Below are 70,116 nucleotides of genomic sequence, written 5' to 3'. Positions count from 1 at the left end.
AAATGTATGGGATAAGTTACTGACACTTTCTCACATTCTGTTGTTGGCAGCTAAGGTGCATGGTGGATAGAATATAATTAGACCTGGGGCCAGGAAAACCTGAGTTCAAATCCTGCCTCAGACACTAGTCGTGTGACCCTAGGTAAATCACTTATTTCTCTTTGCCTCAGTTTTCTCATCTGTAAAATGAGGGTAATGATAACATCTAACAAGTTTGTTCTTAGAATCAAATGACATGCAAACTGCTGTTCAACCTTTAAATACTATGTAAATACTAGCTTTTATTAATAATAGTAAATTAATAATAAAGCTATTGAGCTTTGGGGTTTTGGAGAACCCATATCCTCTCTTCCCTAGTGCCCTGACAACTTCCATTTTCTGAGTGGCCAATTTATCCCTTGAGTGGGACCTAGAATAGGGTTCTGCCCTAAAAGAGGGGGAGAGTCCGCTGATAATGTAGACGTGGTACCATAATACTATCTTGTGTTGGGTGAGGAACCTATGACTTTAATGAAGAACAAGTCAAGTACTGCTGACAACTCAGCTCTTTATAGCTTTTTATCTTATTTTTTATTTTCAGTTCCAAATTCTCTCCCTTCATCCCCTCCTCTTTCCATTGAGAAGGCAAGAAATGTGATACCCATTATGCATATGAAGTCATGCAAAAATATTTCCACATTAGCCATGTTCTAGCTCTGTGCCAGAACTTCTCTGCCCCTGGGTTTTTGGGTGGGGTAGCTGGCCCTGTTGGGCACACTCTTGATCTCCTGGGTTCTTGGGCTGATCTCCAACTCCTGTGATCAAGTTCTTCCCTATATCTTTGAGACTGAGCTCTGGAGCTTCAAGACTCTTTCTGGAGTCTTAGAAAGAGGGTTAAGGACTTGAGATCCCCTGAGTCTAGGACAGGGTTTTCTCTGGAAAGCCCACTCTTTGTTGTCTCTGGATACAGAGCCTTGCTGGCTACTAGTATCCTTGGGTCACTTCTGATCATGTTGGGGAATTACCCTGTGCTGATGCTGGCTTTGTTGTTTTGGGGGTTGAGATCTTTTCCTATTGTTCCTAGGCTTTTGCAGTTCTATAGTGAAAGAATTTGCTTACTGCAGTTTTGATGGAATCTAGCCACTGCCCCTACCCCAATATCCCAACTTCTTCATATGCCTCACTGCCTTATTAGAATAGCAGTTGTGCCCTTGTCCTTAGCCAGCCCATCCATTTAGCCTCAGACAGGACCACAATAGCCAACCAATTAGAAAGCAGCACCAACAGGACATTGACCAGGATGTTTGACCACTAAATCACAGCCTAAGTGGACATCTGCACAGTAATAGCAAAACACTGTCCTAATGTGAACTTATGATGTAGAGAGGCTTATTATAATATCATTATCATTCATTAATATACCCCAATGGGCTTTTCTGTATGAATTATGGGTAGCCATATGCACAGTACACCCTGGACTACCTGACACTCCAGAGCAGCTCTCCCCCTCCCATCTACCTGTTCCTTCTCCCATGTTGGTGTTTTCCATGACTGTCAAACTATATATAAACCAGACGCATAACCCAGTTAGATGCTCTGCTTCCCACAAGGAGCAGAGTCCACTGGGTGTGTCACCTCTAATAAATACCTTTACTTTACTTGGAGACAGTCCAGAGAAATTCTTTTAAGATGACCCCATGACGTACACATCTCGCATCTCATCAGTTTCTTATCAGATTTCTTGGTCATTATTCAGTCTTTAGTAAACTTTAGGGTTTTTTGGTATAGGTCTATGGGAGGTGAGAAATCTAAGTCCTGATCAAGTAGTCATCTTGACAAGAAGAGGATCAATGATCTTTTTTTCTATCACATCAAAAACTCCTTATGGGAGAGAGTATCCTAAGCTTAATCCCCCTTTGCTCACATAAGATGGATGCAGATATAATACCTCTTTCTATCATCCCCAGAACTCTCATTTGTATGGGCAGCCTTATTTGCCTAGATAGTCACCAGTATTATCCCAAACTCCTACTTGAATATCATGAGTTCTTCTGTCCAGGCCTGTATGGCAGAATGGTGGTGGAAGCCTATAACTAAAGCTGGATACTACACAGGTGGGGCTCCAGCCAGAAGTCAGGATCTAACTGCCTGACAGATGTTGGTCATAGGGATCAGGATGTGGTTGGTGGCTAGTTCACCAAACCATTATGGTTACTCATAGTAACTTCTCTTAGCACAAAAGGGGGGAAAAAGAATACTTAAGCAAAACTGCATGTTACAAGCTGTTGCTACTAACAAAATATCCATTATCTTATACTTTTTAACTGAGGGAAGTGTATTTTATCATCAGTCATTTTAAATCAACATTGGTCTTTGTATTTAACCTAAAGTTTTTTTTTCTTTTGTAGTGGTCTTTATTTACATTATTGTAGCTTTGTTGCATATTGTTATCCTAGTTGTACTTCCCTTTTCTTTCTGTATCAGTTCATCAAAGTCTTCCCACATTTTTCCTAATTACACATATTTGTCAGTTCTTACAGTGAAATAACCCATTAAATACACAAGCATACTTGGCATGTACTTTATTTACAGCTTTTTTACTACTAAAGAAGTGCTGCTATGGTATCTTTACCCTTGTATTGTAACTTATATTTCTGCCCTTGCAATTTTACCCACCACCCATATTCTGGGGAAAGATCAAGAATAATCTAACCCGTTGTAGACTACTCCTATCTATTGCATTTAAGTATCTGAGGCCTTCTCTCAAAGCTGATACAAGATAAGAATTGTGACACAAGTGACCTGAGGTTACCTGAATCACAAGAATAGACTTGTGACCCAGGTGACCTGAGATTACTTGAGTAAAATTTACAAGCAAAGGTAGTATCAAATCTAACTTGACTAAGCCTTAAAAATAGAAACAAAATCAATTTTCTATTTTACAGATGAGGAAACTGAGGGCCTAGGGAGCTGACCTCATTTGCCTAAGTTCACAGTTAAGTTGTAAGTCCCAGAACTTGATCAAGGTGCTTTAATGACAAATCCAGTGTTCTTTACACTGCACATTCTTCATCCTATGAAAAGAAAATGATATAGTCATGGTGAAGCTATGAATTAATCTCATCATTCCAATAAATAATTTGGAATTATATGAGAATAGTCACTAAACTAATGATGTCCTCAAGCCCACTCCTGGGCATTTATCCCAAGGAGGTCAATGGCAGTAAGGTAACCACAGCAGCACTTTTTATAGTAGTAAAAAAGCTGGATGTAAAGTTTATGCCTTTATCTGGTGATCTGAATCACAAGTCTTGCTTGTGGCTAAGGCGGTTTTTAGAAGAGGAGGTCCAAGTGATGGTAATAGCAGACAGAGATCAGAAGCTTTTTACTTTCTGGTCATTTTGCTACATCTATGTAGCTTGAAATTTTGCTTTGTCATCTTGTTAGTTACTATAAAATACCTTGGCATTCCTCACTCAGGGTCTCTGGCTTTATTTAAGTAGTCATTGACCCACTTTGTCAGTAGATTCAAGCTCTCCTAATAAACTTGTAGTGCTCACAACTATACCTCAGCCTACCTTTGTTTGCACCTGTGACACATTTATATAATGATGGGGTTTTGCTATTCATATATTTTAAAGGTCCTTTGTAGTTCTGTATCTGTGATCCTACAATTCTTCCTTTTTGACCGCTTTTTATCATTTTTGCCAATTTGGATCTATTTGAATTTGTTGAAAATGCATTGTTGTGCATTTCTTTTACTACCCTCTTCAGTTTTCTTCCTGTCTATTTTGTTTAAATGATAGAATTTAAATCATTCATCCTTTTTGACCTTATTGTGATATATGGTTGAAATTGCTGATGCAAACTTGTTTTCCATGAAACTGATTTCCTATTTTCTCAATATCCCTTCTCAAACAGTGAAACGTTCCCCCATTAGTTGTGTTTTGGGGCTTACTGAACACTGGGCTATTGCATCCATTGACTTTTAGTACTTATGGTAGTTATAGGATTCTACTAATCTACTTTTTTACTTTTTAGTCAGTAGCAAGTAGTTTGATTTCTGTTAGATTCACTTCTTTTCACTTTTATCCCATTATTTCCTTGCATCCCTCCAGATGAATTTTGTTATTTTGTTGAACCATTCTTGGGATTAAGCCAATGTGGTCATTATGAATAATTGCTTATATATATTGATATAGTTTTCTTACTGAAAATGTATTTTAGCATTAACATTTTCCCTCACTATTCAATAGTAATATTTGGTTTGTAGTTATTTTTAAACTGCTTTACCCCTATCACATTTGGGTATCATGACTATTATTGTCTCATAAAATGGGTTCATAACATTGAAAGTATATTTGAAAAATTTAGGCTTGATTAGTATAACGGGATGGTAAAAGTAGGGGAAAATATTTGGATAGAGACTGGGCTGAGATTACCGTAAGCAAAATACACTATAGGGACCTCATCTGGTATTTTTGTTGAGTTGTTTCAGTTTTGCCTGACTCTTGTGACCCCGTTTGGGGTTTTCATGGCAAAAATACTGGAGTGATTTGCCATTTCCTTCTCCACCTTATTTTACACACAAGGAACTGAGGCAAATGAGGGTAAGTGATTTACCACGGACCACAGAGCTAGTAAGTATCTGAGGCTAGCTTTGAACTCATGAGGATGTCTTCCTGATTCCAAGTCCAGTGCTCTATCCACTGTGCCACCTAGCTGCAGTGCTGGTATAAAGAAGGGGGAGAAATAATAAGAATTTAATGGAGGAAAACACAAGCTTAATAGCTGCCAATTTGAAAGTGAATTGATAAAAAAAAAAGCCACAACTTTTTGTGAATTGAGAAAAATAATTTGAAGATCAACAATGATTGTAGAAGACCAGTTGTGATGAATTCTAATAATTATTCAAAATGAGGCATATTTTTGGACATGGCCAATGTGAAAATTTATTTTGCTTGACTTTGCATATTTATTACAACAAATATCTGGTTCTTTTCCATGGGGAAGGGGAGAAATGAGATAGAAAAAAATGATAATTGAAAACTACAATTTAACTTTAAAATTTTATTTTAAAAAATTTGAAATGAAAGATGGTAAGATTGAAGGCTGGACCAGACTTCATAATGTCAGGCTTTTCCAAAAATTTGAATTAACTATCATGATGCAAAGGGATTTTTCTGGAAGAAAACTATTAATTATAGTAATTTAAATATTCTTCCATTTATGTCAATTTCCAAATGGAACTATTAAAGAATATCTATATTTCTCAGAAAAACAATGCTTTTACAAAATGCAATAATTTGGGAGGGCATAAATAAATACATTCATATCAAAAGGCAGAAATAATAACTACATCCTTTGCAAATCACAACATAAAGGAAATGGACATGAACAAAAGATACAAACCTGAAGACTAACTACCTCCTTTATTATCAGTGGGCCAAAGAACAAATCATAGAAAAAAACATATTCTTCAGAGGAAAATTTATCTCAGAAAACATGCACACACACATGCACACACACACACACACACACACACACACACATCCCACAAAGTCACAAAAAAGAACTGAAAATCAAGAAATGGATAAAGGGACAATGAATTGAAAAGAAAATCTTGCTTTCTGAAGACTCACAAAAGTAATAGAACACCAGCTAGTCTGATATTAAAAAAAAAGAGACAACTCAAATTATCAACATTAGAAATAAGCAATGTGAATTTACAATTAATAGAGAAACTTAACAAATACTCCTGTATGCAAGTATGTGCCTGAAAAACAGAACTTAAAGGAAATGGATACATACATACAAAAACCGGCATACTGTAGTTAACAAAGTAAAGAAAATAAATATTTTACTTGAACCTCAGAAAGAGAAATAGGTCAATCCAAAAATGTTTTGTGAAAGGAAAACAGCTTCAGTTCATATGTATTTTCAAGTGAATTCTGTCAAACATTTACAAAGCATCTGTGCTACATGAATTGTTCTTAAAAATAGGGAAAGAATCATCAATTGGGGAATGGCTGAACAAGTTGTGGTATGTGAATGATGAACAGGCTGACTTCAGAAAAACCTGGAAAGATTTGTATGGTCTGATGCTGAGTGAAGTGAGCAGAACCAGGAGAACACTGTACACAGTAACAGCCACATTGTGTTATGACTAATATTGATAGACTTAACCCTTCTCAGAAATACAAGGATCTAAGACATCTCCAAAGACCTCATGATGAAAAATGCTATCCACATTCAAAGAAAACTATGGAAAACTAAGGAGTTTGAATGTAGATCAAAGCATACTATTTGCTCTTTTTTTTCTTCTTCTGTTGCATATTTTTCCTCTTTCTTGTGGTTCCTCCTATTGCTACTAATTCTTCCTTACAACATGACTAATGTGAAAATATGTTTAAAATGTATATATATAGCCTATATCAGATTGTGCAGTGTCTTGGGGAGGGAGGTAGGGAGAGAAGAAGAGAAAAATTTAAAACTCAAAAGCTTATGGAAGTGATTGTTGATAAATCAAAATAAATTAATTTAAAAAAAAACAGAGAAAGAAGGCATTCTACCAGATAGATAACTCTTACAGAAATATAATCTGAAAATTCTGATACCCAATCAAGGGAGGGATAAAGCAGAGAAAGAGTACTATATATAAATATCACTTGGGCTGTGATTGCAAAACTTTAAAATCTAATTTTAGTAGTCAGTTGATAAGCATTTCAGAGTCTAATTTTAGCAACAAAAGTACAGCAGTATAGCCAAAGTTATTCCTTTTGACAATCCATTTTCTTGATGGTATAGGTAGAAGATAGGAATTGGGGTGTGTGTGTGTGTGTGTGTGTGTGTGTGTATAACTATTCCTTTTCATCTTTTTTCATTCCTTTTTGATTCAAGTGTGAACAGAGAATATTACATTATTTGAGGTTGGGAGACTGGATATAAAGTCAAGCAGTTAACTCCCCCCCCTCCCCAATTTGGTACTGCAATGGAAGAATTGTCCCAGGAGAGACTCATAATTTGAATTTTTTTCAAATTGGGAAAAGTCTGGGAATGTTGGGGCAAGTTGTAGAGACAGCAGAGCCATTAGGAGAAAAAAATTTTGTTAAATCAAAATCTCCCAGAAGAAAACTCCCAATGTGGTAGAAGTTACCATCTAAGTTAATTCTTTTCTTCAGCTGAGATCTGTATATGAAAATATGTCCATAAATGCTATATACAGAATTAACGTTAGATAGTATTTAGGCATAATTACATATAATATGATCAAATAATAAGTTGTAAAATATAAAGCATTTGAGAAATCATCCATTTATGGTTCAGAAATTATTAATTGTACTTAAAAGCCAACTGGGGGGAAAAACCCATTATAACTGTATTGTATATTGAGAGTACACTAACTGTACTTCTTACATTTTTTCATTGCAGAATTTCTACTTATGAAAACCCCAATAAATATCAATATGTGAAAACTGTCTCCTGGAGTGTTCCATTTGCTAAACAGCAAGCCCCTCTTCGTGGAGAAAAGCCTTGTGTACATACTAAATACGGAGAGGACTTTCACTAGAGTACAGATCTTACTTACCACCCCAGAATTCATGGTAGAGTGAGAGATACCATGAATGCAAAGAACGTGTGAAGTTTCTTTCACACCATATACTTTATACTGGAGAGAGACCTTATGAATGTAATGAATATGGAAAAATTTTCTACCTAAAATCACACCTTAGTAGGGATTTGTGAATTACACTGGAGAGAAACCTTTCAAATGTAAGGAATGTGGGAAAACTTTCTAGCCACCAAATAAATGTTACTCGACATCAGATAATCCATACTGGAGAGAAGCCTTACAAATGTGACAGTTGTGGGAAGGCTTTCTTCCTGATCGTGAAGCTGACTCAACATCAGAAGATTCATACTGGAGAGAAATCTTATAAATGTAATGAATGTGGGAAGGTCTTTTGCCAGGGTACAGAGCTTAGCTGACTTCAAAGAATTCATACTGAGAAGTCTTATTAATGTAATGGGTATAGCAAAGTCATCCTTAATAGCAGAGAGCTTACTCAAAATCAGAGATTTCACACTGAAGAAAGCCTCTATGAATGTAATGAATGTGGTAAAACCTTCAGTGGTATATCATCTCTTACTTGGCATCATAGAATTCAGATGGGATAGAAACCTTTTAAATGCAGTGAATGTAATGAGACTTTTCTACATTGGACACAACTTAGTAGACATGAGAGAATTCATGCTGGAGAGAAGGCCTTATGATTTATGAATTTCAAAAGTATTTAAGCCACTATATTCACCTTATTAAAGGAGATTTAAAGTAAGGCTCTGTAAATTACAGACAGGTTTAAAAATTTTTTTTTTCATGTGTCATTTACCCCATTGGGAAGCTGGTGAAACTTTCTCAGAATAATATTTTTTAATACATAAAATACATTGAATTATAAAGGAAACCAATTATATAATTCATTATCAAAAATTTTTAATAGCAGTTCATGGACCTTAGATTACGATATGCTATAGATGAAGCAAATCCTTTCCAATTTCCCACAGTAAATATTTCATACATATGTATATGCATTAAAAGATAGAGATTATTTATAATCTTTTATAGATTATAGACTATAAATTATAGATTATAGATTATAAAGGCTATAAACCAGGATACAACATTAGGTAATCTGATTTCTAATTGGAAGAAATATTAGGGGCTTTCTGAGTTAGAAAGGGGATGAATGAGTGTTAAGAGGTGGGAGACAGGAGGGTAAGCAGGTACGATTCCCTGAAATCAGAAAAAGAGGTGTCCTACTCCTCCCAAGTGTCTATAGTCAATCAAAGGAATGTGGAAAAAAGTAACTGACTGACAAGTATGGGGACAGTTTTCAGATAACATATATGGGCTGCTTGTGATGTATAATTATGTGAAAACTCCTTGCATCAGCTTTTGGATCTGACTGGGTTTCTGGTCAGTGTAACCTAGATCTTGTCTTTAAGCAACAGGTAGAGGTGGCCCAGTTTCCCAGCCATGCAGGCCTAGGTTCTAACAACACAATACAATTTTCTTACAATTCCCATAACTGAATTAAGCTTTCTCATGAGACAGAAATTGGACTAGATCCATAATGGAATAGAAAGGGAACTGAGCTATCTCTAGAATTGAGTCACAAGATGGAGTCAGTGTGGTTCACTCAATTCCTACAATTCCCTCACTGGGCATCTCCTTCCTTTTTATTCCCAATCAATCAGTCAATAAGCATTTATTCAGGAACTCTTACATACAAGGCACAAAAACATTGTCCTCCCCTACAAGAACCTAGCATTATATTAGAACCAGCATATTAACATAAATGTGAGGTAACTTTTTGGGGCTTTTTGGGGACAGTTATCACTTTGTACAGCTGTCTGTACAAAGTCACAGAGTTGGGAAACAGAATACTAAGTGTGAAGAACAAAAATAAGAAGCGTGTTTGGCTTAAGTGAAGAGTGCATGAAGAAGAGAAATGGGATTATGATAAACTTAAGTAAGTTGGATCTAAATAAATAAATAACATGATGTTGTAATGTTATTGGTCCTCTTTGAGAATGAAGAACGAACAACAAATGATTCTGCATGAGGTGTCTATACATAGAAGAACTTCCAGAGCAGGTGTTGTGAATTAAACCTTTGTTGAATTTCTTATAAGTGTGCCTCACTATTATTATGTTCTAAGTTTAAGCATACTCTTCCCATGGATGTTGTGTATATTGTAGGAAGGAGTGAATGTCCCATATTAACTGTCTTTACCCTGTTATCTAAACATAACAAAAGCTGCTCTCTGAGGACCCAACCTGCCAATTTGATCACAAGTTGGGGAATGCTGCTATTTCTTCCCCTCCTCCTGGTTCTTCTCCCTCTTCCCTTCTCAAATCTGGTTTCCCTTCTTACATATGAGTGTTCTGTCCATAGGAATATAATTTTTGGTCACATGTTTTAAAACATTTTAGAGTTTGGGTCCTAGATTTTTATTTTAATTAACAATTTTTTTATTCCCATTTATTTATTTGTGTTTTTGGTTCTCTTGTTCAAAAAACTGGGGACAATTTTCTTTTTGTCCTGTGCAGTTTTCATTTGTGATGTCTTGAAATATAGCACTGAAAAAACAGGCTTTAGAAAAGCCCATTGTGTTTCAAATGGAGCTACTTGACTATGCCTTTGAACCCAAATCACCCTGGCTTTCATTGAATGGCCAATAAAAGCCTCCAACCCAAGCCTTTGTGACTTATTGTTTGGTTTAGGAGGGCTTAGAATGAGTGTAAATACCAATTGTTTTCTGTCTAGAAACTCTAAGCCTCTTCCCCTTCCAGACTGATAGTTTTGTGATAGTAATTTGAGCCGTCTATTGGCTTAATTCTTACCTGGCCCTTAGTCATTGAATGGGCATTGAATTGCCTCAGACAAAATGAGACCCGGGAAGGTCCTAATTTAGAAAGGTCAAGGTCACCCACTGCATTCTGGGGCATTGCCAGTCATTTTGACTTTTGTCTTGCCATTGGACTTTGATGACTCTGGAGGAGAGTGAGGCTGAGGACTTTGTGCAACTCTGCCTCACTTAAATCCAATTCACATGAAAGTCAAGGCATCGCTTTGTGATGTCATTGTTTGAGAATGAAGGATGAACAACAACAAAGATCAAAGATAAAATCTTCTGTTTGGCATCCGAAGTGCTCCATGACATGGCCCTTTCCTACCTTTCAACAGAGGCGACACTGTTAAAGGAGAAATGGAGAGGGCTAAAGATAGTACTTTGGGGGACACCAATATTAAGGAGTTGAGAAGAGGAAAAGGGGCCCAGACCTACATATCCAGTCCTGGTCTCTCTCCTCAATTCCAATCCCATACCACTAATTGCTTTTGGTACATTTTGAATTAGATGTTCCAATGTACCACAGTTATCTCAAACTTGGAATCTCCAAAACAGTACTCATTTTTGTACTGTAAACTGAAGCACAAACAGGACCTGGTCCCTCTTTTCCAAAGGGAAGAACACCAGGGGGGAGACAGTGCCTGTAAAAGTCAAGAGTGATCTTTATTAAGCAGATACAGACATGATCATGTGGAGGAGATAGCCTAATGCTGAACAGCTCAATTTAGGGAAAGCAGGAAGTAGTTTATATACTTTCCTAACAAAGGGCTGATCTGGGGAGGGAAAGGAGCGTGTGATGGAGAGAGAGTTTCCAGGCACAAACTGGGGAGAGTTTAAGGAACAGGGGCACTGATTCCTTGGTATAAGATAAGCACAATGATGCAGAGTCCAAGGCTCAAGTACAGATAAGATAAGCAGGATGTTTAGAAGGTCCTGAGCAAGGCCTTAAGTCTGCAGCTTCTGCTCAAGGTTGCCCTTGAGCCGATCAAGGCTGGTTCTGTGGTTTCTGGTAGCTAGAGGCATCTCCAAATTCAGGAGTTCACTCGAAAAGGATCACTGGTATATCAAGCCATCTTGTATCTTGATTCGTCAGTCCACTTGGCTACCTGGACCATTGGGGAGCTCAAGCAAATTAAGGTTGTTAGCATGTTCATTTTTATACTCCCAACTTTCCAACAGAGAACCAAACACATATCCTTCTGGTCACCCAGGCTTGCAATCTCAGTGTCATCATCAACATTTTACTTGTATTAATCCATCTAACCTGTTGTCAAAATTTGCCATTTCTGACTCCATAACATCTCTCCCATACATTCCTTTCTCTCCATTCATATAACCCCAACCCTAGTTTGAGCTCTTTTCACTTCTCATTTTGCCCAATCATCTGCCATTCAGCTGACAAAGCACAGGTCAAAATCTGTCACTCTCCTACTCAATAAATTTCAGGAGCTCTCTTGGAGAACCTTGGAGAATTACATCAAGGAGCAAACAAAATCCTTCTCAGCATTTAAATTCTTTCACAACCTGACCTTTCCCTACTTTTCAAATTTTATACTTATTATTACTTCATGTACTCTGTGATCCAGCTACACTAGCCTACTTTCTATACTTCATATATGACACTCCATCTCCTGACTATGTCCCTTTTCATTGGTTGACTCCCATGTTTGGGATGCCTCCTAGCTTCCCTGATTTCCTTTCAGACTCAGTTCAAATCCCACCTCCTGCAGGAGGTTTCTTCTGTTTCCTCTCCACCTCCTCCCCAACACAGGCCCTTCCCTTTGAGATTACCTCCTATTTATGCTGTATATATCTCACACACACACACACTCTCTCTCTCTCTCTCTCTCTCTCTCTCACACACACACACACACACACACACACAACACACACACACAGAGTTATCGGGCATGATTAGAATCATTAGATTCTCCATTAGAATGTGAGTTTCTTGAGATAAGGGCAATATTTTTGATTTTCATAACCTCAGCACTTAACACAATGCCAGGGCACATAGTAAGCTTATATAAATGGTTAGCTGTACAACTGACGGAAATAAAGAAGAAGCAATTAAGGTGGTAGAAAAATGTGTAATATTAGGCTTTTTGAGAGAGCAGTTTCTCTCTTTTTCTTTTTTTTAAAATTAATTTGTTTGATTTATCAACAATCACTTCTACAAGCTTTTGAGTTTCAAATTTTTCTCCCCCTCCCTCCAGAGAGCAGTTTTAGTAGAGCAATGAAAATAAGTCATAATGCAAGGACTTGAGGAATGACTCCTTTTCAGGAGTAACTCTTTTGAGGCACTGGATTTATACTGCTGGGCATAGTGGAAAGAATACTGAACTGCAGACCTTAGTTTAAATTGTTCCTCTGATACTTGGAGCTATGTGATCATGGACACATCTCAATCTCTCAACCTGTTTCAACATCTGGAGATAATACTTGTACTACACAATTTATAGGGTTGTTGTGAGGCTGACATATATTACGCACTTCATAAACTTTTAAGTCTTATATGTCAGCTATTTTCTTTTTGTTCTTTTCTTTTTTTTAGTGAAGCAATTAGGGTTAAGGGTTAAGTGACTTGCCCAGGGTCACACAGCTAGTAAGTATTAAGTGTCAGAGATGGGATTTGAACTCAGGTCCTCTTGACTCCATGGCTGGTGCTCTATCCACTTCACCACCTAGCTGTCCCACAATGTCACCCTTTTCTTGATATTCTTTTGTCCCTAGGTTTTTGGTTCTCCTATCTATGCAACTGTTCCTCAGTCTCTTTTGTTGGATCTTCATCCAGGCCATGCCCACTAACTGTAGGTGTCCCACAGGGCTCTGTTCTGGGCCATCTTCTCTTCTCCTCTATATTACTTCACATAGTGATCATATCAGCTCCCACGGATTTAATTGATCATCAGCATCTCTATGCCAATGATTCTCAAATCTACTGATTAGCCCTATCCTCTCTGTTGACCCGTCTCATATTTCCTACTGCTTTTCATACATCTTTAATTGGATATCCAACAGACATCTTAAACTCAACATGTCCAAAACTCTACTCCTTTTCTTTCCCCCAGACTTTCCCCTTGCCCACTTCCCTGTCACTGTTGAGGGCACCATCATCCCCCTGACTCACCCAGACTCACAGCCTAGGTGTCATCCTCAACTTCTTATTATCTCTCATTCCTATCCAATCTGTTACTAAGGCCTGTCAACTCCACTTTTGTAACATCTCTAAAATACTCTCCCTTCTCTCCTCTGATATTGCCACTACCTTGGTGCAGGCCCTAATCACCTCATACTTGGACTATTGCAATAGCCTGCTGGTTGGTCTCTGTGTCACAAATCTTTCCCCACTCTAGTCTATCCACCATTCAGCTGACAAATGATTTTCCTAAATCACAGGTCCAACATGTTGCCCCCATATCTCTGGCTACTAGCTTCCCTGGCTAACTGTAAGCCTCAGCTAAAATTCTATCTCCTATAGGAAGCCATTTCCAACCTCTCTGAATTTTAATGCCTTCTCTGCTGCCAATTATTTCCTGTTTTTCCTGTATATAGCTTGTTTGTGTGTATTTGTTGTCTTTCTCATTAGATTGTGAGCTTCTTTTTATATCTCTAGCACTTAGCACAATTCCTGGCACTTATTAGGTGCTTAATAAATATGTACTTACTGAATGATAGAGAAGGGGACCATGTGGGTGGGGGGGGAGGTGAATTTAGTATTGTCTGCAATCTATGTTCTAGAACAAACTTCATTTTCAGTTTTATGATTTGAGGGGAGTTTAGGTTGAAAGGGTAGAGGAATGAGAGACAGGATTGTGGTATAGGAACTCTTAATTGAGAAATAGGTTCATTGGGGAGGTGAAAGTGAGATATGGAGTAATTTAAAGAGACATCGAGGCCTAAAGGTAAGGAACCTGACAGAACTTAAAGGGTAATATAGTTTGTAGGACAATGTGGCTCCCAAGGGAGGGAATAGTGTAGTGGGAAAATTGGGAAGAAATTAGGGTAAAATGAACACATAATATGAGACATAATTTCAAGCATCACATAAATGCCAGCTCACACTCTTTTTATTATTCTTATTAAATTTTTTTTGGGGGAAATTGTGGGTCACAGAGATGAAAAGCCCATCATAAAAACTGGCATCCATGGTACTAAAAAGAATGAATTTAAGATGTGATGGTTTATTTAGGTAAATAAAGGCTCATAGAGGGTAGCTATTTCCAGGATTATATAGCACTCAGGACCCAAGAAGGATACTTGGTTCTATCTGTAAGTACCTTCTGATTTCAGAAGGGAGATCTGCATTTTGGTTGATCTATTTTTGAAAGGCAGATTGGTACAGTAGAGTCTTTGAGTCAAGAACTGTTTGGATTGTATCTCAGATACTGACCAGCTATGTGACTCTGGGAAAATCACAGTCTCCTTCAGTCTCAGTTTCCTCATCTGTCACAAGTTGTTTTGAGGATCATATGAGATAATACTTGTAAAGCCCTTTGTAAACCTTAGAAGTACTATAGCTAGCTCTTATGATTATTCCACATGAAGACCCCAGAACCTATAAGGAAGTATTTTTTGGTTAGTTTACTAAAAATCTACAATGCTGGGCCTAACCTCCTTGAAACTTGATCCATGAAAAATTTCACAATACCTTCTCTCTTCTCCTCAAAAATTGGAAAATATATGAAAATTTATAACAGCAGCTAGCTTTTATGTAGCACTTTAAGGTTTGCAAAATACTTTAAAAATATTTATGTTCAGAGAAGTAGAAAGTCCTCCTTATAGAACATAAAGAACCCTGAAAGCCCAGCCTCATCCAGAAGTAGCTAATTACTTTGCTAAAACTTAACTAGTCAATAGACACACTGAACAGCTGGGAGTGCCATTTTACTTCTCATGTTAGAGTTGTAAGAGGCCCATGCTTTTCATGGGGTGCCTGGGTGCCTTTGCTTGGACCCCAATTTCTCCCTGGCCTCAGAAACACTATCCCTGACAGTTTCCTTCCAATTCAAGGACCCTATCTCTGGCAATAACTCATGAGTGGCCCAGTGAGGCAAACTATCTCTCCTTGTTACAAGAACAAGCTGACATCTGTAGAATCACCCTTGTATGAACAGGATTATCTTGTACCAGCAGAACTATCAAGTACTGATGCCTACAGTTACTGTATACAATCCAGAGGTCAAGCTATAGACATCAACTCCTGAAACTATCTTGTTATAGACATAACAGACCAAAAACACACCCCTTTAGAAACCCCTCCCTTCCCCACTGTTTTCAGTAGCGAATGACACCTGTGAGCAAGATTATGTTATCACCTAATTAGCATACTTGACACACAATCCACACTTTTCCTATATAAGTTTTAGCATCATTCCTGTTAGGCGGCAAGTTTCCTATGAAGCTCTGCCCACCCTGGCAGGTTCCTTGAAAATCATTGCCTACTGTGTAGCATAACAATAAATCTTTGCCACCTTGACTTAAACAATGCTCTAGTCTCTGAATTAATTCCAGATGACCTTGTCCTGTACTCACGTCCTTGAGGGGTCTGAACCTCTCAGACTGCAACATTTTGACCTTAGGAGTAAGAAATAGGCTAAGGTAGATAGATTGAGGAATCTTGTCAATGCATTCAAGGAGGAAAAGAGGGAAGTTTCCTAGTCAGATTATACACATTATACCTTATTTGCTCTCCTAGACTTCTTCATTGTCTCCAAAAATTCATTTTCCTATGTGATGGAATCAACTTTGAAACTCACTCTTTTTCAGTGCCTTTGGAGCCCCTTCCTCCAAATGGAGAGTGTGGATATCAAGAGCTCCTCCCAGATCCTCCATTTAAGGAGGGGGCAGCCACTTCATCAGTTCCAACCTGGTTACTCTCTTAGACTTCATCTTTGTCTCCAGAAACTCACCTTCCTACAAGAGAGAATCAACTTTGAAACTCACACCTCCTTTGTACTGCCTGCCCTTGGGGCCCCTCTCTGCCTCTGACTGGAGAGGGTGGATATTGGAGACCTTCTCCTAGATCCTTCATTTAAGAAGGGGCCTCTGGGCATTGAGAGCTACAGGATTTCAACATGCCCCTGTGCCAGGTAGTCTTCCCCTCTCCCTGTTTTTTGATTTTCTTTTTAGGTGCTGTCTTCCCCCCATTCTTTGGGTACCATGCTTAGTACAGTACCTGGTACATAGTGGGAGCTTAATAAATGTTTATGGACTGACTGACTTATTTGAAGTTTATTTTTAATGTTTTATTGATGCATTTAAAAAATATTACTATCAATTTCCAATCACATGCTCTCCACCATCACAGGACCCTCCCTTCCAAAGAAGTATATTCAAACAAAACAAATCAATACATTGGCCAGGTCTAACAATACAGGCTTCAATCTGCCCCAGCACACCTCCACCTAGAGAAAGGAGGCATGTTTTACTGTCAAATCTTAAATCAGTCATTTCATTGAACAGAATTCTGGTGTCTTTCAAAGTTGTTTACTTTACATTACTGGGATAATTGTATTAACAGTTCCATTGATTTTCTTTATTTCACACTGTAGCAGTTCATACAACTCTTAGCAAGTTTCTCCAAACTTCTTCAGTCTTTTTTTTTTTAACTGTGCAATAATATTTCTCTACATGCCTATAACACAATTTGTTCAACTGCTTCCCAACTGGATATCTACTTTTCCCACCAAGTTTTTTGCTACCACAAAAAGTGCAGTTATAAATACTGTATGTGAGACTTTCCCCTTTGTCATTGACCTCCATAGGGTTTATGCCTAGTGGTAGTATTGCTGGGTGAGACAGTATGTACAGTTCAGTGATTTTTCTTATTTCATCACTCACTTCTTGCTTCCTTCCCCTCTGATTGTGGTTTCCTTGGGGGCTGGTTTTGAAAGCATCTCATCATCCTCCCACACTGGGAAATTCATGGTTCAAGCATAGGTCTCCGCCTCAAGTGACTTTTGGGTTGTAGAACTGGTGGGTACTGTGTTCTTTCCCTCAGGTGTGGCGGAGTGCTACATAGCTGCCTGAATGCATGGTATTCTGTCTTGGTGACCTGACCCCTGGGCTGGTACCAGCAATTCAGTGTTTTCTCTGGCACTGGCAGGCTGGTGCTTTTGAGTTGCAGCCCCTGGCAGGCTTTTTCTCCTGAAGGGCTATGGCCAAACTGGATGTCAAGGGGAGCAAACCTCTGGAGCTCAGGTCTCTATAGCTCAGGAAATAGGAAAGAGGAACTAGAGTGTAGGTTTGGATGTAAGCCTGTCTCACGTTCTTGGTTCAGCTAGTGCAGCTTCACTGCCAGTATCATGAAAGGTTGAAGAGGGGTGCTGAGCCTCAGGGTCAGTGGGCATTAGTTTCTGGTGGGTTTTTTTTTAATCTTCTTTTGGATCTTGGTTGTCCTTGACCATGGAAACAGCTGAGGTTCCTTTACCTTAGGTGCATAATTTCTGCTTTGGAAAGGTTTGAGATGTCATGGGGATTGCAGAAAATGTCTAGTTTGCCATCTTGTTGCTCACATCCCAGATTTGTAATTTTCAAATATGGTTCCAAATTGCTTTTCCAAAATGGTGAGACAAATTCACACATCTGCTAATAGTGCATTAGTGTTCCTGTATTCAAACATCGTAACATTTATAATATTTTTTCTTGCCAATCTAATGGGTGTTTTATTTGAAAATTAAAGTAAACAGAGATGAGGTTCCAAGCATGATCAATTTATTAGACTAACAGCAACCAACAAATTGGACAATGGTCTCTCAATGTCCAAAGCCCCTGAGTGAGGGCTGACAGGGTCTTCTAGGCCAGTACACCTTTTGGAACTCCCCTTGCAAAAGTAAGACAATCCCAATTGGTAAACACTTTAATGAGGTGGGTTGTTACCTCAGCTCCTCAATTCTCATTGGGTTGTTGTTCAGTCTTCTGATTCTTTAATTCTTCTTGACTCCTGTGGACCACAGCATACCAGTACTGTCCATGGAGTTCTCTTGGCAAAGATAATACAGTGATTTGCCATTTCCTTCTCCAGTGGATTAAGGCAGAGGTTAAATGACTTGCTCAGGGTCACACAGCATTTACTATGTCTGAGGCCTTCCTAACTCCAGGCACAGCACTCTATCCACTGAAATCACCTGGCTGCCTCCTGGTTTGGGAGATGAGAGTAATCCTCAGGTGATAAGATTAGTCTTCAGGCACAGGTGTAGTTGGCCAAGGTTTTGACTGAATCAACTTGAATATGGATTGAATGGGTGGTGGACAGGGTTACACACGTGGTGAATCCCAGGTTGAAGATACAAATTAAAATAATTAAGACCTAAATGAAGGCTACCAGATTAAAGGATAAGGAGACAAAAGTTTGACCGTAGGCAAGTTTCTCCAGAATGTAGGTGAAGGGTGAAGTTACACAGGTGAGGAATATTAAACCTATGCCAGCTTGAGTGTCTTTAAAAAAGAATTAAAATCAATTTTAAATTTTATAAAATGTGAGGTGAAATCTGACTTGTTATAATTAGTGTTTTTCCTATTAGGGATTTGGAGCATTCTTTCACTTGTCTATTGACAATTTCCATTTTTTTAAAAACTCATTTGACCATTATTAGGAAATGACTTCTGTTCCTAAGTATATCAACTTACCATACATCTTCACCATACATCAGATCTTTATCAAAGATTTGCTCTTAAGAATTTTTTTCATTAATCAGTGGCTTCTCTTAAGATAGTTTGTTCTTGCAAAAGCTTTAAAAAAAATCTATGAAATCAAAACTTATTTTTAGAAATGATTATCTTTAATTCTAGATATACTATAGTTGGGAAAGGTACTTTCAGATTTCTCCCCATCCTTCTGTTATCCTTTATTTTTATATTACCTTTTGTATTAAAATTGTATACTTACGGAACTTCCTGAGGCACAACATATAAAAAATTTAATCAAATACCTAATTTCTGCTAACTTGCTGTCCAACATTTCCAGTCTTTCTTGTCAAATAACCTCAAGAGTTTGTGTGAACTACTGAACTCACCATGTATTTATTATTTATTCAACACTAGGCTACTAGACTCAATTGCTTACTACCTAGGCTGCCCATTTATGTACTTTTATACTTTTTTAATGCCAAATGGCTTCTACTACCGCTTTATTTATTTTGAGGACTGTTAATGGTGGCCTTCCTTCCCCCACCTCATTTTTTTAAAAAATTCATTTTAGAGTCTTGGCCTTTTATTACTTTGTATAGTTTGGCAAACCCCTCGATAATTGCATTGATAAATTTGGGTATTACTGCCATTTGTATTAGTACAGCCCTATCATTAACAGTCAAACTTTTCACAATTATTTGTCTTCCTTTATTTCTGTTGTAGCTGTATTCATATAGGTTCTAATTGCACATTGATAGATTAGTTCAATATTTTATGCATTTCGTAGTTATGTCAATGTAATATTTTTCTATATTCTCCTAGTTTCCCCCCCATAAAATACAGAAAAAAAGACTATTTTATGAGTTTAACTTTATCTTGCTACCTTATTGAAGTTACTGATTGAATTTTTTCATTCAATCTACTGGATCTAAGTAGAACAGCATGGCTGCTGAAACAATTTTGCTTCTTCTTTTCCTATGCTCATTTCTTATTTTCTTCTGGACAAGTTACTTAACCTCATAGAGCTCCAAGACTGACTACAGGTGCAGAGAAGGTGCTGACCTGTAGTAGTAAAGGAAATTTTCTTATCCAGCAAGTTCTGCAGAACTATGAAATCACAAGTCTCAATCCTTTTTTTTTTTACATAAATGACTGGTGTATTTTGTCAAAAGGCATTTTCCAAACTTACTGTCATAACCATATTTTGAAAACACTTTACTTTCTTAATATTTAACTATTCCTGGATTTGTGGTATAAATCCAATGTTGTCAAAGATTTTTAATACATTACTTTATCAACTTCGCTGATATTTTACTTACTGTGATAGTGGCCTATGTTTTCTCCCTGGTTTGCGTATCAGGAAATTTTTCTTATATTTCACCTTTAACAAAGTACCTTCCCATCTTTACAAAAATTTATTTAATATAGGGATTAATTTTTCTTTGAATCTTTGATAAAATTCACTTGTCATTCCAAGGTCTTTTACTTTAGTTCATTTATGGATTGTTTAATTTCTAAGATTGGGTTTTTAGACTGTTTCTTTTCCTGTTAATCTATCAAGCTGTTTATATTTCTGTAACCATTAATCCATTTCATGTTTTAATTTTAGTACCACATAATTGAGAATATTTTGATAATTTCCTTTAATTCCTCATTTGTTGCCAATTTTACTTTTTTTTTTTAAACTTGGTAATCTGGTTTTCTAAAATCACATTTAGATTCTCATAAGGACCTCCACTGACCTCTGGAAATAGCTTCTCCCATTACATTAGGTTGGGTTTCTGGGATAGTAAACAACGGTAAGTCAGTACTTGGTCTTTGCAATTAGCAACAGTTGCAAATAATTATTTTGACCAGTCTCCTCCCACCAGATCTTCACTTCCTCCTGTTTCCCTAACCTATTTCAAGCTTCTTTATTTTTCTTGGTTCTCCCTTTCACCTTTTACTCTGCTCTCTCCCAGCATATGGTTACAATATTTTTTTTTCTGTTCTTCCCAAATCCACCCTTTCCTTTTGAGTAATGTTCACTTCTGATGTGCTTTTCTAAGAAGTACTAATTTACTTCTTCCTTATTTCTTTCTCTGTTTGTTCTGAAATTTATTTTGTTCACTGTTTCTCACATAGTTTCTTCATTCTTTGTAGCTCACACAAGATGGAACTCCCAGGGGACAAAAGCATTGCTCTTTTGTTTCCTTTTCCAAGTTGTATTTCAGTTGTGTTCAACTCTACATGACCCCATTTGGGGTTTTCTTGGCAGACATACTGGAATGGTTTGCCACTTCCTTCTCCAGCTCATTTGACAGATGGGGAAACTGAAGCAAACAGGGTGAAGTGATTTTCCTAGGGTCACACAGCTACAAAGTGTCCAAGGCCACATCAGGAAGGAGTCTTCCTGACTCCAGGCCTGACACTCCATCCACTGTGCCACACAGCTGCCTCTGTAAGCACAATCACAAATTCTGCCTATACCTTCCTTCCCTATACTTTCTGTTTTGGTGGACTTTTTTTTTTCTTCTGAGATTCACTTCCTGACATTTCAATTCATAAAAGAGGTAGTTTGTTGTGGTGTGACATTTTTTTTAAAAACCAGTTACGGAGCCTGGTCCTACTCCACATCTTTACATTCATTTGCCTACCCTAACAACAGTATGTATCACTCTCCTCCCTGGATGCAGGATGTCCACAAGAAATCATATATTGCCCTGCCTTACCAACCCCCAAACCACCACCGTGGGCAGCTACATGCAGTGGTTAGCGTATTGGGACTGCAGTCAGGAAGACATCTTCCTGAGCTGAAATCTGGCCTCAGACACTTTCAAGTTGTGTGACCCTGGGAGAGTTACTTAACTGTTTGCCCCAGTTCCTCACCTATAAAATGAGCTAGAGAAGGAAACTGCAAAGCACTTCAGTATCTTTGCCAAGAAAACCCCAAATGGGGCAATAAAGGGTCAGACAACTGAAATGACCAAATACCACCACCACCATCTTGGGAAGCTTGACCCTTGCTAAAAGGGGTAGGGACAAACATTTTCAAAGCTTTATCAACATTATTCTCTTCTATTATTGTCCCTTTTTTCCTTCGGCCCTTGTCACACCACAGCTAGAGGTAGTTCCACTTTAGGAAATAAGTTGACAAGCTGAAGGACATCTACAGCACCATCATGAAGTATCTGCTAAATGGGGGAAATAAATGTCTTCAAGTATTTTAAAGGCTGTCATGTGGAATGATACAAATTTGGCAAACAAGTATCTACTATGTACATGCAGTCATGGTACTAACTGTAGCGTTACAAGAACAAAAAGAATCGTTAAGTCCCTACTTCCAAACACTTTACATTCTCTTGGGGGAAAGGGTAGATGCATGTAAACAATATGTATGCATGATTTCAGGAGGAAGGAAAGCGCACTAACAACTAAGCAGATCAGGAAAAGTTTCCTATAGGAAATGGCATTTGTGTTGAATCTTCAAGAAAGCTAGGGATACTAAGAGGCAGAAAAACAAGAAGGTACAATTCCAGGCATGGGTGACAACTCGTGCAAAAGTACAGATGCAAGGGGGCAAGTGCTGAATTGAAAGAACAGCAAGTAGTCTAATTTGACTGGACTCTAAAGCGCGGAAAAGGGGAGTGATGTTGTCATTAGCCTAGATGGGTGGGATAGCCAGAATGTGAAGGGCTTTTAATGCCAAACTGAGTTTTAGTTTATCTTAGAATAGGTAACTACTGAAGGTCCTTGAAAAGAATCGGTAAGCAGCTTATGTGCTGTGGCAACTGTGTGGTAGATGGATTGAAAAAGAGTGAAACTAGGAACCCAGAGACCAATTAGAAGACTCTAGCAATGGTCATGTGACTGGAGATAAGGAAACAGGTGTACCTGGATAACTAAAATAATTGTGATGCTTTCAAAAGGAAGCAGTAAAGCTGGAGGGAAAGTTAAGGGAAAGAGAGGGCGGGACATGGCTAATGACCCCATAGAGAACAATGGAAAGCAGATTAGACTTGTTTTTCTTGGCCTCAGAACTAGGAGCAACAGAATCTGGGGAGAGGCAAATTTAAGAAAACTGTTAATAAATGGAAGTCCATAAAATTTAAAAATCATATAAAAAGATGAAGTGAAAGGAAGTATTTTTGCCTCCTCCACAATGAACTCAAAAACCTCTCTGTAAAATTCTGACTTTAAAGGCCAAGAAAAAAATCACAGTGAATGATATTTCCAGCCCAGTGCAGCTAATGGAGCCAGAGAAGTCTGCAGATGCAAGGGCTGGCCAGAAGCATGTGTGGCAGCAACAGTGAGGCGTGTTCCAGTGCCTAGGGAGAGAAAGAGGGTTGAGACAGGGCACCAGAACAGAAAGAAATCCCAGAGGATTCCTGAATTAGCACTTAGCGCAGAAGCATACTGCCACTTGGCCGCAGTGTTGCTCATTACCCCAACTCTGGGTCACCCAGAGCAGAAAGGAACACTTGCAAGTGTGCATGGCTCTTAAATGTGCACCGATCAAGGAACAAGTTCTCCAACCACATCTGTGTGACTCTCTAATACCAGGAGAAGAGCAGCAAGGACCAAGTTCTGACCTTTAGCCCACTAAGTAAGCCCTCAGAGCATGAGTCCTAGATAGAAAGCTAGCCAGCAGTTCAGCCACTCTGAACCTGTAGAATCTTCCAGCAGGTTAACTGTGACTGGACTCAGCAGCAGTCTACTGACTCTCAACCACACACAAGACAGCAGACTCAAAACTGGTTCAGGAATTTGTCACACACAGACCAGGAGTGTGGTAAACATATGTCTCCCTGGTCATACCACTTTGGCAGCACTGAAAATGTGCAGGCCCCCAAAATGAGCTGTGAAAGCAAGCAGAAGAATGTAAAAGGCCAGAAGCTCAGGCCAGACATCTCCTTCCCCTCCCCCGAAGTGTACAGTGCCCAACATTAACAGAGTTCAAAGTCAAGAAGTAGACCACAAAGTTACTATGGTAACAGGGAGGGTCAAGACTAAGAAGAGACTTGAAAACATCAACAAGCAAAGCCTCAAAGAAAAATGCAGCTTGGACACACGTCCAATAAGGATTTCAAGAAGAGTTAAAAAGTTGAGAGAGAAAAAGAAAATCAAACAAGAGTTATGGAAGAAAGATATGAAAACAGGATTAAGAGCTTGAAAAAAGAGGAAAAACCTTACTGAAGAAAACTCCTTGAAAATTAAAATCGGTCAAATGGAAGCTAACGACTCTACAAGACATCAAGAAATAATAAAACAAAGTCTGAGAAAATAAAAAAATGGGAAATCTCTCACAGGAAAAACAACTGACCTGGAAAAGACTGAGGACAGATAATTTAAGAAACATTGGGTTATGTGAAAGCCACGAAACAAACAAAAAGGCCTAGATGTCATATTAGCAGAACTTTCAAAAGAAAACTGCCCAGAGAGCTTAGAACCACAGGGCAAAGTATGAACTGAAAGAATCCACTGGTCATCTCCTGAAAGAAGTCCCAAAATGAAAACTCCGAGGAATGTTAGAGGTGAAACCCAGATGTCTCAGATAAAATTTGCATATTCTCATTTAGAATAGGACCTCCTAATGTAACAGATAATCTTTTCCCTTGACATCATTTAGTCAGTATTTGAATTTGTCTCAGATTAGTGCTACTACCTTCTTTTGAAGGTAGCATGGAAAAATTTGGACTACCAGCTTTAATCTATTTAACACTTCCTAAATTAAATGTTTCTATAAACAGTGTGCTAATGGATCTTAAGTTTTTCTGAATTCAGTTAATTTACATTTTGTTACAACTATAAATGTTTTACCAGCTGTTATCTTAAAAAATGTTATTCAATTTATCAGTATGGAATACAAACGCTTTTAAAATAAATTTTGCTACTAATCCATACTTAATTACTCTAGAGGTCCTTACCTTCTTTTGTGTTATGAACTCTTTGGCAGTCTGGTGAAACCCATGGACTCTTTCCCACAATGTTTTTAAATGTATAAAATACATAGGATTACAAAGAAAAGCAATCATATCAAAATAGTTATAAAAATGTTTTTAAAAATTCAGATTTTTCCTTTTAAAAAAATGAAAACTTCAATTTGAGGTTCTCTTATTGAATCCTTCCCCCTTTGTTTTCCTGAAACAGTGATTTTAGTAGACACGATACTCCTAGATCTTGATCTAAGAAGTATGAATTATTTAAAAATATCTTTTTGGCTTGGGGGCTCAGCTAACATGGGCAGCAATGTATCCTAAGCATACCCTGAAAGCCGTCCAGAACCCCGTGAAGGTGCATCCTGTAGGTGCACCATGAACTGTCAAGTGCTGTGTGCTGGTATATTATTCCCTGTGCTACTCCAGGGAGTAACCTACAGGTACTCCAGGGAAGCTGCTAATAAATTACCTAAATACAAATTATTTAATTCCAGAGTAGGTATAGGTTGGCAGGTGTAAGAAACAAGATGAGCTCCTGGAAAGGGTTATCCAGAGAAGACAAAAGTGAATGATGGATTTCACCTCTTCCAGAATTTTGAGTCTGGGGCTACTTAACAGCTTATTGTGTTAAAAAAATATTGCTGTTGGGGCAGCAAGGTGGCTAAGTGGATAAAGCATTGGCCCTGAGGTCAGGAAGACCTGAGTTCAAATCTGGCCTCAGAACAAACACGTGACACTTATTAGCTGTGTGACCCTGGGCAAATCACTTAACCCCAACTGTCTAAAAATTAGAAAAAAATATTGCTGTTACCAAAGGGGAAATTCCTTGGTCTGGTGGAGCTAACTAGCCCAGAGTGGGGCTACAATAAAAATGATTTTTCCAGGGTTGGATTTAGCCTTCACTTTGGTGAGTACAGGAGGAAAACAAAGAACTCTTACTAAGATTATTCCATGAAGCATAACTCAAGCCTAAGAATTATCTGAAACCTTTGTACATTTTTAAGTTTTACATATGACTTCACATGCATTATTTCATTAACATGCACTGCCACTTACTACCTTAGGCAAATTACTTATCCCTCTCTGGGCCTCAGTTTCTTAATCTATAAAGTAAGGGGGCTGGCTTACATGAACCCCAAGAACCCATCTTACCTGAACTTCCACTAATTATAAATTTATCTGGACCAATAAATAAGCATTCTTGGGAAAGTTACAGATTTGGGGTTTCATTTAGCTACCTCAACAAGAAAATATCCCCATTAAGATGCAATGAAGGACAATTAGCCTAGAGGGCAGAAGGTGGGGTGCAAGGCAGAAGGGACTTATGGAGTATTAAAAACAAAAAGTCAAGAATCAGTTTTAGTATAAGAGCAGGGGCCTTAAGCAGCTAATGAATCATTTATAAAGTCTCTCTATAATAGGATTTTCTTGCTATTACATCAGATTAAACACTTCAAATAAAAGTTTTCACGGCATCAATTCATTTAAGTTCACTTCAATAATGATCTTCTGTGTGAAGGACACTGTGACAGGTCCTGGGGGAAAAACACTTTTACATACAACAGCCTCTGCCATCATGAACTTATAGTATAGAAACGACATGTCCAGAGAAATATAATTTAAAATAATGCACATTCTATTAGGCACAAAGTGCTATGTGAAATCTGGGGACACAGCAGGGCATGGAGAACACGGGGTTATGGAAGACTTCAAAAAGGAGCATTTGAGTTGGATTTGAAGGATGAATAGAATTCAAGTGGTCAAAAATAACCTAAGCATAGGAAACAGCATGAACAGAAAACACGTATTCAGGGAACACATGTGGTTTGACTGAAGCAAAGAGTACATGAATTGGAATAGCAATTGTGTCTAATTCTCTAATGTCTAACTGTGGAGTACTGGTATGTTATATAGCAGGTGCAGGAGTTTCAATTGTTCTCTGTAGGTTACTGAGAACCATTAAAGATTTTAGAGCATAAGTATGACATGATCAAATAAATCTAGCGTGAAAATGGCAACTCTGTAAAGGATGAATTGGAGGGTCAAAAGAACAGAGAAGGAAAGACTTTTTAGTAGATTGTTGTGTTGTTCCAGGCAGGTGGTAGGGAAGGTTTGTATTAGGATGATAAGGGTGGGAACACCTTAAGAGGAGAATGCACAAATTATAATACACATATTGTGTTCTACTGCCTACTAGACTGTGATCTCCAAGACTGCAGGTAAAACATATCATTATAGCTCTGTATTTAAGCATGGACTTGCAAAGTTCTCTGCTTACAGAATGAGCTAAATGAAAATTTGTTAAACGGACAAATCAATAAGTGAAATAAACTAAAATAGGACTTGGTTAAGTAACTGGGTATGTGAGGTGAGGGAGAGGGAAAACCAAACATAAAACCAAGGTTTCAAACACAGCAAAGAGAGGAGAATGGTGGTATCAATGACAACTAAGCCAAAAGAAAAAGCAGGTTTAGGGGCAGAGGCAACAACAACAAAAAGTTCAGCTTTGGACATGTAGGGTTTGAAATGATGGGTGGCACTTTAATGGAATCATCTTGTAGGTAGTAGAACATGTGGGTCTAGAGCTTGGGAGAGAGCTAAGAGCTAGAGATAATGATCCAGGAGTCAACTTCAGTTCATGTAGTTGTAGGCACAGAAATAAATGATATCGCTAAGGCAAAAAAAAAAGGAGAAATAGAAGAGGAACAAGAACAGAACTTTGGAAAATAATTTCCTTAAGCTGTCTAGAAGTGGATGAGGAACTAATTAAGGAGGCAGAGGAGAAACTGAAGAGATTACATGAGAATTGGAAGTGTGCCCCTTTTGAAATTTAGGAAGGAGAAATTATCTAGAGAGGTGTACAATAACGTCAGATATCACAGCAAGATCAAGGTGAAAATTGAAAATGCTACTATATATGCGAACAGGCCAATTTTGACACAACAATTTTGTTAGACTATCAGGATGAACATGGACTAAGATGTGCATAGAGTGAGGTGTGTTTAGGCTGCAACCTGCAATTGAGTACCCACGTTGATGAGCTCATGGATTCACTGAAGTACTGTCAGGATGAGGGGTTTGAGGTTCACAAGACTTCTCTCCAATGTGACTTTTCTGATGATTAAGGGACGGGCTGTGGTTGAAGGCTTTACCACTTTTGTTATTTTTAAGGGGTTTCTTACTTGTATGATTTCTCTGATGGTGACTATGTTGTCGGCTCCATTTATGTGGTTCCTTTCGAGTATGAGTTTTGAGATGGGAAGTAAGGGATGAGTTGTGTTTGAAGGCTTTCCCACATTCATTACATTCATAAGGTTTTTCTCCTGTATGAATTCTCTGATGTACAGTAAGATGGATGATCTGAATGAAGGCCTTTCCACATTCATTGCATTTGTGAGGTTTCTCTCCAGTATGGATTTTTTGATGGCAAGCAAGTGATGAGCAGTTACTGAAGCATTTACCACATTCATTGCATTTATAAGGTTTCTCCCCAGTATGAATTCTCCGATGGTTTTTAAGGGATGATCTATGATTAAAGGCTTTCCCACATTCATTACAAGTATAAGGTTTCTCTCCAGTATGAATTCTCTGATGGTAGGTAAGGTAAGAACTATCCATAAAGGCTTTACCACATTCTTTACATTTATAGGGCTTCACTCCAGTATGGATTCTCAGATGGGAACTAAGGGATGATCGGTGGTTGAAGGTTTTTCCACATTCATTACACACGTGAGGTTTCTCTCCAGTATGAATTCTCTGATGTACAGTGAGTTGTATGCTCTGGATGAAGACTTTTCCACACTCATTACATATGTGGGGTTTCTCATCAGTGTGAATTCTTTGATGTACAGTGAGCTGTGTCCTACGTATGAAGGCCTTCCCACATTCATTACATTTGTGGGGATGTTCTCCAGTATGAATTCTTTGATGTGCAGTAAGTTCTGTGTTCCGGATAAAGGCCTTTCCACATTCATTACATTTGTGTGGTTTCTCTCCAGTATGAATTCTTTGATGTACAGTAAGCTGTGTACTTCGTCTAAAGGCCTTCCCACACTCATCACACATATGAGGTTTCTCTCCAGTATGACTTCTCTGATGTACAGTAAGTTGTATTCTCTGGATAAAGGCTTTCCCACATTCGTCACATTTGTGGGGTTTCTCTCCAGTATGAATTCTCTGATGTACAGTAAGTTGTGTGTTCCGGATAAAGGCCTTTCCACATTCATTACATTTGTGGGGCTTTTCTCCAGTATGAATTCTTTGATGGTAAGTAAGTTGTGTGCTCTGTCTGAAAGCCTTTCCACATTCATTACATAAGTGGGGTTTCTCTCCAGTATGAATTCTCTGATGTACAGTAAGTTGTGTGCTTCGTCTGAAGGCCTTTCCACATTCATTGCACTTATGGGGTTTCTCTCCAGTATGAATTCGTTGATGTACATTAAGTTGTGTGCTACGTCTAAAGGCTTTCCCACATTCATTGCATTTATGAGGTTTCTCACCAGTATGAATTCTCTGGTGTTCAGTAAGGCCAGTTTTCTGACTGAAGGTCTTCCCACATTTGTTGCACTCAAAAGTTTTCTCTCCAGAATGGAGTCTATGGTTTTGAATAATGCCTGTATTATAGCTGAAGGATGTCTCACATTCACTATACTTAGAAAGCTTCTTTGCTGAGAAGATTCTATTGCATTTAGCTATGTGTGACTGTTCACTGGAATTCTTTCCATAGTCATCACATTTTGGGGGACTATTTCCTATAGGAACTCTCTGTTGAGGAAAAAGGGCTGACTCCTGATCAAAGTTTTTCCCAAATTTATATTCATGGCTTCTTGTTTTACTTGTCCTTCGAGTTAATTTTCCTTGCCTAGAAAGTCCTTCTGACCTGATATCATATTCCCTGGCTTCTCCCAACATGGGGCCCCAGGGATTATCCCATATGAACCTTTCCTTGGATGATTCTTCTATAAAAACACCCAGCTTCCATGATGATACCTTGATTTCAGGTTGTTCAAGTTTCTCCCCATCTGAAAGAAATAAAAGACAATTATCCCACCTTCCTTGCTGGGAGAATGAAAGCAACTATAGTTGATCCTATATTAACCAACAAGTGTAAGAATCATGATAACAAACAGGCCTTGAAATCAGGAACACCTGGCTTCAAGTTCTATCTCTAAATCCTCATCCTGGGGGTGTGATCCTGGGCTAGTCACTTAACCTCTAAGGGCCCCAGGCACCTCTCTAAAACTAGAAGTTGCCCAGCAGGTACAGTTCTACATTGATAAAGGGAGTTTCCTCACTGGAACTTCAAAAATAATAATAAAAACATCACTTATATTTATATAGTTTTGAGGTTTGAAAAGTATTGTTATCTCATTAAATCCTAACAACAACTCCAAGGGGTAGGTGCAATTATTATTCCCATTTTATAGATAAAGAAATGGAGGCTGAGAGAAGTCAAGTCATGGTCATATTCATTCATTTTCAGTCATGTCCCCAAACCCTATTTGGGTTTTTTTTGGCAGAGATATTGGAATGGTTTGCCATTTCCTTCTCCCAGTCATGGTCCAAAGACCATTATATATACTTTCTTATTTGTTCCTTACAACAGTCCTGTGAGTTAGGCAGGGCAGGTATTATTTTTCTTTACAGATGAGGAAATAAACTAGTTAAGTGATTTGCCCCAGTATAGGAGGTACTAGAATCTAGTTTCTGATTCCAACTCCAGGGTTCACGCTACTACAGATTGAAGCCCTGAATGGTCAAGTGATGCGCTTGCTACACATAGTCAGTAGCAGAGCCACTGCTGACTCCAAATCCATTAATCTCTCCACTGTTACCATACTGTCATCCTATCTTTGATTTCCAAGTTTAAAAATGCTAAAAGAATGATTTCTAAGTTAAATGAAAATTAAGCTACAATTTCATGATGCTTAATGAAAAGGGACAGAGACAGGATCTGGGATTTCAGTGGTACAGGGAATTCCCAGATGAGGAACTTCCCTTTACCGCTGTATTGAATTTGATTGCCTAGTAAAACCAATCTTAAAAGACAAAAGAACACTTTTTTGAGGGATACTGAATAAGATGAAATAGAAATTTTAATAAAATGGAAAATGTCTATCAATTCTTAGGCTGAATAAACACCCCTGGGGTTAGCTTTTATAAATAGTTCTTATTAAACTCTAAAACATGGAGATTCTAACAAATCAGATAGCAATAATGGAAGCTGAGACCATACCTATTATTTAACCCAGTCATGACAATGTTTTAGGCAGCTAGGTTGCACGGTGGATAGAATGTCAGGAAGACTCATCTTCCTGAGTTCAAATCTGGTCTCAGATAGCAGTTGTATGACCCTGGGCAAGTCACTTAACTCTCACTTTCCTCATCTGTAAAATGAGCTGGAGAAGGAAATGACAAACCATTCTAACATCTTTGCTAAGAAAACCCCAAACAGGATCACAAAGAGTCAGACATGACTGAAAAACGATCAAACAGCAAAACAATATTTTATCTTCATGTGGATAATTTAAAATATAAAACATATATCTGCCAAGGCCAAAGTCAAATAATATGACAAGAATTTGTCTACAATTATTATTTTTTTTTAAAAGCCCATGATGTTGCACAGGGGAATGGACAGAAAACTCAAGAAATTTATCTTTCTTAGAATTTATAGTTCACTGTAATGAATTTCATAAAGGAAGCCCAGAAAAGATATTAAGCAATACTATGTTCTTAAAAGGCAAAAAGGAAAAAAAAAGTCAAATTCCAAATTGTTATTGTAGTATGCTATGTAATGTTCATAGAGTTTATAACTGATAACATACATGGGCAGTCATGATTTCTGAGGTTATTTTTTTTTCAGGTTCCCTTAGAGTAAGTATTCTTCCTGCTGAACTTAATTTGCAGCAAAGATGAAGTAGAATTCATATTTTGAAAAATAGAAGGAAATAATGTCTCAGTTTAAAAAGTATTATTTTATAAAGTCTTGGCCATTCTACTTTTATTTTTAGAAACATGCTTGACGTTGCTATGCTCTCTAAAGTAAAAAATTTAAATCTCATTTTTAGAGGCTGATTAATAATTGTGTATTTCTCTTTAATGAAAAAAGTTGTGTATTTCACATTCTTTCTATTTTCTGGTGCCAAGAACCAGCCACTTTCAGTAGTACTGAGTGGTACTTCTCTGCACACTCTGGGCCAGGAGGAGGGGGCTATTCTCCTTGCTGTTTATTGCCACTTGCATCCCTTTTATTAACATTATCACTCAGTAACTTCTTTGCAGTTCATTTCTTTTGTTTCTACTTAGTCCAGATCCTTACAGTCATTTCCCAGTCTCCATAGTCTCCCTCACTTCATTGACAATGAGTTTAGTGTGCGAATTCACTTGCTTATTCGCTATTCTCTCCTTTCTCCACTGCCCCCCCCTCCAAATTCATCAACCTCTTCCAGTTCCATGAGTTACATCTTTATTCCAACTCAGCAATCCACAGGGAAGGTCAGGTCTTAGATTTTACCATTACCCACAACTATACTACTGCCATGACTTTAAACTTGGAAATTCCTCTCTGATCATAACCTCTTTTCCTTTTCCTCTATGTCTATACTCCATACCTCGTAAACATTTCTTTATTCTTCCTATCACCCTTAGTCCCTCCACCCTTCCAGTTCTTCCTGTCTACCACTTTCATCTCAGTTAACCAGTTCAAATGAACACCCTCCCCTATGTCAATCTCTTGTCCTTGGGTTTCATTGTTGCTAACATTTTGCCAAAAAATGAACTGTCAGTGGAGATGTGGCAGAAGAGAGATTGCTAATGAAAAGGTAACCCATAGACCTGTGAATCTTTGAGGAAAGTTCCTTCATCAACAACATTTCAAAGTTCTATTCCCCTGACCAACCAGCTAAATAACAGCTTGCAAATCTACCTGGTTTAACTTTACTCACCAGGAGAGGAACCCCTTGGGACTCTTCTTTCCAACATCCATGGTGCTTCTCCTTGTTCCAACTGGTAGATAACATCTGGTTTGGAAATTGGAACTCCTGAAATAAAGGAGAGAAAATAGGAAATTTCTGAAGAAAACTAAGAACCCTAGTCCCTTCCTCTTCAGGAAAAAGAAAACTTTCCTAAAGAGTTGTACAAGGTCCCAAACTTAAGGTGTTGCACTGAGGATCAGTCTCCAGAATAAGACAGATGAGCATTCTATTGTATTGTGCACTGGCTGCACCATATACAGAGTAATTTGTTCAGTTACAGAAACCATATTTTAGGAAGGACACAGATGAAATAGGATACATTCAAAAGGTGGCAAGAAGGATAGTGTGGATACTAGGGAGCATGCCATGAGGATTGTTTAAAAGTGAAGTTAGCATCCAAGCAAAAGATGAATTAAGACTTATCGGCCTTAGTCCCAAAGGGCAGAATTAGGAAAGAAGAACAGGGTAAAAACCGTTTTAACAATTAGATTTACCCAAAAGTAAAACAGACTGTTTCAATAGGTAGTGGGTTTTCCTTCCCTATAACTTTTCAAATGGAGGATGTATGACCACCTGTGAGGGATGTTGTAGAGGGGACTGCTGTTCAGGTACAGACTGAACCAGTCTTAAGTACCTTCCAATTCTGAAACTACATATGTGCACACGTGTGCGTTTGTGTTCTACAGAGTGGAGGTAAAGTGAAGGGGGGAAAGACAGGAGTGAAAGCTAAGATGGGCTTTAAAAATGCAGAATAAAAAAGAAAATGAGTACATTAGTACTCTCGAGTTTAGAAGGATGGAAACATTTCATGTCTTCTGGTATTTACACTGGGACTTTTGGGAAGGATCTCTGATCTAAGGCACCAGAGAATGAGAAAAGTATAGTCTAAGGATACCATAATGAAGCTGCACATTTTGAATTCTCGAAATAATAAATTAAGAACAGAAAGCAGAAAACACTCCTTTATTAACTATAAAGAGATTATAAATTTCTGACCCCTGCAAGCAAACCAAAACCCAATTAATCACATTAGGTACTGTTACACCTTTTCCAATCAAGGACAAAAAGAGACTCTGAAAGGCACATTCTGAGCTACAGAGAAAAGCCATTCTTACCCAGGGAAATGAGGTTCTTATAGTTCTCCAACATTACTTCCCTGTACAGGTCTTTCTGAGAAGGTTCTAGTTCTTGCCATTCTTCCTTAGTGAAGTCTACAGCTACATCCTTGAATGTTACCGATACCTGGAAACAGCAAGCACATTCCTACTTAACCACGGCTTATTATGATGGAGTCAGGAGTAGAACAGTTTACCCCTTACACATTGTTTACCCAAGTGAAGCCCAGACATGTAAAACTCTCTGCACAAAATTCTAAACCATACAATTAACATAGGGCTTATATTTCAATGCCCAAAATTAACACCAATAACCACATTCCAAATATTAATTTCTACTTGCATTCAGCATGTTAGTATTTGAGTAAAACAATCTGATTAGCCATCTCTTACAAGGCAACTTTAAGGAAAGAAAAGCAAGCATCACAACTACTTCTACCATCAGACCCTGATGAAGATGTCCAAGAACGTTGAGCCTAAGAGTCTTAGGCACAACAATGCCCCCCAAATCACCAGAACTGGTTCCAGCTCAGCCCCTACAGCCATCAATAAGGAAAGAAATCATTGTGGAGAGGGCCCCCCCCCCATCCCCATCACCTTCACCACCACCACCACCACCATTGACCACCACCATTGACCACCCCTGGGAGAGGCAGTAGCCTGTAAATCACTGATCCTACATCCAACTCAGCCGTCTCTTGTGGAGAAGAGCTCAGTCCTTCCCACCAACCGTCACCGGCAGGGTAGACAAGCCAGCCAAGTTGAAGCATGTACAACAGTCACTTCTCAAGGAAAGAAACACAAGCTGTCAACAACCACATATACATCCAATAAGAATAATAAGAGAAATGCAAGCGAAAATAAATGTGAGGCTGTACATCAACTCTGTCACATTGGCAAGGATAACAAAAAGGAAAATAAATGCTGGAAGGTTTTGGGAAAACAAGAACAATAATACACAACTGGGAGAAAAGTGAATTGACCCAACTATTCTAAAAAGCTCTTTGGAACTACATCTAAAGTGTCACTAAATTTTGCACTCTTTTTGACCCAATGATATCACTAAAAGGGCCATCTCTTCAGATGAGACATGAAGAAAGGAGGAAATATTAGGGGAAAAGAGAAGCTCTTGACAAAATGCCCTCAATTTTTTGTGTGTGTGAAGTATGAGGCAAAGGTCTTTAGCTGAGAGGGTAGATAGAAGGGATATTGTGGGAAGCTGGTGGAGGGATAAAAAGTTTTGAAATAGCTGTTGTGGTGAGTTACAGAGGTGTAAAAGGATTGCTTTGCTACACTGAAGATCCAGTTGAGATCATCTAACAAAAATCTGTAATGGACCCAACCAGCAGTCTTGTGATTTTCTCCAGCTCTGTTCTGCAGAACACAAATAGGACTGAAGGGGGTGGAAGGAATCCAAAGTGAGTTTCAGCAAGGAATTTTCAGTAATAAGACAAAAGGCAAGAGAATGAAGTATAGAGAGGATAGGATAGAGCTGAACTGATTCATGCAGGCACTGAGATGGGGAGGGGAGGAGAGTGTAGTCCTATAAAAACTGTGGCAGGAATGTTATAGCTCAAAATGAGCTGAGGGTGGCAAGCGAAGCTAATGATAAAAGGAAGGTTTTTTTGTTGTTGTTGTTGGGTTTGCAAATTCAACAAAGCATTATTTTAAGAAAAGAGAGGGCCAAAAAGGGACAGGACTTTTTGCTTAGAATGGATGGGATGATATATGACAACTGACAATGGAAGGTAGAGCTATTCAACTTGTATTTTGTTTTCTCTACAAAAGAAAATAAGCTAGGTTTTCTTGCAAAAATCATCTTTGGTCCTGACTGGTATGGCAGAGATGAGACATTATATAGATATGATATACTTTTCACATGATAGTCTTTTTTGTGAACCTGAAGGAATTCTTCTTTAATTTTGAAGCTTAATAAAGATAAATACAGATATCTATATAGAGGTATACATATATAAAACATACATGGGAGAAAATGGAATTTTAAATTTCTTGTTAAAGTTCTATAGGATCTTTTCATTTAGGAGATATATGAAAATAGAGGGAAAAAATTATGTTATCCCAATTGTGGAAGGAAGAAAATTTCTTCAATGGCTTCAGTTTTGACTTAAGAACTCAAGAATTACTAACTTTCTATTGTTTCAAGGATATAAATAATAATAGCTAGCATTGGAGACAGCTTTAAGATTTGTACGGTGCTGTATATGTGATCCTTATGACAATCTTACGAGGCAGTTACTATTATCTCCATTTTGCCGATAAAGAAACTGAAATGAAGCGACTTGCTCAGGGTCACACAGCTTGTAAATATGAGGCTGCATTTGGTCTTCCTCACTCCAAGTTCAGCACTCTCCCCCACTTTGCTCCTAGCTGTCTACAAATTCTGCAACTTGGCACCGAACACTCTTCACAATACAAATCCAAGTTACCAATTCCAGACATTTCACATTTCTCCCCTTCACACATTATACAGAGATGCCAGTGATAACTGAGAGCAGCTTAGAAATCATATCTGCCAACTCTTTTAAGGACTCAAGGATTTAGCTTATCTAAGTCAGGTGACTTGAAATAATCAGAGGCATCAAGGTGCTCTATTACCATTCTTTATTTACCCTGGGTATCAACTCCCTTTTGGTGATTTATCATCTGTAAATTTAGTTTTATTCTTTCAAATCTATACAGCCAGCCCAAAACCTCTCTCAAACTCCAGTCTTTTGTAATCAATTGACTGAACAGCTCTGCTGGATGTCACACTGATTTACCAAACTGAATAATTCTAAAAATAATTCATTATCTTTCCTCCTAAATCACCCTCATCCAAATATCCCTATTCCTGTCAAAGGCATTCCCCCAATCGCCAAGGTTCAAAATCTTGTAGGCAGGCAGCTAGGTGGTACAGTGGATAGGGCACCGGTCCTGGAGTCAGGAGGACCCAAGTTCAAATCCGGCCTCAGATACATAACACTCACTAGCTGTGTGACTCTGGGCAAGTCACTTAACCCCAATTGCCTCACAAAAAAAAAAGTTAACGCAAAATCCTGTAGCCACTCCCCCGCCACATTCAGTCAATACTGTACCAACCCAGTATTTTTCCTAACTATCCCCTTCTTCAGACTGCATTTGGCTTCAGTGACCAGCTTGTGCTGCAGTTTGGCTAGGATGTAGAGCTACTGATAGATTTGCAGATAGCTATAAAGGAACATCCTTTGTATTAATTATAATTACTCCTTTCCTTAAAAGAAGCAATGAAAAGTATGTTATTCCTATACAATGTTTCTTCCAATTAATTCAACTGTTGAATCAGTTGGGCAAATGAAGCATTTCCAAACCTTTTCTCAGTAAATTCTGTTGTTTTCCTCTCCCTTTTAAAGACAATCACTTGAGGGAAAGGCTACTCAAGGGCTCTCCCTACATAACTAAAGAATTACTAAATGACTTGTAAGTCCAAAGGTTGTTTCCCCTCATTAGGGAACATAGATACTTTCTAGGAAGTATAAATATATACCTGAATTAATAGAATACTAAATAAATCAATAGTGGGGCCATAAGTAAATTAGTAGTGGTAGATGTCTGTCTGTCTTTGTTTAGAAGCAATTTTCTTTCTTTTCCCCCTCCTGTTGGGCACTGAAGGGAAAACATTCTACTCTAGGGAGACCCACCCCCCACCAATACCACTTCCAGAAGGAACCTTCTTGTGTATAAGAATCCCTGGGCCTGCTCTGTACTTTGTTAAGATCTCTTCTTTGCTTTTCTATTAAATAATCTAAGCTCAAAGTGGAAGAGAAGCAGGTCTGCAGGCTTCTCTTACTTGAAATATATTTTATTACCAATCATCAAACTAGATATTACCTAAGTATTGTACCAATTATGAACTTCTCTATGCTTTTCCCATTTGTATATGTGTTTTATTATTTGAACGGCTTCAATTAGGAAATAATTTGTTTTAAAATAAGAAAAGAAACATATGCACACCTGTATGAATACATACATATACCCTTTGTAGAAGCTTGGTTTTGTTAAAATACCACAGTGATCACTTGTCATTAACTTTGCGTTGCTAAGGCTGAACCCCAGCCTTGGTACCTGCCTCCAAAAAAGCTATGAGCTAAAGAGAGAAAGCACTATATAGAAACTCCTCCATGCCCTCCTGAGCCAGAGGGCAGATCTCAATATCTCTTTAAACATTTAGGCCCTGTCTCTGAAAAACAAAAACTTGGAATTGATAAAGTTAAAATTTAACTTTGGTCTCTGACTTCCTGAACTCTAAACTATAGATATTAAAAATGGGTAAAATTTATTAAGAACAACACAACTCATGTGAGGAAGTGAGACCTCTTTCTTCACATAAGTAAAAGCCCTAAAACGCCCAGACCTTTGCTTTCTTCATGGACCTACTTCCCGGCTGCTGGTGCTTAAACCACTAGATTCTGCAGTGGGCCCAAAGCCAGAGATCCTTGAGGCCTGCAGGAGCACACCCCTTATTAGAACTTCCCAGGCCTTCACTGCCACGTTCTCATTTGAGATTAAGTACCAGCCAGCTGTATCTCTATCAATCAAATAAATCTAGCTTCCAACAGGGAGTGAGGGAGAATGAGTATTTATTAAGTGCCTACACTGTGCTAGGTACTGTGCTAATTCCTTTCTAAACATCATTTCATTTGATCCTCACAACAACCCTGGGAGGTACTTATTGTTATCTCATTTTACAGTTGAGGAATCTGAGGCCGACAGAAGTGATGTGACTTGCCTAGGGTCACACAGCTTTTAAGTATTTAAAACTTTTTTTTGGAACTCAGGTCTTCCTGACTCCAGGCTTAGCATTTTACACACTGTGCCCAGACTTTTATTTCTCTGATGTGGTCACTGACTTAGCACAAAAGTCACCCATTTAGAAAGTATTTCCTGATGAAGATGAGGGTAGACGAGAGAGCTTGATCACCTCTTTTAAACTCCAATTCAAAGGCTGGAAGGCTAATTAGGAGACTACTGAAATAGTCAAGGTGATAAGGGCCTGAGTTAGGATACAAGGCAGTAGCACTGTGAGCGGAGACAAGGTGAGGATACAAAAGATTTTATGGATGTAGAATCAATATAAGTTAGCTTTGCTCAAGGATAATTTTTTGTGTGTATGTTTTCTCTCACCAATAAGGCTCTTTGAAGGCAAAGGGGTCTTCAGATTCTTGTATTTGTTTCTCTTAAAACATTTAGCTCAAAATAAGCAAATGGTAGGTATGGCTGAAAGATGGTGGTAGGATTTGGTGTTCGGTCAGCACTTTAAATTTTACAAAATATTATAGATTAACTCATTTGATCACCAAGTAAGTCAGAAAGTGGGGAGATATCAGGGTTCAGCAATTCTCAAAGACTACCTACTAAGTCATAAAGAGGACCAGTTTTCCACGGAAGAAAGGAAACCAGCACTTATTAAGTACTTATTCTGTATCAGAAAGTACCCATATAGATAAAATTACAGAGTTTTGATAAACAGCTAGGCCTCATTGGTATAAATAATGAATACCCTGAACTTGTCCCACGTACGAAGATCTGTACTATTCAAAGTTGTAATTATGTAGGACGTGGTAATTGGTTCCAGCACAATGGAAATATGCAATATGAATACGAATGATGTGACCACTTCAGGGGGCTTTATTATTTGAACTAATGGGGTGAACCAGTACTGTAAACATTAGGAATAGTATTATCCCCATTTTACAAACGGGCAAACATAATCCAAAAAGTCAAATGAAGCCTATGGCAAGTCTAGATCTTCGCCCACTCCAAATCCAGCCCTCTTTCTGCTCTGCTATAATGCTTCAATGAATAACCAACTCACGTAGAGAGGAGAGGGATACTGAGGAAGAACATTAAAGGAGACAATGACGGGCATTTTCTACAGAGTCCTGTGGTTTAGTGGAAAAAGTACAGAACTGGAGGTTGAGAAACCTAGTCCAAATCCAACCTCTGGAAATACTGAGCCCATCACTTCATGTCAAGGGCCCAAATAAGGAGGTCGTACGAGATAATCTCTAATGTTCCCTTTAACTCTTACAAATAACTACTTCATTTGCCGAAATATGCTGCCTTCTTAGAGAAAGCAATTAGGGTTCAGGTCTCTGTACAGAATTTGGATGGGCAGGAAAGACCAAGGAGAACAGAACAAAAAGCAGCCGTACTCTGAGAACTGAGAATATTTCAGGAGAGGAAAAACCCCTAACTTACCCGAGACCTGGCTGTTAGAAGCCCAGGGATCATTCCCTCCTCTTCTTCCACTATGCTCTGTCTTGGAAGAAGGACAGAGCCTTGAGAAGGCACAGCTGAGAGAGAAGAAAGCAGTTAAGATAGAAAATATTCTTGATTTTCAGTATCCAAATTCACTAAGCTATACCTCCCCACGTTAGGTGAGTATTACCCCAAACTCCTTACATGAGAGGTTGTCAATAACTCTGGAGCAGCCTCAGATACTTCTGGGATCAGAGAGAAGAAACTCAGACTTTATACGGAAGCCCTGACTCTACAGTCATGACAGGCTCCAAGCGACATGGCTGGGAATTAGAACACATGGGTTAAATTCATAGCCACATCCCTTCTGTGATGTGGAATATGGACTCTGTACCTCGGTCATCTCATTTAGTCACTATCTCAACATGCTCCAAACAAAATTCATTATCTTTCCTCCCAAACTTCTTCCAAATGGCCTTATTTCTATTGAGGGCACCAATACATTTGCATCTTCTGGGTTCACAAGTCTGGGTCATCCTTGACTTTTCACACTCCCTCATCCCACACATCCTATCAGTTGTCACACTGTGTTGTTTTTACATCCACCCCCTTCTCTACACTCACTTTTAGCTCAGGATTTTATCACCTCTCACCTGAACTATGGAAACTTGCTCCTAACTGGTCTCCCAGGCTCATGTCGCTTCCCATGTTGACGCCTGATTTTGCCCAATTCTAACCATATCACTTCCCTATTTAATAAACTCCATTTTATTATGGAGTCCTTACTTCCCCTAAGATAAAAAATAAACTACTGTTTGGTTTTAAAAGTCCTTCACAACTTAGCCTCAAACTACCTCTCCAGCTTTATTGTTCTCTTTCCTGTACTCCATGGTCTAGCAAAACTAGTCTTCCTCAACCTACCTACCCTCAAATACATCTCCCAGCACTAGCATCTCTGTTCCGAGAAGTCCTTCGTGCCTATAATGCACTACTCCTTCCTTGCCTCCATCTCACAGACTCGCTCCCTTTCGTCAAACTCAGATCACTTTTCTTCATAAATTCTTTCCTGATCCCCTCAGCTGCTAGTGCCCCACCTATTACCTTATATTTATTCTGCATCTACTCATATATGTACATCGTTGTTTTCCCCAAACAGAATGTAAGCTCCTCAAGAGAAGGAGCTTTCTCATTTTTATCTTTGTTCCTGGCACACAGTAAGTAGATACATTAACTTCCCTGGGCATCAATTTCCTCATCCGTATAATAGGATTCAACTAGATGACCTCTAAGGTCCCTTCTAGCTCTAAATCTACGATCCTATATGATGTTGTCAAATCGTATATAAATAAAAGTGCTCAAAGGGAATGTGATTCAGCTGGAGAACAGACATTATTCTTACATACACTATATATATAATCACATACACACATAATACAGTGCTTTATGAGTTGCAAAGTGCTTTACAAATATGATCTCATTTTATCCTTACAACAGCTGGAGAGAGTTGCTATTATTATCCCCATTTTACAGATAAGGAAACTGAGGAAAACAAGTTAAACGACTTGTGGGGTGGGGTACAAGGCTAAGAGTGTCTGAAGCAGGATTTGTACTCAGTTCTTTCTAATTCCAAGGCCAATGCTCTTAACCCAGGAGAGCATGCACAGGTCTCTCTCTTCAATTATATCCCCCCAAAAATTCCCCCTGAGTCTTCACCCCCATTAGAAGGATAGTATAGCTTTGTGGACAAGACACTGACATGCCTTGGAGTCAGTAAGACCTCGTCTCAAATCCCACCTCCCAATCTCCCAGGTGATCTTGGGCAAGTCACTTAAGCTCTGAGTTCCCTTCCATCTGTGGATGAACCACCCTGGGATCTCTCTTCCCTCCACTGCTCTACATGAAACTCTCCCAAGCTCTGCTGGGCAGGCGGCCCTTAGGTACACACATACACAGTCTTCCTGCCCCTCCCCACCAAACAGTCTCCAAATTAGAAATGCTCAGAGCCCCACGCAGCCCCCACCTCGTCCCCTCCTCCTCCTCCCCCAGGCCCTGCAGGCACACTCAGATCCAGAAACAGACACAAATGCACTCAGATGCCCCGCCCCCCTCTCCACCTCCCTCTGCCCTAGGCCCTGCAGGTCAGGCTCATACGGAGACACTGACGCTCGGACACAGGACCACAAAGACACACGGACACTCCCACCCCCGCAGGCCACGCTGCAGTTACACACACGCATGCTTCCGCAGGTCGTGCAGGACACACTGCTCAGACACAGGCGTGCACACGTATACACACACTCTCAACCTCCATAAGGCACACTTTCCTCCCAGGCCCTGCAGAGCACGCAGCTCACACGCGCGCTCACACACCCTTTCCCTCTCCCCCAGGCCCTGCGGCGCACGCTCATACACACTCGTCGGGCCCCTTCCCTCCCCGGTCTCCTCTGCTTCTGGCAGCCTGGCCGCCGCCCTCCAGCCGGGCACAGTCCGGGGAGCTCGCTCGCTCGCGCGCTCACCCATCCTCCTTGCGGCTGCTGCGTCAGGAGGGAGAACAAAGGGTCGAGGAGAGCCCACTCCCACGCGGCCCTGCGGGGGGTGGCCAGCCAGCCACGATCCGCCCTGAAGCTGCGGGATTCAGGAGCCGCGGAGACCGGCGACACCGCTTAAGTACCGGGCTCGGGAGATGGAGTCCCGAGAAAGAAATGGGTCGCGGCTCGAAGGATTCTGGGGAATGTAGTTCTACACCTACGTCACGTGTTCCGCTAGTGTAGGGATAACTGGGCTGCAGAAACCTCGGATTGACGCCCTCCTTTGTTTCAGCCTTAGCCGATGAAGTCGGTGTTCTTGTCGCTATCTAACTACATGTACTCATACCTGTCCCGTCTCTTTCCTTTAGAAAGAGTTGTGTTCGTTCATTGCCCCCTGTGGTTTACCCTCTGTTCCTTTGCCAGACTTTTGCCACCTGGCTTCTGACCTCTGCATTTTATTCAGTCTGCTTACTCCAAGATCACTATGGCCTCTTAATTCTTCAGTTTGATGGACTGAGAAAGTCTCTCAGCTTATTCCTCAACTCCTACTCGCCCTGGATCTTGATGTACCTTTTGTTTGATACTGTTGACCACTCCCTCTTCCCAGATATTTTCTCACCCTCTTGACTTTTGTGATACTCCCTTTTGGTTCTAATACATTTATGGCACGGTCTCAATCTGCTTCTTGATCCTTCTGGCCCCCAAGGATGAGTATTTCCAATGCTTTCTCCTTTTTTTCTCTACCTTGGTGATCTCATCTGTTCCAACTTCTCTCTCGGTCTCTCTTTCTCTCTAGCTCTAATTACTGCTGTGAATTGTTTGGCATGTCCAGCCTGAAGGATAGATAACGCTTGTCCGAAGTACCTCAAACTCAACATATTCCAAACTGAACTCCATAATCTTCCTCTCTAAAACTGCTCCTCCTCCAGGTTTCCATCTCTATTTATCCTCCCAGTAACTCAGATTTGAAACCCTGAAGTCATCTGAGTCTTGTATTCTGCTCCCCCTTCTCTCTCCTACCATCCAATCCATGGCTTAAGTCTGTCAATTCTACCTTTATAACTTCTCTCCTCATCTCTCCACGCAAATTTCCACTTCTCTAGTTCAGATTCTTATTACATATGCCTTGGACTAATGCAGTATGGACCTCTAAAAAAGTTTGAGAGATATCATTTCTAGGTAATTAGTAATTTTATTAATAATGCTAGCATTTTATTAATAAAAGGGTCAGTGACACTCTTGAATGCCAAAGACCAATCATGGAGGTAGGCTCGCAGTTTATGTGCCCTTGGAAGAGTGGGTGTTCCTGAGGGTGGCATTCAATTCAGGTTAACAATTAAGGAGAAAATGAATATCAGGAGAGGTGGGTTTATTCCAATGAGGGTCTTGAAGTACCTAATACTGAGCACCCGAATCATGGTCAAAGAGTCTTTATCAATTTCCATATCACCCGTCTGACAAAAGGGAGAATCCGCATTTTCCCTGACCTGAGTAAATACCACGAGCAGGAATCCACCCATTCACCTAAATTTAGAATTTCCTTACTGGCTTTGATTAGACTTCAGCTGGGTTAAGTCTTTGCCCAAGATTTCCCATGCTGGTTGACTTCTGGATGAGGAAGTAGAAAAGGGGGAAAACTTTGGTCCTAATTCAATAATTAGTTATCAATATATGAAAGAAATCATCATTTCTCTCAGCAGTATCACACTAGCTGATCTCCCTGCCTCCAGCATCTTCCCTCTTTAATCCATCATTCACTCAACTGCCAAAATAATCCCATGAACATTTCTGACCAAGTCTCTCTCATACTCAAAAACCTTTGTTGGTTTATGTCAATAAATACTGAGTTGCCTTTAGGATAAAATGCCAACTTCTATGGCCAAAATTTAAAACTCTACATAATCTGGCTCAAAGTCATTGAGAGTCAGTTCAATGGAGATGAAAATTCAGAAGACCTTAGTTCAATTCCTTATTCTAATCTTTGTGACTTTAACTTAATTTTGCTGTTCCTCAAAGGTCTCATCTGTAAAATGAAGGGGTAGACCTAATGATATCTGGGGTCCCCTCCAACTCTAAGGACGTAGTCCTATGATCATATCATTCCTCTACTGCAGTCTATATTCCAGAACAAATAGACTGAATGCAGTCTTACCAACTCCCAGTGTTTACACAGCCCAACACCAGTGCTTGCATGTACACTCTCATTATTGCTGTCCTTCAGAATTCTTTTCATCCTTCAACTCCCAGCTCAGCCGCCAACTGCTCCATGAAGGCTTAGATGATCTCCTCAAATGAAAACGTTCTCATCCTTTACCATTCTCTACACAGTTCCCAAACTGATATTCCTGTAACATAGGCTTGACCATATCAGTCCCTCTACTCAAGATGTTTCAGTGGCTCCCCATTTCCTTTATTTATTTTTTTAAAGTTTTATTGATAATTTCATGTCCAAATCACATACATTTAATTAATTTTGTTTCTTGCCAATTAACAAAAATAAAATTCCAATTTCTCCCACCTTGCTCCCCCCATAAAAAAGCCTTATAATAAGAATTTAATCAAATAAAACGAAATCTCACCTTGACTGTGTCCAAAAAAGTTATATCTTATGTTATGCCCCGAGTCCATCTACCCTCTATCAGGAGGTAGGTAGCATGCTTCATCATCTCTCATCAGGAATCATAGTTAATCAACGTGTTGATCAGAGTTTTCAAAATTGTTTGTCTTTACAATGTTATAAATTATTGACCTGGTTCTGCTCACTTTACTCTTCATCAGCACATATAGTTCTTCCTAGGTTTCACTAAAACTATCCTTTCATCATTTCATACAGTATACTATAACTTGTTCTGCTATTTCCCAATTGGAGGGCATCTTTTTTAGTTTCCAGTGTTTTGCCACTAAAAAATGCTGCTATAAATAAGTAAATATACCTATATAATATAGGTCTTTTCCCTCACTATTTGATTTCTTTGGGTTATAGGCCTACTAGTGGTATTGCTGGGGCAAGGAATATGTACAGTTTAGTAAATTTAAGGAGATAGTTACAAATTCTTTTCCAGAATAACTGTGCCACTTCACAGCTTCACCAACAGTACAATGCTATGCCCATTTTCCTGAAGTTCTCCAACATTTGGCTTTTTTTTTTATATCAACTTTGCCAATATGGTGGTTATGAGGTAGAAACTTAGTTGCTTTTAATTTACATTTTTCATTTATTAGTGATTTGGAGCACTTTTTCATTGATAGCTTGGATTCTACTGATAACTTAGATTTCTTTCTTTGAAAACTGCCTACTCAGATTCTTTGGGGAATAGCATTAATTCTTATAAATATAAATCAATCCCTTATATATTTTGGAAATGAGACTTGTCAAAGAAATTTACTATAGGATTTTGGGGAACCACATCCAATTATCCACTTCTCTAATTTTGGCTACAATGATTTTGTGTGTACAAATGTGTGTGTGTGTATGCACATGCATACACACACACACAATGTTCATTTTATCTGTGATCTCTAGTTTGGTTCTAAATTCATCCTTCATTCACATATCTGAAAGGTAATTTCTTCCTTGCTCCTTTAATTAGTTTATGATCATGTACCCATTTGGAATTTATCTTAGTATATAGTGTGAGATACACACACACACACACACACACACATGCACACACAGAGAATTTCTGCATGATTGAGTTCCATTTTCTCCAGCTGTTTTTTTTTTTTTTGTCAAATATTGTGACTTCTTACAGTAGCAGCTGTGGTCTTTGGGTTTATTGAATACTAGGCTACAGCGTTCATTTGCTTCTGTAAGTCATGTTCCTAATCTGTTCCACTGATCAATCTCTCTATTTCTTAACTAGTACCAAATCATTTTGGTGATTATTGCTTTGTAATATAGCTTGAGCCCTAGTACAGCCAAGCTTTCTTCCTTCCAACTCTTAAAAATTATTTTCCTTGAGATCATTGGCCAATTATTCTTCCAGATGATTTCTTTCTTTCTTTTTTTTTTTCCTAGCTCTTTGTTAGTTTGACTGAAATGTCACTGGATAAATTATTTCTGGTAGTATTATTATTTTTATTTTATTGACTCACCTTACCCATGAGCAATCAATATTTCTCTAATTATTTATGTCTATATTTCTATAAACAATGTTTTGTAATTGTATTCATATAGTTGCTGAGCGTGTCTTGGCAGATAGACTCCCAAGTATTTTGTACGATTCTATAGTTGTTTAAAATGGAATTTCTCTTTCTACCTCTTTCTGCTATGTTTTGTTGGTAATATATACATATTGATAATTATTGTGGATTTGTTCTACACCTTGCAATTTTGCTGAAGTTATTGGTTAAATTAATTTTTAGTTGACTAGGGTTCTCTAAGAAAACCACCATATCATCTGCAAAAAGCAATATTTTTGCTTCTTCTTTGTTTATGCTTATTTCCTAAAATTATTTTTCTTATCTTCTTATTATAGCATTTCTAGCACTATATCAAATAGCAGTGGTGATAATGGACATCCTTGTTTTACCCCTGATCTTATTGGAAAGGTCCTTAAATAATACTCGTCATATAAAATGCTGGCTTTTAGTTTAGATGGATGCTACTTATATTAAAGAATGATCTGGGTTTTTTTCCTAGTATTTCTTTTTAAGCAGAAATGGGTGTTTTATCTTAGATTTTTGCCACCATTGGTATAATCACATAACTTTTGTTGTTCTTGTTAATAAGATGCTCAATTATGTTTACACTTTTCCTAATACTGAACCAACCTTCTTTTCATAGCATAAATCCAACCTGTGAGTGTATAGTCTTTGCAATAGGTTGATGAAGATTCTTTCCTAATATTTTATTTACAATTTTTACAGTAATGTTCATGAGAGATACTAGTCTTAAAATTAGATATTAGTTTTCTTTCTCTATTTTGATTCTCCCTGGTTTAGCACTTAAGACTATATCATTGAAAAAATTTGGTAGAATCCCTTATTTTACTATTTTTTTCTGATATTTTATGAAATATTCAAATTAATTATTCTTTGAATGTTGGATAGAATTTGCTTGTAAATCTACCTAGTCCCAGTAGGTTTATCATCATCATCATCATCATCATCATCATCATCATCATCATCATCATCATCATCATCATCATCATACCACCATCACCACCACCATCACCATCTTGTAATTTGGGATTCATTTATGACTCATTACATTTCTTTTTCTGAGATTGGGTTATTTGAATTTTCCATTTCTTGCCCTGTTAATCTAGGTTTTTAATATTTTTATAAATATTGATCCTTTTCATTTCACTTAGTGGTTTTATTGGCATATAATCACACAAAATAATTTCTAATTATTTCCTTTATTTTTCTTTCATTTCTCATAAATTCTGTCTTTTCTTCCTTCCTTCCTTCTTTCTTTCTTTATCTGGTAATTTGGTTTTCCTCTTTTCTTTTGAAAATCACATTAGCTAATGATGCATATATTTCATATTTTTCCCAAAACAGCATCTAGCTTTATTTATTTATCCTTTTTTTTCTTTTAGATTTTTCCATCTCTTTGGTTTTCAAATTTTATATTTTCGTGTTTGAATAAAACAAAACAAAAATATTTTCAATATATTACTCTTATGTGAAGTGGTAAGGAGAAGGTTTTATGTGGGCACACTGTATCCAAGAGTCTTTTTTTCTCATCTTGATTGAAGTTGGAGTGGTCAGCAATACTTGGTATGAACCTTTCCTGGCAAGTTGAGTTCTGCTGGTCTGCTGGAAAATTTTTGATGTAGACCTTATTTCCAGGGTGAAAATCCTATAGTGTAAAGTCCAAAGGCCCAGTTGGTACTGTAGCACCTGCATCATGAAGTTCCTTCAGTCTATTTTGTAGTTTCTGTGTTATAAGAAGCAACAGAAATATCTCTTCCCAGTAATGATGTGTAAACTGGGGAGAAAAATTTTGCCTTTATAGGAGGATGGCCAAAAAGCATTTCAGAAGGAGAAAGATATAATTCCTACCTTAGTCTGATTCACAGATGATATAAAGCAAAGGGGAGTACTTTAAGCCATTTAACGTGGGTCTCAGAGCACAATTTACCAATCATATTCTCAAGTTCTTTGTTCATGTGTTCAACTTGACTAGAACTCTGGTGGTACGAAAAGGGTATGAAACCTAGGAGTTACTCAAAGAGAAGAATAAATTTGGAAGAGAATCATGTCAGTGAAAAGAGACCCTTTGTCAGAATCAATACAAGCTAGTGGGCCAAACCAGGCAACAATTTCTTTGAGAATAATTTTAGCCACAAAACTCACTGTGATCTTAGAACCAAGAAATGCCTCTACCCAATGAGTGAACTGATCAAGGACAACAAGGCAGACCTTATTATGGTGGCCAGATTTAGGCATGCTTATGAAATTAATTTGTAAATGCTTGGAAGGGGTATAAGCTAGGGGGTAGCCACCAAAAGTGATGGCACAGATATTGATTAAAGTCCTGACAAGTAGGACAGGAGGAACAAATATACACTGCAACAGGGGTAATACCTGGAGCCACTCACACATTTCTAACCATATCAACAACTTCTTGTGTGCCAAAATGGTCTCCATTATGGACAGACAGACATAACTGGTGATAGAAACTCCAAAGAAGGAGTAGTTTGCCTTCCACATTCACCCAGACCCTGGATACCTGCTTGGCACAAAACCACTGTTTCTACTACACAATTTCAGAGTCATTGTATGATGGAGACAAGTCACCATTATCAGAATCAGGGATGAAATACATGGGCAGGGTCCCCAAGGGCAGCAGATTTTGCAACAGCATCAGCACAATTGTTACCTCTTGAATTAGGATCATTTTCATCGTGTAGGCAGGACAATGGGCAATAGCAAGAGCAATAGGAAGCTGTAGGATAGATAGAAATTTACTGCTATATTATGTGTTCCCAATGATCTTACCAGAAGAAGTCAAGAAGCCCCTTTGCAATCATAGCATCCTGATGACGTGACAAACTCCAAAGGTATAATGGGAGTCAGTGTAGATGATTGCTCTTTTGTTAAGTGCAACCAATTTGGCAGCTTGGGCATTGAGCTCAGGTGGTAGACAGGCTGCCCAAATAGTGTCATGGTCAGAAACCAGGCCAGTGCCACTGTAATGGATGTCATCTCTCAGAAGAGGAATCATCAGTATATAGGATGTAGCCTGAGTTCTTCAAAGGGTTGTCAGAAAGGTCGTTGTGATCTGGTTTTATGAAAAAAAAAGTAAACTATTGGCTAATTTGATTTTAAAAAAGGAAAGAAGAAAACCAAATTACCAGTATCAAAAAAGCAAACAAGGTGAATTTACCACCAATGAAGAGGAAATTAAAGTAATTATTAGAACTATTTTTCCCAATTATATGTCAGTAAATCAGGCAATCTAAACAAAATAGATGAATATTTACAAAAATATAAATTGCCCAGATTAAGAGAAGAGGAAATAGGATACTTAAATAATCCCTATTTTAGAAAAAGAAATTGAACACGCCATCAATGCATTTCCTAAGAAAAAATCCCTAGGACTAGATGGATTCACAAATGAATTCTACAAACATTTAAAGACTAATTAATCCCAATATTACATAAACTATTTGGAAAAATAGGCAGAGAAGGAGTCCTACCAAATTTCTTTTATGACACGAATGTGATGCTGATACCTAAACTAGAAAGAGAGAAAACAGAGAATGAAAACTATAGACCAATTTCCCTAATGAATATTGATGCAAAAATTTTAAATAAAATACTAAGAAGGAGATTACAGCAATATATCACAAGGATCATACATTATGACTAGGTCAGATTTATACCAGGAATGCAGGGCTGGTTCTATATTAGGGAAACTCTCAGCATAATTGACCATATCAGTATTCAAACCAACAAAAATCATACAATTATCTCAGATGCAGAAAAAATCTGTGACAAAATACAATACCCATTCCTGTTAAAAACACTAGAGACCATAGGAATAAATGGAGCTTTCTTAGAATGATAAGTAGCATCTATCTAAAACCATTAGCAAGCATTATATGTAATGGAGATAAATTAGAAGCCTTCCCAATAACATCAGAGATGAAACAAGGATGTCCATTATCACCATTATTATTCAATATTGTATTAGAAATGTTAGCTATAGCAATAAGAGAAGAAAAAGAAATAGAAGGAATTAGAACAGGAATTGAGGAAACAAAACTATCACCCTTTGCAGATGATATGGTATGCTTAGAGGATCAACTAAAAAACTACTTAAAATGATTAACAGCTTTAGCAAAGTTGTAGAATAAAAAATAAACCTACATAAATCATATACATTTCTATATGCTACCAACAAGGTCCAGGAGCGAGAAATAGAAAGAGAAATTCCATTTAAAGTAATTGTAGACAATATAAAATGTTTGGGAGTTTACCTGCCAAGACAAACCCAGAAAATATATGAACACAATTGCAAAACACTTTTCACACAAATAAAGTCAGATATAAACAATTAGAAAAATATTAATTGTTCATGAGTAGGCTGAGTCATAATAAAAGTGACAATTCTATCTGAATTAATCTACTTGTTCAGTGCCATACCAATCAAATTACCAAGAATATATTTTACAGAGCTAGAAAAAATAATAACAAAATTCATCTGAAAGAACAACAGATCAAGGATAACAAGGGAATTAATTTTAAAAAAATGTAAAGGAAGGTGGCCTAGCTGTACCAGATATCAAACATAAAGTGGCAATCATCAAAACAATCTGCTACTGGCTAAGAAGTAGAATGGTGCATCAGTGGAATAGTAAATAATACATCATAGTCAATGACTAAAGTAATTTGGTGTTTGATAAACCCAAAGAGCCAAGCTTTTGGGACAAAAACTCCTGGAGAAACTGGAAAACGGTATGGCAGAAACTAGGTATAGAAGATCTGTATACCAAGATAAGGTCCGAATGAAAAATTGATCTAAAGACACAAGCAAATTAGGGAAGCATGGAATAGTTTACCTGTCAGATCTATGGAGAAAGGAAGAATTTATGACCAAATAATAAATAAAGAACAGTAGGAAATGCGAAATGGATAATTTTGATTATGTTAAATTAATAAGTTTTTGCACAAACAAAACCAATGCATCCAAAATTAGAAGGAAAGCAGAAAACACGAAAAAAATTTGTATGTATCTCTGATAAAGGCCTCATTTCTCAAATATATAGAGAACTGAGTCAAATTTATGAGAGTACAAATCATTGCCCAATTGATAAATGATTAAAGGATATGAACAGGTAGTTTTCAGATGAAGAAATTAAAGCTATCTATAGTCATATTAAAAAATCTCTGAATCACTATTGATTAGAGAAATGTGAATTAAAACAACTCTGAGGTACCACCTCACACTTATCAGATTGGCTAATATGGCAGAAAGGGAAAATGATAAATGTTGAAGATGTGGGAAAACTGGAACACTAATGCACTGTTGGTAGAGTTGCTGATTGAGTCAACAATCCTGGATTTGGAACTATGCACAAAAAGCAATAAAACTGTACATACTCTTTCATCCAGCAATAACACTACTAAGTCTGTATCCTAAAGAGATCAAAGAAAAGGGAAAATGACCTATTTGTACTAAAATATTTATAGCAACTTTTTTTTTGTAGTGGCAAAGAATTAGAAATTGAGGGAATGCCCATCAATTGGGAGATGGCTGAACAAGTTGTGGTATATGATTGTAATGGAATGTTATTGTACTATAAGAAATGATGAGCAGGATGATTTCAGAAAAACCTGGAAAGACTTACCTGAAGTGAGCAGAACCAGGAGAACATTGTACACAGTAATAGCAATATTGTATAATGAACAACTATGAATGACTTAGATATTCTCAGCAATACAATGATCCAAGACAAGCCCAAAGGACTCTTGATGAAATATGTTATCCACATCCAGGGAAAGAACTGATGGCATCTGAATGCAGACCAAAGCACACTATTCATTTATCTATCTCTTTTCCTTCCTTCCTTCCTTCCTTCCTTCCTTCCTTCCTTCCTTCCTTCCTTCCTTCCTTCCTTCCTTCCTTCCTTCCTTCCTTCCTTCCTTCCTTCCTTCCTTCCTTCCTTCCTTCCTAAGAACAGAACACTTTAGAGTCAGATTTCCTTTGCCCAATAATGTCACTCCATATTTAACAAGTCTTTGATCAGAAAAAACTTGAGTGTGATATCTCAACAAAAGTGCCTCAACCTCATGGGGCCACTGCACTGTAAGAGGGGCCCCTAAAACCAAATCACATGTCTTTTCAGCTAAAAGGGCAGTGACTATTAATGCTGGCAAGTAGGGCAAAGCTCCTGCAGCTGCTGAATCTAGCTGAGTGTAGTAATATACTACAGGGTGAAAAGAGGGTCCAAGGAATTGAGTGGGGACCCCTGAAGCCACCCCTTTGTATTTTTGTACAAAAAGAGAAAAGGGCTTAATATAACCTGGAAGTTCTAGCCCTGGAACTGATAACTGGGCTTCTTGAGGTCTGCAAGGGCAGAAATGTATTCTGCAAGAGCATTTGCAAGCTGCAAAGGCTCTGGAATGTTATCTTTGGTTAGGAAAACTAAAGGCTTAGTGATATCACTAAAAGATAGAAGCCACTGGTGGCAATGTGCAGCTGCCCCTAAAATTGCACATAAGTGTGTTTTGGTCATGGGAACTGACAATTATCAATGAACCTGTATGTACTTTGGGGAAATAGAATGAGTGCCAGCAGACAGAATGAATGGAAGATATTCCACCTGGGGGAGGCAAATGAGTCTGCTTCTATTGCTTGTTCTTCCAGGTGAAGACAAACAGGTACTGATTGTCTGGGTAAATGGAAATGCTAAAAAGAATAAAAAAATCTGGATAAAGGTCTATCACAGTAAAACAGGTAGCCTCATAAGGAATTGAGGAAATGATGGTAGCAGGATTGGGCACTACTGGGTGCCATGGTATAACATAAGCATTACTATCATGTTAGTTTTGCATGAAGTGGTAAACAGGGCCTATCAAGGCCTTGCTCGGATTTCTTAACAGGGAGGGATAGGAGTGTTACAAGGGGATTTACATGGGAAAATAATACCTTTATCCTCAGAGTCATTAATGTATATAATACCTTCAATAGCCTCTTTGGACAAAAGATATTGAGGAGTAGATGGTGGGGGCCTCCCTTAGTCTTGATGGTGACAGGGACCGTGTATTTTAATAATCCTACATCTGAGGATGAATTCACCCACAGAGAATTTGGGATGTCAGATAGAATCCCTGGACTGTTGTCAGGGGTCTCTTGGGCATTCTCTTTGTTTGTTTTTTGGTGAGGCAATGGGGTTAAGTGACTTGCCCAGGGTCACCCAGCTAGTAAGTGTTATGTGTGTGAGGCCAGATTTGAACTCAGGTCCTCCTGAATCCAGGGCCAGTGCTCTATCCATTGTGCCACCTACCTGCCCCTCTCTTGGGCATTCTGAACCAATAGAGGAAGATCCACTGGGGGAGCCAGAAATAGTGGCTAGCCAATTTGGTGACACTTTGAGGCTTCCTTAAGATCCTGATAACATTTAGAGATCCAAAAGAAGTACAATCCTCCAGTATCTAACAAGCATGTTACCAGCTTTAAAAGAGGCATGAGGCTCATCAGTGCAGGGAGAGGTAGACATTGGGATAGTGGGGGCAACGAAAACAGAATTAAGAAAAATGAGAAAATCTTCATCAGAAGCTATGGTCCCTCCCCCCCACACCCCTTCATGCCGAAGATTGGGTTCTTTCAGGGCCCCCTCTTTTTCTATTCACTTCTTCCTTCTACATTCTCTGGCAAAATGGCTCTTTTCGTGACAATAAAAGCACTTGTGCAGCCACTGATTCCCTGATACAGCTTGAATGGGAGCCAGAGCTGCTTGGGCAGGGGCCAAGGTTGTTTGAGGTTCTGACTTAGGTTTCTCCTCTTTATCTCTCCCTTCGTAAACATGTTGAGCAATGCTTCCAAGCTCACTAATGCCCTCTTCGTGCCAACCAAGGCAACTCTTATAAAAATATTTTCGTATTTCTGGTATGGATTGAATAATAAAAACTTAATTAATAATTCTCTCATCTCTTGGATTGAATGGATGAAACTCTGCATACCATTTAATAAACTTACACAGCTTGCCATAAAAGCAGTTAAAAGTTTCATTTTCTTCCTGGACAGTTTCTTGGAACTTGCTCTAATTTTGGGGGCAGACAGCACAAGCTTCCATGCCCCTAACCAAAGATTCCTAGCCTGGTGTAGCCTGGTGTGGTTGGCTAGAATTTTAGGGTTCCAATGAGAGTCTTGTAACAGTCAATTAGGAAGATCCTCAGGGCCAGCAGGTACTCCTGCTACTGGGGCTTGTCTATTTGCAGCCTAATAATGACAGATCCTCCAGCGGAACAAGTTCTTCATTAAATCAGTTACATCTTTTCAGGTAGTGTTCCACTAAATATGGTCTGAAATTGGGTTGTAATAGCCCCACGATCCTCATAAAATTTAGGAGTATCTCCCCTCCATATGGAGAAGTCAGAGGGATTGAAAGGCTGGTGATTCTTACGGATAACAGAATATCTGGCTTAGTTGTGTCAGAAGTAGGATTGGACATGGAATGGAGTCATTGGACTCTCCAGTACTGGTGGGAATGGACTAGGCACCACCAGAGATTTATTTCCCCTCTCCTCATCTGGTGAGTCTTCTGCTCTTGTTCCTACTCCAATCTCTGAGTTCTTGCCTTGGTTGAGCTCACCATTCTTTGTAAAGAAAATTCCAGGGTTCTTCCCTTGACCTGGTTCATCCTGGATCACTCTGGTGAGGATATCCTTTCCTGACCTCACACCTCTTATTAATTGGCCGTCTATGTGCTCCTGCTCCTTCACTGCACATCCCTGTAAAATTTGCAATTGCATGCATGCTTCAGTAACTTGTGAGCCTCGGCTGGTAAAATTAGAATTGTAATTGTGCACTTTTTAAGAATTCTTTATGTCTGTTTGTATCTTTTTTTTTAGGCTATTTTTTTTAAAGGCAATAGGGGTTAAGTGACTTGCTCAGGGTCACATAACTTGTAAGCGTCTGAGGTCAGATTTGAACTCAGGTCCTCCTGACTCCAGGGCTGGTGTTCTATCCACTGCACCACCTAGCTGCTCCTGTCTGTATCTGTTTTGCCGTTTTGTCTATGTTTGTGTCTTTGTAAAATGTAAAATGTCCGTGTTATGTTTGTGTTGTGAGCTAGATTCTGTTACCTTGAAGGATTTAAAATGCAGTCAGCAAAAAAACTTCTAAGGGCTGTAGCCAGAGGGTTTAGAACACTGGGAAAGATTAATGAACTTTCATGCTTGAAGCAATTGTCCTAGTAAGCAGGACTAACCCCCACTTTAGGCTTTCTGCAGGAGATTAGGTTGTAAGAAAAAAAGAAAAAAGAAACCTGTAAGACATTTTCCCCCTGTTATTTTAGGTTTGGCTTTGTTGGAATTACAGAAATAAAGTCAGATAATCAAAGTTTGTAGAACTGTTAAAAATATCTTAGCATATTTTGGAGGTTTGAAAATTTATCATTTTTAAAGATTGTAGGAGAGAACTCCTGAGACTTTGGGGGTAATTCCATGAACTCACTCCCTTCTGAAATATCTTAGTAAGTTTTGGGGTACCACTCTGTAGAATTTGTTTTAAGAAAAAATAAGGATTAGATTTTATGAAAATTTAAAAAGGAAATAACAAGATTAATAACTTCATTGATTGAGGGCAATGAAGGAAGGCAGCCAGTGTGGAAGTAATCCCAGAGTGGAGAAAGAAAAAAAAATAGATAAACAGTTTGCACTTTATATCATCCTCTTATTAACCCTTCCTTGAAGGATTATTTAAACCAGAGATCACCTGTGACTCCCCCAGTTCAGAGACCCTCTCTCTTTCACTGTTAATCCCTCTCATCTCATATTAGATTCCCCAAAACAGGTATTAAAAAAAAGAATGCTGGAAATATGTAGGGAAACTTGAATTACGTTCTGCCCAATCTAGTGGAGGTGTGAAGGAGCAGCTACAGTGGGGTCCCCCACTGGCAATAGCTGCAACGGCCTCATGTCCCTGGGCATCTTGTAGCCGCCCCTCTAGGCAAGCCTGAGGCCATTAACCAGGTGCAGTACATCCTGCCCACCCTGCCCCAGAAGCACCTGGCCCCAAAACTTTAGCTGTCAGGGGGTGAGACTCCACGGCCAGCCTCCACTGTGCCCTGCCACTAGGAACCACGGCCAATGGGAAGGTCCTGGCACCAGCCATCTCAGGCCCTGGGATTCCAATTCTTCGGGCAATGCCCTCTGCCACACCCCCCAAAGCCCAGTCAGTGTCTCCAGTGCAAGTCCAGCTGCTGCCTGGGAAGGTCCTGGTATCCTTGGTAGCACCTAGCATGGTAGTACAATGTGGGGGAGGCCAGCCAGCCTCTGCTCTTGGTGAGCCCATCCTTCTCTGTTCTGGTAGCAGCAATTTATTAGCTGTGTAATCTTGGACAAGTTATCTTATCTCTGCTTGCCCCAGTTGCCTGAACTGTAAACAGAAAAATAATAATGGTACCCACCTCCTAGGGCTGTTGTGAGATCAAAATAATATAATGATTGTAAAGTGCTTAACACAGTGACTGGCACATACTAAGTACCACATTATTATTATTATTATTTCTTTAATTGAATATAATTGTTCCATGCCTGATAACTCTAAAGTGGTTTTAAAATGCCAAAGGTAATAAGATCAATGATTGTTATAAGTGATAATTTGGAAATGTAACTGATGTCAGCTGAAATTTATTGTTTGTGTTATTATTGTATTTCTAAATTCTCTTATATTGTGAAATTTGAGAGACCATCACAACAGAAATGCTGTTAGACAAAACAACTTTTCAATCTGGATACTGTTACATATGATGTTAATTAAGAAGTTGATGTTTAAGTTTTCTTGGTTACCTTGGTGACATATAAATCTCCCTTCCCAAAACTAGTCCATTGTGAGCCCTCTAAGTAGTTTGATCTGTACTTGACAATGTAATTTTACAATTATGGGAACTGTGAGAAAAACTTTATTGCATTTGAACCTAGCCCTGTGTGGTTGGGAAACTGGACCATCTCTATATGCTGTTTAGAGACCTTTAACCAAGGACCTATGTTATGCTTACCAGAAACTCAGATTCAAAGATTGATACAAGGAGTTTTCTCACAACTGTCAACCCACCCATATGTCTTCCCAAGATTCTGGATGAGGGATGAGTATGCTATTCTAGTTTTTTTCCCCCTTTTGTTATGTGCCCAACCACCAAACCTCTGATTCAAGTTATGTGTTGGCATTTCCTCCCTCTACATTCTTGGCCCCCCTCTCTTTTCTCCTGTAAGCCAACAACGGCTAACAATGACACCTGGGACATACTTCCTCAATAGTTCCCCTCAAGGAACTGACCTCCTGGGATAAAAGTGCTTGTCCTCACCAAACTGACCTCTCGTGGCATCTTGGCTTATACCTGCCTCTCCTTTATTGGCCAGAAGGGTAGGGATTCTTTTAGAACCTCCTCACTTTGGCCAAAAGGGGGAAATGTCAAGATGTTAGGAGATACCCTGTTTTCCAGAGCTAAGGCCCAGCAAGCAAGCTGTGCCCTGAGCTCGGCATAACAACAGTCCTTTGTGCTCACCCTCTGAATGATCTCAACCACAGCAAAATCCCCGAATTGTTTCGTGTAACTGTTGTATTGCTTTGACTGGCACCAGGTGTTGTCTGAGCTCTGACGAACACCTGCTGTATCCATGTTTTGATCATGAAGCCCTGCGATGAATCAAACTTGTCATATTGTTGCTGTTACTCCTCATTGTCAGTTGTACAGCTCACTGGGTAGCATTGGTATAAATACTGAGATCTTCCCACACTGCCTCAGGTCCTCTCTCCCCACCCCCACTAGGGGCAGGCACATGTAGCTTTGCTTGCAAGCCATCTCTCTCACTTTGAAATTAAACTTCTGTTTGATCCCTGACTCTCCTGTCTCTAGCCTGCTTTGTTCAGCTCTGGCCACCCACAGGTTAGAGGCTAGTTCCATCTGGTTGACAGTTGCATCAGGTACAAGCCTTTCTTGGAAAGGAAAGACACCTGTGACAGGTACCTCATGCTCAAAGGAGATCAGATCTGCTGTTACAAAAGGAGTAAGAACAGGGATCGAAAGAAGAAAGAGGAGAGGAAGCCAGTACGGCAGCATGCCTAGCAGCATGACGTGGAGAAACTGAAGTGGCAGTGATAGTGGTACTAGACGAAAGAGGCTGGAGGGGAACAGGCAGGACAGGATATAAAGAAGAAATCCCTTTAGGGGTTTTTGAACACAGTCCATCAGATAAAGTGGCCTAGAAAAACCAATATTACATCTGATGTGAATGAGGACTTTCAATGGCTAGCCTTAATTTCTTCAATTTGCAATAATGAAAAGTGCCATATTGGGGCCCAAGCAGAACACCAGCTGACTCTTCTGCAGTTTTAGACCAAATTTCACACAATTTAATAGCACATTTTTTGATTATTCCTGGTTGAACTGGGAGCTTTCCCTGGACCCAGGATATAAAAATTTACCAGATCCCATTGTTCTCTGAAGTGAGCTTCCCCTACAGTGAGGGCATTGGAGAAGGAAATGGTAAAGCACTCCAGTATTTTTGCCAGGAAAACTCCAAATGGAGTCATGAAGAGTCGGACACTACTAAACAACAACAAAAACAATAAAAATGTGCCGGACAACTGTGTTAAGTGTTGGGGATATAAAAAGAGGCAAAAGAGGGAGTCAGGAGGATCCGAGTTCAAATCTGGCCTCAGACACATAATACTTCCTAGCTGTGTGACTCTGGGCAAGTCACTTAACCCCAATTGCCTCACTTTAAAAAAAAAAAAAGAGGCAAAAGACATTCCCTGACCTCAAAGAGCTTGCAATCTACTGGAACCTGTAAGGTGATCCTGGGGGCAAGGGATGAGTATACTAGAATGAGTTAAGGGAGGGAAGGGTTTTTCCCAATGACATTTGCAGATTTGCTGCTCTGAGTTTCCAGGTTGAAGTTAGGTTATATCTGCTCTAAGGGGTCAATGCCCAAGGCAGAAAGGGGAAGTTTGAGAGTCTACACAGCAGCATTAAGGGGTTGGAGGGAGTGAGTATTACGTTCTAATGGGTGAGGGGTAGGTATGGTTGTGCTGGAGATAAGTCCCATGATTGGCTTTTGTGGGATGGGTGAGGAGCAACCCATATTCCTATCTTTGATCAGTTGATCACTTACCCCTTGAAGTGATGTAGCTGTCACTATAGAGTTGATTCACAATCTGTGTTATATTCCATTCAGTCAGCTATGTCCTTTTGAATCCCTAGTCTTTAACAAATTTCGTTATATCCTTGATCATTTCAAAAATTCCTTCTACCTTCACTTTAATACTGAGCTATCCTTTTCCTATAGACAACACATCTCATACAGCCCTCTCCTCTGTAGAACCATACACCTATTACATTCTCACAAATATATTTTATTTTTAAATTATGGAATAAAATAAGCATTTACACAGCATAGTAAAATAAAAAAGATGATTGCACATGAAACTGCAAATCCACTATGCACAACTTGCTATTCCTTTCAACTATAAAACAAAATTATCATATAAATTTCTTTTTTTTCTATTTTCTCCCCTCCCCAGATGGCCACCATTACACACACACACACACCACACACAATTATTCTATATATGCTTCTATTTGTCAGTTCTTTCTCTGGATGCAGATAACATCTTCTTCATATGTCCTTTACAGTTAATTTAGGTATTCATAATAGCCAAAATAACTTACTTGCTCAAAATAGTTCTTAAAACAATGTTGTTGTTACTGTAGACAATGTTTTCTTGGTTCTGCTTATTTTGTTCTTCTTTATTACATGCAAGTCTTTCCATGTTTTTCTAAAATCACTGAACTCATCATTTCTTATAGCACATTAGTATTCCATCACAATCATATGCCAGAAACCCTAGACACTTTATTTGAATCAACCCCAAGTTATAAATTAGGTGTGAATAAGCACTATTTAAAAATTATATTTTAGTTTTTTAAGATCAGCAAAAAATCTGTCTTTTCTTGTTTGTCTTTAAAACTGTGATCACTGCATAAACTTTTTTCCTGGTTAACTTCACTCTGCATCAGTTCATACAAATCTTCCAGGTTTCTCTGTAACCATCCCCTTCATCATTTCTCATAACACAATAATATTCCATCACAGTTATATATCTTAGCCTGTTCAATCATTCCTCAATTTATTAGTTCCCCTTCAGATTCTCATTCTTTGCCCCTTCAAAAAGAGTTATAAATATTTCATAGACTCATTTTGTTTTGTTCAAGACTAATCTCTCCTTCAAACTATTCTCCCTCTAATTCCACCTTCTTCCTTTTCTCATTTCCCTACTAAACAAGGTGTATTCTTGTACCCAACACTCTGTGTGTGTGTGTGTGTGTGTGTGTGTGTGTGTATTCTTTCCTCCTTTGACCAGTTCATGTGAGAGTAAGGTGCAAGTGTCAGCTGCTCTCCCTATCTCCATATATATATATATATAGTTGTAGAAAAAACTCTGACTCATCCTTTGTGCTGCTACTGAGACAAGGAAAAATTCTGAGAGGCTCTAACCTGAAATTCCTGCCCTCATTTGCTTGAAGTATGTCATGAACTCTATTGAAATCTGCAAAATCAAGCTTGAGATTATAACTACAGCTCCAGTTTTAGCCACGTCTAGGCATCTGTTGAATCTGGCCTGAACCCAGGAGCTATATTGTAGTTAACACTGGGCCAGCTCTGAAGAATGAAGTGGAGGAGAGTTGATTACTTTCCTGTAGTTAGAGCATCATCTGGTGGTCAAATAATATACTACACTCTCTCAGCTAGTTAATTAATCATGGAATAATCAAGTTATAAAACACCAGAAAGCTTTGGAATGAGCCAGGCATGGAATGAGAGGATGTAGCTTTGGAAAGTCTAACCGCTAGTACCCACCACTCACACAGCTTGTCACGGTCCTCTGCACATTAAGCAATTGATGACCATTTGTTGAAGGAATACATTCTTTGCAAGTTGTTAATTGAATGTTTTCACTTGCCGTGATACATTTTGTGAATTTCCCTGTCCTCCCTGGGGTTACCATTGTGGTTTGAAGGACTCTAAATAGCTTTTGGACAAAGCCATTAGTCAGAGAGGCTTTTAAAAAGCCTGTAGATTTGGGGCAGCTAGGTGGCACGGTGGATAGAGCACTGGCCCTGAAGTCAGGAGAACCTGAGTTCAAATTCTACCTCAGACCAAACACTTGACACTTACCAGCTGTGTTACCCTGGGCAAGTTGCTTAACCCCAATTGTCTAAAAAAAAAAAGCCTGTAGATTTGAGGGGCGATTGAAATAGCATTTTCAAGGTTGTTGTGAAGGAAGTGCTATGTATACCTTATAATCCTATAGAAATGTGAGCTATCTAGGGTTGATGACAGGAGGTTCTTAAAATAATCTCTAAATTGGGTTTTTGCATTTTAAAAATCATACTTTGTTTTCCCATAAGGAATACGGTCTTTGACAAGTAATATAGCCTGGCCATTCCATCCTTGTAAATCTTACTGCAAAGTTCTGAGTTAATACTTGGAGCCTCTGTAACTTAGAGTCACAATGTCAGGATTGAAAGGTTGTTTAGAAACGATCTGGTTTAATTGCCTCATTTTAAGGGCGAGGAAATTGAGGCTAAGAGACCAGTGGGCATCATACTTTGGAAGGTCTTTCATTTAGACATGGGACTAATAGATTGCTCACTTGGCCTCACTGACTACAAAATGGATGCTGTAGGGATCCAAGTCCAGACCACATGTTCCACAAGGAAGCTGTTACTTTGGTCCCTAGGTCAAGTGACAGTTGTCATGGAGACAAATACACCACTTCCCTCCCCAACTCCCATGTGGAAAAGTCTCAGCTATGCTTCTGACTGGTGGATTATTGCATGGTGAAGAGATGGCTCCAACACCTGTGTGTTTTTTCTTCTTCTGCCTGGCCTTAAGACTGCAGCTCTGAGTGGTCAAGGTCTAGGGAAAAGAAAATATAGAGAGGATTGAAGCCCAAGAACCTCAGCTTCAGGATTAGACTAATGGAGCAAAGGAAGGAGTAGCCATATGAGATAGGGACCAGCCCTCCCATTCCCCGCCTCCCCGGTCCTCTGCTCAATAAGAAAGATCAAGGACAGAAGGAAGAGGTGGGGGAGTAGGAATGAGTGAGGAACAGCTAGCTAGGCTGGGATGACTAGGTTTGCCAGCTTAGGCTGGAGCTGATTGGCCGCTATGGATATCTATTTCACCTGGGGTTGTGGTGTTTGTGTTTTTACTTTATTTTTTTTCTTATGGGTCACGGGAACCAAAGTAATTGATAAATGAGGGTAAGGGAAGGGACCTTTGAACTCTTTCCCCTTTGTGCCTTCTTTGCAAGGTAGACTCTTAAAGAGTTGCCTAGAGCACTGAGAGGTTATATAAGAGGCAGGATTTGAACTTGGCTCCAAGGATAGCTCTCTGTCATACCATACTGCCATTGATAGATATCCTATAGAAAATAGTTTCTTTTTCCCTTTCAAAATATGGAATATTGCTATAGCTCTGAAATATTAGAACCTGGAAGAAAATCTCATTTGGTTTTCTCAGTGGCTCTATACCCACCCTACATTTGGAAAATCTCCTGATATCAATAAACCAACCTCATTCAAAAGATTCAGACAATTGGCTCTTCAGTGGCCAAATAATTTATTAAAGTACTGTAAAAGAAGAACTGAATAGGAGTTGCTGAATAGCAAAAATGTAAAGATTTTGCTTCTCAATAGAGCAAGGATAAAAAAAATAACTTTCAGGGAATCACCCATAATATCAATTTTTAGTTGCATTATCAACCATAATTAGCCCAAATTAGCTTCCTCCTTTCCTGAGGACTCTTGTCCTAGCAATTAAATAGAGACATTTTTCTTCTTTTTTTTTAGAGGCAATTGGGGTTAAGTGACTTGCCCAGGGTCACACGGTGTCTGAGGCTGGATTTGAACTTGGGTCCTCCTGACTCCAGGGACAGTACTCTATCCACTGTGCCACAGTCATTTTTCTCTTTGTATCTCTAGTGCCTAGTATAGTGTCTGGCACATAGTAGGCCATTAAAAATATTTATTGATTGGCAGAGATTTAAGTATACTAGAACTGATAAGGGCAATTAATTTTTCTTTCCTTTTGGTGTTCTATAATCAAGCTTATAAACATAAATCAGTTATTTATCTTGGGGATTCATTCATTCTAGGGCAGCAGAAATATACACACAGAATTATGATGGGGCAATATGGCTTAGTTTCTGAGCATAGTTTGCAGTATCAATACATGAAGTATTAATGAAGGATTTTCTGAAAGGTTGTCCTTATCATCCCTTGGCAGTGATATCAGGGAGCAGTGCTTATAACTTTCCTATAGTCTCTCTTGCGCTAACTTCACTTGGCTTTGTCTCTTCAATTAAGAAGGCAATGTGAATTTCAAAATATAGTCTGCAGCAGAAATTCCATAGGTGATTATCCCCTTCAATATCTCCTCCTTCCCTTGAAGACACATGCAACTGTTTCTCTTGGTGGCCCCTCCCATTCCTAAAGTTTAACAGGGGGAGAGATTGGGGAGATGCCAAGTAAGGCGGGGATATGTATATAGGCATTCAGATCATGGAAGAGCCCAGATTGGTAACTGTTGCTAGGAAACCTTATCCTCTAGTGAGATCAGGCAGGGCCACCAATCCCAACCTACACCACTTTAAGATTTTTTTTTTAATTGGATTATTTGTAGTAGCAATCCAAACATACCCTTCCTTTTCTTAATATTCCCATGATCTATAAGCTGGAAGGAGATTTTGAGGAGAGAGGGGTGGGGTGGATATAAGATCAAGTGAAGCAATTTCTTTCTAGTTTCATTCTGCAATAGCACCTAGAGAGTTTTTCATTTTATTGTATAAACCATGTGGTCATTGAAAAGTCAATTGTATGAGTCTTCAGAATGAGAGCAGAAGGGGCAGCTAGGCGGTACAGTGGATAGAGCACCGGCCCTGAAATCAGGAGGACCTGAGTTCAAACCTTGCCTTATACCAAACACTTGACACTTACTAGCTGTGTGACCCTGGGCAAGTCACTTAACCCCAATTGCCTTAAAAAAAATGAGAGCAGAAGATTTCTCAAATTCAGGTTAGGGGCAGACACACTGAGGGAACCAATAAAAATCCCCAACTTCCCCTTAATTCCTATGTTTAAGAGTGATATTCTTTTCTCCTTGACTGAATTTTGAATCCATCTAGTAAAGGTGACTATAAACATGTTTAGCCATAACTCTGGTGATGGAGGAAGTTCTAGAGCTGGTGAATACCCTTTAGTGAGCTGTAGGAATACTTTAACCTTTGGGAAAGCCCACACATGTGACTTTGATACTCTGTTGACACTGCTTGGCTTGAGTGAAGTGCCACCTATTTGACAATTTATAGATTATGTTCCCTTTCTAGTTAATTGATTGACAGCCTGCATTTCTGTAGGTTTGCAGAAAGCAGGAAACAAGCCAGGCATGGACTGATATTGCTACAGTAGCACTTTGGGTCACTTGCAGAGACCTACTAAATATATAGCTAATCTACATGACTACAAAACAACATGAGAGAAAGATTTATAGTAAAATTAAAGTTTAATGATAACATTCCCAAGGCAATTAGTTAATGCAACCCTTTTAGGGGTTTAGATCTGTGATTTCATTGGTATGAGGGTGTCCCAGTGAGTAATACCTTCTAACAATGCAGATAAGTAACAAATTCATAATTGAAGGAAAGGTTAAATTTCAGTTACAGGTTAGTGAAAAGAAAGGTGTAATTTTTTTTTCCCATCTAAATTCAGACTCCCTGAAATTCCACGGACCTTTTAGGGGTGTGTATCTTGGATTCAAGATATAATCACAGGTTTTCCTGACTCTGAGGCCAAATGGTTATCTGCCCCACCACTCTGTTTCTCAACAACCTGTGATTTTTAACGGGTGATATGTTCAGAGAATGTCTTTCAAACTCCATGAGCTCAAATATTATTTATTCTTTATAACTTTACCTCTCTAGATTTTTTGCCCCTTGTTGATTTAGATTTTATATTGGAAGCAGGTAAGTTAATACACTTCTTTCTCATCCTTTATCAGCCAGTATTCAAGGTCAGCCATTTCATTCTGTCTATCTGGGACCACCAGAAAAATATGTCTTAAATACTAGGCTGATGAATTGGGATTAAATACAAAGAGAAGTATGTAGCTATCTGAGACAGGAATCATAGACCAAAGGGGAGTCCACAAGCAGACTACTCTTACTCAGATACAAACCCAGATGAGGAATTTGCAAAGCTCAGACTGGGGTGGAGTGGGGTGGGGGCATCAGACTTTGTTCTGTATCAGAACACTTTGGGAGCACTGAAAACATGCAGGTCCCCAGTTTATCTCTAAGATCCTGGGAAAATGTTATACTTAATAGCCCAAAAAAGCAGCAATAGGACCAGCTCAGACTTTCCCTCTAAAAGTGTCTCTGGAGCCAACCCTAATATCAAGTCCAAAATCAGGAAGTAGGCTGGAAGAACAGGCAAACAAAAAACAAACAAAAAAACCCAACCCTACCATAATGAACCATTATAGTGGCAGGGACACTCAAGACACAAACAAAGAAGAAAATTATCATAAAACATCTACAAACTTTGTCTCAGAGGAAAACATAGCTTGGTTACAAATTCAACTAGGATTCCTGGAAGAGATGAAGCAATAATTTTTTAAAAAAGAATTTAAAGTGTTTTAATGAATGGAATGAGAATGCTTGAGTTAAAAATTGAGAAAGAAATGAGAGCTATGAAGAAAGAATTGGAAAAGGAATTAACAGCTTGGACAAAATGGAAATATGAAGACTCCATTGGTTACCTCCTGAAAGAAACCCCTAAATGAAAACTTCCAGGAACATCATAGCCAAAATCCAGGGCTCCAAGGTCAAAGAAAAAATACTGCAAGCAGCCAGAAAGATAGAATGCAAGTACCAACGAACCACAGTCAATATCACACACAATTTGGCAGCAATCACCATAAAAGCGTAAAGAACTTGGATTGTAATAATCCAGAAGGCAAAGGATATGGGCTTATAGCAAAGAATAACTTACTAACGAAACTGAGTATGATGCTAGGAGTGTGAGGGTAGTGGATCTTTAATGAAACAGAAAATATAAGCATTCCTGATGAAAAGACTAAAGCTGCAAAGAAATTCTGAAGTACAACCACAGGAATGAAGAGAAACACAAGGTAAACACAAATGAACAGTGATAAAAGATAAACTGCTTAATCTCTCTTGTCATTTGGGTTCATAGAGGGAGTGCAATTAGACAAGGCCTGAGATAGGTTGTGCTATTTCTTGATGAGCTTAAGAAAAGAATGGAAAGAGAGAAGAAGATGAACACATAGGGCAGGGATGGGAAAGGAAGGTTAGGGGAAATGATCTTACATACTGATGGTGCACAAGTAGACATCTTTTTAAACAAGGAGAAGGAGGTCAGGTGGGGGGAGCAATCTGAACTGGCCAAAAAAAGGAAGAATACACACACACGCACGCACTCATGCACACACACACACTCACACACAGAGTGGAGTACAAAAATACAATTTGACTCAATAGTAAAATAGGAGGAAAGGAAGAGTGGGGAAATGAGAATTAGAAGGAGTGTAGATTAAGGGACAGATTAACTAAGCAAAACAAATTCTAAAGATGTACAAAAAGGTTTTTTTTGCTCTTTTTGAGATGGCAAAGAATGGGAATCTAAGAGGGTACCCATAAATTAAGGAATGTATGAACAAGTTATAGTACATAAATGTGATGGAATACTATTGTGTTGAACTCTTATCAATGTAATGACCAACCAGGCCTCCAAAGGATCGATGATTAAACATACTTCCCCATCTCCTAATGGACAGGTGAAGAACTTAGAACGCAGAATGGGACAGATTTTTGTTGGATGTGACAAATGTGAAAATTTATTTTGATTGGCTGTACATGTGTATAATGAGTCTTATATTAGGGGTGGGGTTGGGATAGAAGGATAAGAAGGTGAATGTTGGCTGATTAAAACAATACGTGTATCATACTATAAAAATATTAACATTATATGTATAATGTACATATGAAAACTCGAGAACTTTGATCAACACAATGATAGCCATAATTCCTGAAGATTGATGATGAAACATGCTACCCACCTCTTGACAGAGAAGTGATGGAATCAGAGTGCAAACTGAGGTATTGTTTTTAGAAATGATCAGTGAGAAATTTTATTTTGCTTGACTATACATGTTATAATAGGGCTTTTGTTTTTCTTGCTTTCTCAGTGGAGGGAGGGAGGGAACTTGGAAGGCTGATCTTTGAAAATAAAATACAATTTAATGAAAAAAAGTATTGAGCAAGATTGCTTTTTCTTTTTTTTAAACATAAAATAGTTTTATTAAAATGTAATTTTTCTTTTTCTTTTCTTTTCTTCCCACATAATAGTATTTTATTTTTTCCAATTACATGTAAAAATAGTTTTCAATATTCATTTTTATAAGATTTTGAGTTCCAAATTTTTCTCCCTCGCTCTCTCTCTCCCTTCCCCCTCCCCAAGACAGCAAGCAATCTGGCATAGGTTATACATATACAATCATGGTAAACATATTTCCACATTAGTCATGTTGCAAAAGAAAAATCAGAACAAAAGAGAAAAACCATGAGAAAGAAAAAACAAAAACCAAAAAAAGTACACATAGTATGCTTTGATTTACATTGAGACTCCTTAGTTCTTTCTCTGGGTGCGTGTAGCATTTTCAGTCATGAGTCTATTGGAATTGTCTTGGATCATTGTACTGCTGAGAAGAGCTAAGTCTATCATAGTTGATCATCACTCAGTGTTGCTGTTCCTGTGTACAGTGTTCTACTGGTTCTGCTCACTTCACTCAGCATCAGTTCATGTAAGTCTTTCCAGGTTTTTCTGAAATCTGCCTGCTCACCATTTCTTATAGAACAACAGTATTCTATTACATTCATATACCACAACCTGTTCATCCGTTTCCCAATTGATGGGCATCTCTTCAATTTCCAATTCTTTGCCACCACTAAAAGAGCTGCTATAAATATTTTTGTACATGTGGGTCCTTTTCCCTTTTTATGATTTTGGAATAGACCTAATAACGATATTGCTGGATCCAAGTATATGCACAATTTTATAGCCATTTGGGCATGGTTCCAAATTGCTCTCCAGAATGGTTGCATCAGTTTACAACTCCACCAACAATACGTTAGTGTTCCAATTTTCCCACATTTTCTCCAACATTTATCATTTTCCTTTTTTGTCATATTAGCTAATCGATAGGTGTGTAGTTCCTCAAAGTTGTTTTAATTTGCATTTCTCTAATCAATAGTGATTTAGAGCATTTTTTTCATATGACTATAGATAGCTTTAATTTCTTCCTCTGAAAATTGCCTGTTCATAACCTTTGACTATTTATCAATTGGGGAATGACTTGTATTCTTATAAATTTCACTCACTTCTCTATATAGTTTAGAAATGAGGTCTTTATTAGAAACATTGTCTGTAAAAGTTGTTTCCTAACTTTCTGCTTTCCTTCTAATCTTGGTCGCATTAGTTTTGTTTGTGTAAAACTTTTTTAATTTAATGTCATCAAAATTACCCATTTTACATTTTATGATGTTCTCTATCTCTTGTTTGGTTATAAATTCTTCCCTTCTCCCTCAATCTGACAGGTAAACCATTCCATGCTCCCTTAATTCGCTTATGGTATCACCCTTTATGTCTAATTCAAGTACCCGTTTTGACCTTATCTTGATAAAGGTGCGAGATATTGGTCTATGTCTAGTTTCTGCCACACTATTTTCCAGATTTTCTAGCAGTTTTTGTCAAATAGTGGGCTTATCAAACAGTAGATTACTATAGTCATTGACTACTGTCTTGTGTACCTAACATATTTTGCTGATCCCCATCTATTTCTTAGCCAGTACCAAATAATTTTGATGATTGCTGCTTTGTAATATAATTTTAGACCTGTTAGGATGAGGCCACCTTCCTTTGAATTTAATAAAAAAAAATTCTCCTGAAATTCCTCACCTTTTGTTCTTCCAGATGAATTTTGTTATTATTTTTTTCTAGCTCTATAAAATAATTTTTTGGTAGTTTGGTATGACACTGAATAAGTAGATT

At 38.6% G+C, this 70,116-nt stretch overlaps 1 protein-coding gene across 2 annotated transcripts; it reads right to left on the bottom strand.

Annotated features, from left to right (window-relative positions):
• Positions 1-16,617: 16,617 nt before the first annotated feature.
• LOC110193218 (uncharacterized) lies at positions 16,618-42,979 on the bottom strand. Of its 2 annotated transcripts, none has more exons than XM_020964876.2 (5): positions 42,788-42,979; positions 40,272-40,366; positions 34,035-34,161; positions 32,890-32,985; positions 16,618-29,964 (listed from the first exon to the last, which is right to left on the bottom strand). In XM_020964876.2, exons 1-5 carry the CDS (start codon positions 42,789-42,791, stop codon positions 27,986-27,988), a joined length of 2,301 nt encoding a protein of 766 aa, XP_020820535.1. In that variant the 5' UTR covers positions 42,792-42,979; the 3' UTR covers positions 16,618-27,985. The 2 variants fall into 2 exon arrangements, with proteins under 2 accessions (XP_020820535.1, XP_078005577.1); XM_078149451.1 differs by lacking the exon at positions 42,788-42,979 and adding an exon at positions 40,476-42,261.
• Between the last annotated feature and the right edge of the window lie 27,137 nt (positions 42,980-70,116).

The sequence above is a fragment of the Phascolarctos cinereus genome, unplaced genomic scaffold (genome assembly GCF_003287225.1).
Source record: "Phascolarctos cinereus isolate Bilbo 61053 unplaced genomic scaffold, phaCin_HiC Scaffold_2;HRSCAF=192, whole genome shotgun sequence".
Classification (NCBI taxonomy): domain Eukaryota; kingdom Metazoa; phylum Chordata; class Mammalia; order Diprotodontia; family Phascolarctidae; genus Phascolarctos; species Phascolarctos cinereus.
Note: the sequence above shows the minus strand (reverse complement) of the source record. Positions and strands in the feature narration are given on the sequence as shown.

Coding starts and splice junctions, on each gene's coding strand:
- LOC110193218 (XM_020964876.2), bottom strand. Junction 32,986..34,034: donor TAAGAACCTCATTTCCCTGG/GTAAGAATGGCT, acceptor CCTTTATTTCAG/GAGTTCCAATTTCCAAACCA. Junction 29,965..32,889: donor CCCAAGGGGTTCCTCTCCTG/GTGAGTAAAGTT, acceptor TATTTCTTTCAG/ATGGGGAGAAACTTGAACAA.